General features: G+C 43.5%; 1 protein-coding gene across 1 annotated transcript; it reads right to left on the bottom strand.

Annotated features, from left to right (window-relative positions):
- Nucleotides 1–18,589: 18,589 nt before the first annotated feature.
- SPACA1 (sperm acrosome associated 1) lies at nucleotides 18,590–30,271 on the bottom strand. The gene is made up of 7 exons (XM_006262867.3): nucleotides 30,108–30,271; nucleotides 26,655–26,717; nucleotides 23,294–23,395; nucleotides 22,788–22,894; nucleotides 22,116–22,251; nucleotides 19,191–19,311; nucleotides 18,590–18,900 (listed from the first exon to the last, which is right to left on the bottom strand). Exons 1-7 carry the CDS (start codon nucleotides 30,244–30,246, stop codon nucleotides 18,633–18,635), a joined length of 936 nt encoding a protein of 311 aa, XP_006262929.1. The 5' UTR covers nucleotides 30,247–30,271; the 3' UTR covers nucleotides 18,590–18,632.
- Between the last annotated feature and the right edge of the window lie 39,263 nt (nucleotides 30,272–69,534).

Genomic DNA, 69,534 nt, shown 5'->3' with positions numbered 1-69,534 from the left:
CCCCATTCCCCTACCAAAACCCAGTCTCCAGTTGCTTTCTCAGCTAGTCACACAACCGTCATGCTCTGCCTCAGATCCTTGACTTAGTTTCTTAGCTCTTCCAACCCCAAGACCCCGCTCCTGATTCCCTGTCCACTCTGCTTCTAATCTTAGATTCCATTCCTAGGCTCATCCAGTTCGAGTCGCCACTCACTTGTAGCTGCTTTCCCAAAAAGTCCCAGTACTTCCTCACTCTTCAGCTTCTTGTCATATCCATTATATCCATCTTAACTCTCCCCCTGGCACTCAGCCCGCCAGGGTTTCTAGTCCCTGTCTACTTGTCCAATCATACCCAGCTTTCATGCTCCCTTAAGTTTTTCAACTGATTTCAATATTCTTCTCACCTGATTTCCCTCATTGGCTTTCAGCCTGAGTCTACTCATCCTGGGTCCCAGCCTCTCCTCTTTATCTCCGAGTTGCATTTTCACTACCTATTCAGTCCTATCTTCCCAGCCCAGCTAGGCCCTGTCTGCCATCCTGTCCACTTCCCCACAGTCTCCTTGGCCAGCCAATCTAAGTCTCTTTTCCTGCCCATTCCCAGCTGCTCACCCTTCAAATCCAAGTCACAGTTTCCTCCATCCCCAACCAGTGCCAGTTTCACAAGACTTATGTTCCAATTCATTTCTTTACTTCCTTTTATCCCACTTTTGTCCCCTTTGTATTCAGATCAGCAGGTTTCTTCTCCAAGCTACTCGGAGCTCAATTCTAGAGCGTAGCTTAGTTCAGCTTAGGTGGGAGCTTGCATTCAAGCCTGGACCAGACTTAATTTCTCTGGGACCATTGTCTATGCACACTCTGTTCAAATGTAGGAGTTGTGAGGGGACAGGCTCCTCTGTGGGAATGGTGCATATACAGTCTAGTCAGCACATACAGCTGTGAGAGATTCATAGATTCATAGACATTAGGGCTGGAAGGGACCTCGGAAGATCATTGAGTCCACCCCCCTGCCCTAAGGGCAGGAAGTCAGCTGGGGTCACAGGATTCCTGCAAGATATATGTCCAATTGCCTCTTAAAGGAGTCCAGAGTAGGTGCTTGTGCCACCTCTGGAGGCAGTCTGTTCCAGGCCTTGGGGAGTCGGACAGTAAAGAAGTTCTTCCTTATGTCCAGCCTGAAACAGTCTTGGAGAAGTTTATGACCATTAGACCTTGTCATCCCATGGGGTGCTCTGGTGAACAACTGTTCCCACAGATCCTGATGTACACCCCTTATATACTTATAGGCCTCCACCAGGTCCTCCCTGAGCCTGCGCTTTTCCAGACTGAAGAGTCCCATGGCTCTCAGCCTCTCATAATAAGGCCTGTTTTCCTGCCCTCTGATTATTCATGTGGCTCTCCTCTGGACTCTTTCAAGCTTCTCCATATCCTTTTTAAATTATGGAGTCCAGAATTGGATGCAGTACTCCAGCTGTGGCCTCACCAAGGTCAAGTACAGTGGGAGGATGACATCCTGGGATTTGCTGGAGAAACATCTGTGGATGCAAGTCAGAGTTTTGCTTGCCTTGCTGGCCGCAACATCACACTGATGGCTCATATTCATGTTGTAGTCAATCATGACACCCAAGTCCCTTTTGGCTGTGGTGCTAGCAAGCGTAGCACTGCTGAGCCTATATACATGCTGCTGGTTTTTCTTCCCAAGGTGGAGTACCTTGCATTTTTCAAAGTTGAAGGCCATCAGGTTTACATCTGCCCATTTTCTAAGCATGTCAATATTGGCCTGAATCATCATCTTGTTTTTGGGTGTGGATGCTTTACCCCAAAGTTGGGTGTCATCAGCGAACTTGGCCAGTTCGCTTCTAACTCCAATGTCCACATCGTTAATAAAGATGTTAAAGAGGATAGGCCCAAGGACGGAGCCTTGGGGGACCCCACTGGTCACAGCGCACCACAATGATTGACTTCCATCAACTACCACTCTCTGGGTCTAGCCTTGAAGCCAGTTCCCCAGCCAATGGAGTGTGATGTAGCTGAGGCCACAGTTGGCCGGTTTTTCCATAAGAGGATCATGGGATACCAGATCGAAAGCTTTTTTAAAGTCAAGATAAATTATGTCAATCACTTCTCCCTTGTCGAGGTGATATGTCACCCGGTCATAGAAGGAGAGGAGATTGGTCAGGCAAGACCTACCCGCAGGAAACCCATGCTGGCTATTCCTCAGGAAGTTGCCCTCAGCCAGTTGGTCGAGTATGGTCTCTTTGATTTTCTCCAAAATCTTCCCTGGGAGAGAGGTCAGACTGATGGGCCTATAGTTCCCCATATCTACTTTCCTCCCTTTCTTGAAGATGGGCACCACATTGGCCTGTTTCCAGTCTTCAGGTACTTCACCTAAGCACCATGATTTTTCGAATATTTTAGCCAATGGTTGGGCTATGACACTTGCCAGCTCCTTGAGTACCCGAGAGTGTAATCTGTCAGGACCAGCTGACTTGAAGGTGTCAGGCCTCTCAAGATGATCCTTTACTAGATCAACACTGACGCTGGGTGTAAATCCATTCCCACCCTGGCCGTCCCATGTCTTGCTAGTCAGGGCAGTTCCATTGGACTGGTGAAAGACCGACACGAAATACCCATTTAGCAGTGTAACAGAGTCATGGCTGCAACTCTGTTACTGAGGAAGATCAACAGCTGAAGATAATTGCCACACCCTAGAGAGCCAATGAGGCTCCGGAAGGAAGAATAAGAAGGGGTGAAAACCAGAAAGAAATTGCCTTCAGGCACGTCCACAGGTGAGAGAAGCAGGCGAGGAGCCCGGCAAAAAAAGGGATTACAAGGAAGATCCAGAAGGGGGGACTCACCCACAGATGCCAACAGAACTGGTGGAACGACATCCCTCGAAGAGGCTATCTCCTTGAAAAGCCCAATGGCCATGGTGAGTCCCAGGAAGTGGAGCTGCGGCACGGAGAAAAGCTGCGGCTCCGAGTCAAGGCTCGGCGGGATGGCCCAGAAGAGAGAGGGCGCAGGGTGGAAACACCCGACCAGGCCCGGGGGGGGGGGGGGTGGTAACAGAACCCTGATCCCTCACACAAACGGAGGGTGAGCCAGGAAGAGAGAAAAGGAGCCCCGGTGAAAGAGCAGCGCTCCGCTGGCCGGCATAGAATGTCACAGGGGAATCCCGGTAGCAGCGTTAATCAGCCACTAATGAAGCAATTAGCAGCTGGTTACAGATACAAAACATTCTACTTACTGTCAGCACGAGGAAAAGGACTCTTCGTATACGGAAGAGCCCCGATAGTGTATCGGGTGGGCTGCCTTGTTCCCTGGAGATCCCAAAGAGAGTGAGTGAGGCTATATTAAGTAATCAAGCACCTTTATATGATCTGAATCAGCGTGATCCTTTCCACAGGTACCTGTGTAAATAGCAGCTCTTCCCATTTTGTTTAAAGATCAAAGTCGTGGCAGGAGAGAATAGCGGGGTTCGGGGGTACTCGGTACGGATCCGCTGACAAGCAGGTTAGCCTTATCCTGGTTGTCGGTTACTAGCTCTCCTGCTTGGTTCAGCAGGGGTCCAATGTTCCCCTTACTTTTTTTCTGACTCCCTACATATTTAAAAAAGGACTTTTTGTTATCCTTGATGTGTGTAGCCAGATGAAGCTCGGTTTCAGCCTTGGCTATCCTGATTCTCTCCCTGCAGGTATGGACCAGTGCTGAGTAAACCTCCTTGGTGGCTGTTCCATCCTTCCATCCTTTATAAGTCTCTCTTCTGAGGCATAGGAAGTCCTCCAGTTCTCCACTGAGCCATGGGGGTTGCTGTGCCCTTTTGCTACCCTTCCTCCAAGATGGGATGGCCATCCCTTGTGCCATCAGGATCGCTTCCTTGAGGAACACCCACTCCTCTTGGACTCCTCTTACAGTCGAGTCTTGGTCCCTTCAGGCATCAACAATGAGCCTCCTGAGCTTGTCGAAGTCAGCATTCCTGAAGTTGAGGACTTCTGTCTTGATGACTGACTTGTCAGCTTTGCAAAGTAAAGGTACTATCCTTTGGATAGTAAAGGTGATCAGCTCATGGACACTCTCACCCAGTACTTGCCATCAATTCTTAGGTCAGTGACTAAGTCATCCCCTTTGGTGAGCACCAGGTCCAGCAACGCTTTACCTCTCGTTGGCCCATAGACTTCCTGAGTCAGGTAGCGGTTGTCCATGCATGTGAGGAAGCTTTGTGACCGATTGGATTTTGCCGAGTGCTCTTCCCATGAGATGTCTGGGTAGTTAAAGTCTCTCATGACTACCATGCAGTGAGAGCGTGCAGCCTCAGCCAGTTCCCTGGTGAATTCCTGGTTGAGCTCCTGTTTCCAGCTGGGAGGTCTGTAATAGACTCCTACCATGATGTCCCCTGTGGCACATTCCCCACGTATTTTGACCCAGAGGGACTCCAGATGTCTTTCCTGCGTGCCAAAGTCAACTTGGAGGGACATGTAGCGGTCCTTGACATAGAGAGCTACACCCCGACCCCTTTTGTCTACACGGTCTCGCCTGAATAGGGTATAGCCATCTATACCTGTGGCCCAGTCATAGGTGGAGTTCTACCAGGTCTCTGTTATTCCAATGAGGTCATAGTCCTTCTTATTTAGCAGGAGGATCAGTTCCTCCTGTATTTTCCCCAAGCTCCTGGCATTGGTGTACAGGCAGGCAAGCATCCCATTGGGAGCTCCTGCCTTCCTTTCAGGTAGTTCAGTTGTTTGGGTAGGGGCGGGTTCCCTTAAGTGCCTTAGCCTAGTGGATTCACCAGGGATGGCGAGTGGGCTAACAGTGGTGATGGAGAGGCGTGAGCATGCTCAGTTTCTCTCACTTTATGCAGTACATGCGTTCCCAGAAAACTACATAAATCGAATTCACATAAAGGGAACCCAGTTTATAATGTAAGAAAAGAGGATATGTTCCCATGGCGGTGAGGGAGGGAAGGAGTAAGGCTGGGACTGGAGAAGGGGTTGGGGGAGGGGTCGGCCACTCCTGGGGCTGCAGCAAGGAGCAAAGCAGACGGAACTGTCAGTGGGTGTGGGGTGCAGGGCGGGGGGGGTGCTCTTGCTGGTACACATACCCCAGGAGGGCTGTGGGCTGGAGGGCTGCACCGGGCTCTCCCTGGATCTGTGCGCGGGATGAGAGCAGGCTGCCGCTAGAGGCTGGGGCCAGAAGTGGCACAGGGTTCTTCCTGTCACTTGGCGGTGAAGCTGGAAGGGGGACCGCTGCCACCACAAAATTCACCGTAGCCCCCCCAACCTGCCATTCCAGAGCCACTGCCAAGCGCCAGGAAGAGCCTGGTGCCACCACCAGTCCCAGCCCTTAGCGGCAGCCTGCTCTCATCCCACACACAGATCCAGGGGCATGTGCCCCCCGAGAAGAGCCCAGCACAGCCCCCAGCCCTCCTGGGGTACGCATAGCAGCAAGAGCTGTGCCCCACCCCTGCACCCTGCACCCACTTACAGTTCCCTCCACTTTGCTCCCTGCTGCAGCCCTGGGCATCTGCCTCTACCCACTCACCCCAGCCCCTGCTACAGTGGCCCCAGAAGCAGTTGATACCAGTGGCCTGCAGTTGCTGGGCTGCACCATGCCCCAAATGCCCCGGGGCTTGTTCACACACACCCCAGCTCCTGCTGCAGCAGACCCGGGAGCAGCTGACACCACCTGCCAGCATCACGGCATGGTGCAGCCTAGGAGCTGGGGTGAGTGGGGACAAGCGGAGCCCTGGGGGGGCTTGAGACATGGTGCAGCCCAGCGGCTGCAGGCAGCTGGCATTGGCTGCTCCCAGAGTAGCTGCAGCAGGGGTTGGGGTAAGTAGGGCCTCAGCCCCATGACTCTTTCCCCTTCCCCCACAGGCTTACCTGCCTGGGAGGTGGGGTCGCCTATGCTGATCACATAAGAATGAATTTACCTCACATATAATGAATTTTGGGTATAAAAAGGGTCATTGCATAAGAGCGAATTCACATATACAGAACCCACATAAATTGAGAGAAACCTGTAAAACCAAAATCTTTGGAGATTTTTTCAGCTAAACTGTGGCAAGTCTCTATTGCACATGTAGAAAATATAGTTTTTCAAAGACTTATAACATGGACAAATTTGGGCAGATTTTCATGTAACTGAAGAAAAGTTTACATGAAAGCTGCTCCTATACTTTCAGGTATGGAGGTACAACAGCTGGTCAAAGAAAAACATTCAATAATGTTTTTAATATGGGCAAACCAACATATTTTCCATTGTCTCATTCTCAAAGAGAGCTAGGAACACTTGGCTGAAAATTTCCAAAAATACAGCTTGAGAGCCAGGCATCATGCATGGGAAATTTCAGCCCCAGAGGTTTAAATCTGGCAAAGTGATAAGCAACTGCAAATAAGCATTTGTAATTGGACATGTCAGTGATATTAATAAGAAAGTGTTATCTTTCCCCCTAAAAAAGAATGCCATCATTCTAGGTGTAATTTTAGCCAAGGGTAGAATCACTTCTTGTGCACCATAAGCAGATTTTATTATTTGATATAATATCTGTTTATTATATCATGGTAACATCTAGAAATTCCACTCTAGATTGGGAACTCATAGTACAAAGACACTGTGGAAACATATAATGTGATGAGATCACTCATGCAAAGGGGTTACAATTTAGATTTAAGACTTTATTAGCTATATCTAGCACTCTTCAAAATGGTCTTTAGACTCCTACAGACTTCTTTAGACATCTCCATGTGAATACAGATGTTACACTTTGAACTTTAGGAGGTTAAAGATGGCCACCTGATTTAATTCAGTTATTAGACAGGTGCTGGGAGCCCCATCTAAGGTAACATGGGAGGGGGAGGGGTGAACGGGATTGGGAGCCTTAGCAGGACTGCGGTGGGGGGTGTGTGGAATTGGAGGACCAGCAGGGTCAGCAGGGGAGTTTGGGGGGGATCAGGGAGCTAGTGGGGTACACGGGGTGGTTGGTGGGGTCTGAGGGGTTGGGTGGCATTGGGGGGCCTAGTGTGGGCCTGTGGAAGGGTTTGGGGGGGTGGGGAGGTTGGTGGGATTACAGAGCCTTTCCAATCTTGCTAAACCCCCATGGGACCTCCCTCAGCCCCCCCCCAGTCCCCACCCCAATCCTGCTGAACTGTCCCCAAACATACAAACCACTCCTATGACCAGTTTTACCAGCATTTTTTGATCAAAGTAAGCTCGAGTGGGGAGAGGGGCAGGTGAATGTTTAGATAGAGTCTCTTTGGTGGGATCGAGGTGGGCTACCAGTTTCACAGGGGGTTGCTGGGGTACAGGGGTGTTTGGTGGGATTGGGAGGGGCTCCCTCCCTTTCCTTGACAGGGGTCTATTTTTTCCCCACAACCTCCTCACCACTTCACCACCTCACCACTCCTGTGGACCAACCCATCTCCTCCCCCCCTCCCCCCCAATCCTCCCAACTTACTTTGATTGGGCTCCCGACACTGGGGCAGTTTATAGGCAGGGGTCGGGGTTGACAGATTCAGGGGGGCTAGCTGGTCTGTAGGGAAGGGTTGTCAATCTGGGGGTGGTAGTAGAGGTCAGGTGGCTAAAAATAGCCTGGGTAGGAAAAGTGCAGCCCCGGGGTTGCACTCCAGCTGTGTACAGATGTTCAGTTCACTTACTGCACCTTTCAGGTGAACTTAAGTTGGTTCGGACCAGCTGTTTATGACCTTTTCCCTTACGGAAATGTCGATACAGTTTGGCACTTAGATCAGTCTAATCAGGAACCCAAGTGTAAGGTTTGCATGTGGGTGAACTAAGTTAAATTGGGCACCCATTTTTTATCCTAACTTCCTGAACATCTGTACACACCCTAAGTATGAGCTGTGATAAGTTTTATACCTCCCATTTTGCATAGATCCCATGTGATTGCAGGATGTTCATACAATTATAGGGTAGACACAGAATGAAAAGCACATAAGTTAAATATTTTTAAATAGCCAACCATCCATATTGGTTTTCTCACAGGTTTGTTGGATTCTGGTTCTAATTGCTTCAAGCATGCATGCTTCTTTCCAGCTATATTTTCACAGCCCGACAAACACTATTTCCTGTTAAAATAATGTTATTCTGAACTACTATAAGGAACTTTCTAGTCTGAGCACTGTGACCCAGTTCTAATGAAAGGATTTCTAGACAGCTCAGGTAAAACACAGTAATGTAACACAGGTGCACAATTTTGGCCTACTTTAAAGAAGAGGTGCCCACAATGAAGTGATTGGGAGCTGGCAATGTTTAGCACCTCAGAGAAATCAGTTTATAAATTTCAAATAAATAGTAGAAAACTGCAGAACTATTATTTCCAGTGGAGAAAAAGCAGAGTCAGCATAAAATACTGTATATTTGACTTAACATTTATCTGTGGCTATTCCCTGCTTTATAAATCAAATTATTTGTTTCCTGTATCATCGGCACTCTGCTTTAAAATTCATCACTAGTCATAGAGAACTAAATCTGTTTTCAGCTAACACACTTTATTTAATTTTAGGAACCATTAGGTTTAAAAATTAGCTTTTTTCTGCTGCAAAGTTCTCTACTCTGCAGAGCAGCAAAGAAAAAAAACATTGAGTTCTTAATATTTTCTTAAGTGTGTTTGACTAAATGAAGTAATAAAAATAATGAAAATCCTTGCAACTGAACATCAAAATTTCATTTTCTAAAAAGACCAGTAAAGCTGTCAAGGAAGAGCTGGTTTCCATCATATATACTATTAGATCATATATAAATGAAATTGCACATATATCATACCTAAACAACTATCTAAATGTATCTGAAATTTCCTGAGACAGATGGTGCATCACATACAGACAAGCTTTGAATTCCAAAAGGTTCTTCTTTTAAAAAAGAAAGAAAAAGCAATAGAATAAGGTTTTAAATACTGTTAGAATAAAATAAATATATGAAGCTTATGAATGAAATCTAGACACTGCAAGGTAAATGTGAGTAAGAAGGAGGACACAATCAATTTGGCTCTGATTCAGTAAATAACTAAAATATGTGTTTAAATATATCTTTGTTCAGGAGTGAACTACAAGCTTAATTTAAGCATGGGTGAGATTTTCACCTTCACTGTAGCCCCTTCGTCCTGGACAAAGGGACCAGAACAATGGGAAGATGCTTTAAGGACATGACTATGCTATGGCAACAGCATGCCCTAATGGGAAGGTCCTGAAATATGCCCAGCCCACATGCTGCCACTTGCATGCTCCAGACTTGGAAATGCACTGGTGAGGTCACACCAATGGCCACTCTGGAGATCTCATTCTCCAGTGCGTTTGAGGGTGGCTGCTGGGACAACTCAGGAGCAGCCTCAGCAGCATCTTTTGGGGCTTGGAGTGAATCTTCTGGGAGGAGGTTTTCAGTTCCTAACCCTGCTTCCAGAGCTATTGCTGCTTCTTTGAACTTCCAAGTCTCTAACGTAAAATGCCTAAAAAGTTCTGGCAACAGGGATAGGAACCCAGGACTCCCCCCTTCCCAAGGCAGCACCCTCTTCTCTGAGCTACAGAACCACAACTCCTCTTGAGCGGTTTCTTGATCTCATGAATCTTGCACTCTTGTCTCTTCTGTTGGGCTGTTTCAACAGGAGAGGTGGAGGGTGTCCTGGGCCTAATCTAGGACATCACCTGGTGGCTAAGGTGGATAGTGGGAGATGTTGAGTCCCCTCAGAGTGAGAAGGACCTAAAATCCAGGACTCCCACTTCCAGTTCTTACCACTAAGCTATTGGGTAAGAATGGCAATATTCATGGAGGAAGAGGAAGGTGCTCTGCTGTATAACTAACTACATGCTTCTCACAGTTAGGTATGTCCCCTCTTTTGGGCTGGTCTATATCCTCAGGTGATGAACATATGGGCAAGCACCTAAATTTTAGGCATTGTGACATCTGAGAGTAGATGCCTAGAAGATCAATTTGAATCTGACTGTGAATTGTGCTTCAGGCTGCTCCAGTCCTCCCAAGCAGCCGAGAATCAGGAAGGCATAAAGGTAGTTTAAATCTATCCTAGCTCCACCCCCTGTGCTGCATTTTACATTTCATCTCTTAGAAATGCAGCATAGTGTCTCATCCCTCACAGCTTAAATCACATTGATTTTAATAGGACTTAGACACATCCTGAATACTTTTCTGGCTTGAGTGAATCATGAAGTCAACATCAAAGTTTCCACTGCAAATAGTGAAGAGGAAGGAATTTAAATATTGTATTTATATCCCAGAAAAAAAGAGAAACTTTGGTTTTGCAGTCATCATTTATCCACCTGCCAGAACATAACAATGAAAAAAGCCTCATTGCTATCCATTTACATCTCTTATTAATTGCAGATATTGTAAGACATGTTAATTTATCTTTAATATACCATATTTGTTTTTACTTAAAACTAAGAGCTTGATCAGATTTTGACACACTTTTCTCCTTAAAAAAAGGGTGGGGGTGGGGAAAGGTAAGATGTTTCTGGCACTGAGTTTATCTGCCAGAGATGCTCTCCAAAATAATTAATGTATGTTCTGATTATGAGATCAAAGGCAAGAAATTAATGCAATGATCAAATTGCAAGATCAAAAGTCATTTAAGATTGCTATGACTATCCCTATATTGCACCTCTGGTATATTACAAGGTATTTAATCAAAGAAAAACACATTGGTTGCGTCTACTTGTGAAATCAGTTCAAAGCAATAAACTCCGGAGCAGTTTAAGCTGAAGTAAACTACTCCCAGGCACATCATCTACATACACACCCAGGACAGCAGCAATTTGAGCCAGGGTGGAGCAGTTTACAACAGGGCCACCCTTGCACTGCTGGCAGTGGGCATGGGGGGTCAGCCCCAGGCTCCAGATGGTGGCAGAGGGGCTGGCTGGGGCACAAGGGTGCTGAAAGTGCAGAGTCGTGTGGCTAAGTGGCAGGCAGGAGTCTAGCCCCCCTGCTGGCTGGGCTGACCAGGCACAATTTGCACCCATGGTCAGCTTCTACATGTATGTCTAATCTTAGTTAATTACCCTGCCTTAAGATAGTACTGTCCCCAACAGTACTATCTTACAGTGGTGTTAACTAGTTTACTGTGGCCTAATAGTGTTGCACATGTAGACGGTGATGCTTTACTCCACAGCTAATTAGTCTACTCTACATTTAAGTACACATGTAGATGTAGCCATTAAGTATTGCATTTAACAAAGAAAAGATTAACAAATACAATGTGCCAGAGCAAACTTAACTTTTGGAATGTCATGACTTTTCAGTGCTTGTGATCTGCCAACATTAATGCTGCAATAGGAATTTATTTACAGCCCTGACAATGGAACAGATAGATGCTCTTCCATATTCAGTGCTGGAGTTTTGCTTGTAATGTGGAAGGAAGTTTTTGTGGGAGACTTTAAGGAACAGAAACGAAGAGAGAACAATAAAATCTGGGGATAATCATGGGTCATAATATATAATTTTTCACCAGCACAAAGTGTAAATTCCTTGATCTGCATTTATTTAGCTGCACATTTAATTCATGCAGACTTGTTTTGCAGCTTTCGAATTCCATGGTCTGTACATTCTTGTGCATTTTATACATTCTGCTGAACTTGGCAACAGACTTTATAAATTCAAGGTTCACAATATAGCCCAACGTATGATTATTTTGGAATGCCAAATCTCTGAAAAGTTGGTTATAACTGAAGCAGATCTTATAATAGAACTATATCTTCATCAAGTGCCTGCTCTAAGTAAGAGTTCAATCTATTAACCTGGTGATAGGATTCAGTGTGTAATTTCATTGGGAACTGTCCCCAAGTAAAGAAAAGTAATTGGTTTTGGTTGAGTGCCATGGATGAAATTCTGGACCTATACAAATGTTCCTCTTGACTCCATGGGGACATGATTTCACCTACAATGTTTAATGCAGTTTTGTAAATAGCTCTTCCCTCCTAGGCATATTTTTCTTTTAGTTTTAAAAGACTTTCAGGTTCATTTATCAAAAGAAATACCCAGTGTCAGTACTACCAATAATATGCTCTTTTTAAATTTTTCTTCCAATGGATGTGTTTCCTAAGTGTATATCATTATTTAAATGTGGTGTTTTATTTGCAATAACTTAAATGATCTTTTCACTGAAAATAGGCAAACAAAACAATTTATGAAAAATATGATAATGATTTTATAGGAAATAACAGAAGGTGCAGTTTAAACATCTGCAATGATATCTGGACTCAAGAGAACTAATAGGGCTTCACTGAGAGGATAAGCTACTCAATGTAGTCTATTATTTTCGTTGAATAAATGTTTCACAGTATACTCTATGTTTATTGAGAAGCAATTCTCTCTATTCATGAGTGTTTAAAATGAGCTTTTACAAAAAAAAATCGCAACAGTATACAGTACCAGAAGGGCTGTTATTCCATCACAGCTATAGAGCCTGCCAGCTGCCTTTTATACTCCTTCTACCAGTTGACCTATCCATCCCCTTGCATAGGGTGATAGCTACTTTGAATTCTGACCAAAAAGGACTTCAATGTCTGTGTTCAAAGTATGGCAACTCAGGCCCCATAACTTTTTTTTTCAAGTCTGCTTACATATACAGATGCAAAAATTTCAGGTGAAACAATATACCGCAGCACTGCAAATATATACCATCTTGAAGCCAGGTGTAGGTACCTCCACCCACTGGAAATCCAGTATGGACTACTTCTTCCAGAGGTAAGAACCTAATTGACAATAGCTTACTCCTTTCACAGGGAAAAAGAGGTGGTGGAGCCACTATCTTGCTCTTGTGAAATTATCTTAGTTCCTAAAACACTTACCCAGGAAGGGGGAGAGCTCAGTTCTGTCCTCCTCAGCCAGGGGGATTCCAACCCACACCTCTCACTTTCAATAAGAAAGTGCTCTAACCCTCATAATCTTACTTCCTTCTGGATGGGGACAACACCTGCCCCTCTTGTTGAAGCTGAGCTGCGGTACAGCCAAGAACTCAGGAACCATAGGGAAGGGAAGAATCCTGAAAGTGTATGTCCTTTACTGAATGGCAAGGTGAAGCTTATAATGGACAATGAAGTGTTTCATGCATTTTTTTCTTCCATTTTCCAAGAGAGGTCAACAATCAGATGATGAGCACAGTTAGCAGCAACAAGAGGAGAGATCATCAGTCTGTAATACGGGAAGAACAGGTAAGAGATTACTTAGCCAACCTAAATGTTTTCAAATCAACAGGAATGGATGAGATTCATCCAAGATAACTAAATAAATTGGCTAAACTAATTGTAGAACTACTGGTTATTCTCTTTGAAATTTCTACAGAGGTCAGGTGAGATGCCAGAAGAGTGGAAAAGTGTAAGTATAACACCCACCTTTAAAAGGGGTAATGGAAGATATAGGGAATTATAGACTGGTCAATACTATGAAAAGATGCAGGAGTATATTATCAAAGAATCTATTTTCAAGTATCCAGAGGATAACAAGGGATAAGGAACAGCCAATATAGATTTGCTTAACTGATTGCCTTCTATGACAAGTTGGGCGTGTCTACATGAGACATGTTAATGTGCATTAAAAATGGTGAATTTAGGCTAATTGGGCATGTGTACGCATACTTTTCTTCCCGCAATGCTCTGGAGATCCACTGCTTTGGAGCAGACTCAATTAATGAAGTCTGCTTCGCACATGGGCTGAGGCAAATTGTGCTGCGCTGCATGCAGTAGTATAAGTGGCAAAATGCACATCAGCATACAGAAAATGGCAGCATTGCACTTTTGAACTAAAGCACCTCCAAGACGTTTTAGTTCAAAAACGCGCTGCTGCCATTTTCTCACTGCTGATGCACATTTCGCCTATTATATAACTGCAAGTGTTGCAGCACCAGGTGCTTTTCAAAGTGCCCAGCACTGCAGCTCTTGCATGTGTAAAAATGCCTATAGTGCTTAAATTTGATACCTGCAAATGCAGGTATCAAATTTAGGCATGATTAGTTAAAGCGCATTAACGCACATGTAGACACGACTTGGCACTAACTTTAATGCTGGGCCTGCTCATCCGCTAGGGGCACATGGCAGGGCTGCAGGGACTTGGCAGTAACTTTAGTGCACTAACTTTAGTCCCAAGTCTCTGCAGATGTATACAGCCTCCAAAAATCGCTTAATGTGCATTCGCTTAATGCATATTCAATTTAGTCATGTTTATTTGCACGTGTAGATATGCCCGTTGATGTGCTTTATGGATGCAGGGTGAGCAGAGATTGTGATATACCTCAACTTTAGCAAGTCTTGTGACATAGCCTCCCATGATACTCTCTCAAGTAAAGTAAGAAAATATGATCTAGATTAAACTTCTATAAGGTGGGTACATAAATAATTGGATTGCACTAAGAGTTCCCTATGGGTGTATCCTGTATCCAGTAATGTTCAATTTATGACTTGGAAGATAGCCTGAATGGACATTTAGTAAATCTGAGGATGACACCAAACTGAGTGAGGTTGAATATGCTTTGGAGGAAAGAATTAAGATTCAAAATGATCTTGATAAATAGGTAAAATAGTCTGAAATATAGAATAAAATTGAATAATTTAAAGAAAAAGCACTACACTTAGAATAATAAATCAAATGTACAAAAATTCTGACTGACCTCTTAGGTACTTCCAACTTAGACTTTGGTATGCCAAAAAAATGGGAATGACTGTTAGGCTGCAGAAAAGGACTAAGGATTAAAGTAGACTGGAACCTGAATTAGCCAACAAGTCTCCCTAACTGACTTAATTAGGAAGGCGGTTAAAAATGCCGGGATAATATTATGGAGGGGGTCACAGAAAGGAGAGTTCTAGCTGTCCATTAAGAGGGTGTGATGTGTGGAGTTATGCTTGCTGTCTCCAGGTTGCTGAGCAAAATACTTCTGGGCTTCACTGGTTGCCACACAGGACCAGGAAGGAACTTTTTTCTCCCATGTTGCTAAAGGTATCAGGGTTTAGGGTTTTATTTCCTCATTCTTCAGAAACATTGGGTGTTGGCTGCAGCCAAGACTGGGGATTTTGCCTGGGATGTGCTAATGGTGTTGGGACTAAAACCCAGAGTGTCTAAGCTAGAGAGACTTGTCTGTCTGCTCAGGCACAGATCAAATGCTACATTTGGGGTCAGGAAGCAATTTTATTGCATGGTCAGGTTGGTATAGACAGTGGGGATTTTTGCCTTCCTCTGTAGTGAATGGTGTGGCCCTCTTCTTTGGATCTCTCGAGTGTATTCTAACAAACCTTGTAACCACAGAACAATGACTACTGTTGCCCCCCCCACTTTACCTGTGGTCAGGATGCTATGTCTCGTAGTTGTACAACAGGGTTGATTGTGTAGTTTTAGTAATAGGTTAGACAAGGGTTTGCATAGGATAATTTGGATAAGCATGACCCTGTCTCAGGCAGGGGGTTGGACTAGTGACCTCCATAGTTTTACATGATTCTATGATTCTGTATTGTTTCAAAAAGTTAATACTATACTGGGCTATAGTAAGAGGAATCATATGCAAGTCACGTAGAGTGATTTTTCCATTCTATTTAGTACTGTATCCAGTTTTGGGCACCACACTTCTTGAAAGAAAAAGACAAATTGGAAAAAGTCCAGAGTAAAGCTACAGAAATGATCAGAGGCTTAGAAAACATGATCTATAAGAAAAGTTAGAAGAACTGAAATTATTTAGTTTGGAAAAGAGAAGACTGAGTGTCTACACAAGACACTATACCACCATAGTGACGAGCTACGTCAATGTAGCTTGATACTATGTCGCCATAGCGACAAGAGGCATGAACCTTGCTGCTGCTGCTGCTGCACAGTAGCAACAAGCTACTGCACAATAGCTTGTTGCTACTGCACAGTACTGCACAATAGCTTGTTGCTACTGCGCTTGTTGCTACTGCGCAGTTGTTTCTGCACAGTCATTTACTACTTGCTTTAGCCACACATTTATAAATGCGCCCACTGAGGGGGAGATTTGGTAACAATTTTTTAATACAAAAAGAACTGTTATAAAGGGGATGGCTATCAGCTGTTCTCTGGCTCCACAGAATTAATGTGGACCCAGAGAACTAATGAGCCAGAATTGCAACTAGGCAAATTTAGGTTGAACTATGAGAATGGACGCAGGAACAGATTACTTAGAGGAACTGTGGACCCTCACTGGAAGTTTTTAAGTGGAGGTTAGGCAACAATTTATCTGAGATAGTTAGGCCAGCAGTGTTCAATCTCCAGCCCACAGGCCAGACCCTGCCCATGGAACTATGTCATCTGACCTGTGGGGCTACAGGTCCAGAAATTTGGTTGTATTAATTGCTGCTCCCCTGCTGCCAAATGTCTCGACCATGGGGAGCCCCACAGGCTAGCTTGTGCCAATGCGCAGTCAGATCAGTACTCAGGGTCACCCCACAGCTAGATCCAGTATGCAGGGTCAGGCCAGTGCACAGCTGGATCCAGCATGCAGGGCTGGGACAGTGTGTGGGGTCAGGCCACTGCAGCCAGATCTAGCTTACAGGTTGGTCCGTGGGCTGAACCTACTTGGTGCCTGGTCCCCAAACCAAGCTTTGTATCACTTGTGCAGCCTGTAAAGCCAGGTTAGGCACCACTGATTTAGACAGGTGTGATCCTGTGCTGAGCAGGAGGTTGGAATAGATAAACTGCTGTCCCTTCCTGCCCTGGGATTCTATGACTGCCCACTCCCATCTAAGCTCCCTAACTAGTAGGCTACAGTCAGTTCCCTTTTGCTTATTCTCTCTCAAGGACTGGGGCACTTCCATTTTTGGCTACATAGTAGCTCAGTTCCAACAGAAGGGGCAGTGGTTTCCCCAATACAGCTATTATATAGCTTGAGGGTTACAGAACCCTTGGGGAAATGGATTTGAAACCCCTCAAGTTGACATGGGCTTAAAGTCAGCTCTCCTAATTCCCCCTGAGTACTCTAACCACTAGGAATTTAGACAAAAGGGAAACCCCTCCCGTCCAATTTGTGAAGATGACAATGGCTGTTGCATTTCAATTCTGTATCTGAATTCAATGCTGTATCTATGTATTAGGCATGGTCTAGGCACACTTGATAAATGGGAGGCTCTCTGGGGTCTTAGGCAGACAATTAAGACACTGTTCCTCCCCATACCTGAATCATAGCAGAGGTTTGGTAGAAGGGAGGCACCAAACTATTCAATCTGAGGCATTTCTGTGTATGCATGGAAGCCTAACCACAGGCAGTAAAGCATCTTTAGTCCAAAAAATAGCTGCAAATGAATTAGGGACATAATGAATGTTGTGGTTGCTGAAGCAGGGATATTGTGGATTCTCTTTTGCAACTCAGGTACCTAGGGCACCTATATGCGTGCATTGAGGCTGCTCCAATGCACTAATTACAGTGCATCAGAACACATTCGATTAATCGAATCTGCTAGAGCATGGTAATTACCATGCTCTAGCAGACTCCAGCATCACATGTATCAGTGCCCTCATGCTGAAAAATGGTGGTGAGGGTGCTTTAACTAAAGCTTGCTTAATGAGCTTTAGTTAAAGCACCCCCACCACCATTTTTCAGCATGGGGACACTGATACATGTGATGGTCCAGGTGCTTTAATTAGAGTGTCTCTCAGAGCCACTCTAATTAAAGCAACTCCCCCCCCACCCTGCTTTTCAGAACACATGTGTAAACACCCCTAATTTCTACCTAAGTCCCAGTTAAGTGTCTAGTTTATTAACTATTAACTGCCAAAAATATTTTATTTTTCTTTTAGGTGAAATATATTAAAGGGGCACCTGCCTGACCATAACCATTACACACACACACTTACGGTCAAGAAGAATCTGGGCCACAGTGATTATATACAAGCCTTTGGGCTGGTTATTAATCACATGTGAATACTTTACAGAGGATGATCTTCATCTAGAGTAGGCATAGCCACTCTGCAACACATATGCCACTAGTATGGGTAGCCTTTGTGTGTGGCACATAGTAGATCAGGGAAGGGACAGGCAGTACAGTGGCAGATACGGTAGGGAGCAACGAATCAGGCAGGGAAAGAGCATACATGTGGTACTCAGGGCAGGCATAGAGCATAATCTGTAGCATGAGTGCCAACAAGGTTGGCTCCCATGGGTCTAGTGCAGTAATGTCAAACCCTCTTATCCTCCCCAGGCCAGATCCAGACCACAGGGCTCCTCACAGGCCAGATCTAGACCTATTTCTGGTAGTGGTGTGAGTGCTTGCAGCAATAAATAGTACAGGTCATGAGCCACAGAGGTTAGCACTACTGCCACTTGCCCTTCCACCACCAACTTGTGCCTCCAATGGGTCTTTGTATGCCAGAATTCAAGAGAAGACCCATGGGTCATTTCTTTGACACCCTGATTCAGACCATTTGATATTTAAAATGTGAAAATGCTAAATATGCCATTTCCAAGCTCCTTTGGAAAATGTTGCTTCTGGTTTTCAGGACAAGAGATGATCAGATTATTAAAAGAACTAGTAATCTCAGAAAACAATTAAAACCTATCTGAAGTAGTTCAACCCCACCATTTTTAGAAGTCAGTCCTTTACAGCCAGTGTGTATGATATGCAAAAAGCACTTCTTAAAATGGATACTGAAGGTATTCTAAACATCTTTTAATCTCTTTTCAAACATTTTTTGTCTTATTTTTCTTTCTAATTCTCTTCTTCATTGTTCCACTCATGAAAAGACCTTTGTTCTTGCATGTTATTTTCTACGTGTGAATGCTGTGATGCTTCTGGTGTTGGAGTCAGTGCTGGTGCTGCAGCTGACATTGATCCTGATGCTAATGCTGATCCTGATCCTAATACCAATGCTGATCCTCTTTCTTCCTCAATGGCTCTCAGTGACCCTTTAGAACCTGATGGCTCTTCTTTGGAGCTCCTTGCAATTTTTGATTTCCAGAAGGCTTTTACAGATTCCCTAAAATGGAAGCAACAATTGAACATACATGCAAGTTCAACTAGATATTCATATTCTCTTACACAGAATTTCCTGTCCCTTTCCAGGAGAAATCTAAAGGATTCCTTTGGAAAGTATTTCTGTCAAGGCTATTCTAGCTAGAGAAGCTGTTGAATCTACCGTCCACTAGCAATATAAATATTCTAGTGTCAAAAAATTGAATTAGCTCATCTGAGCATCAATTTTACACTAAATAGTATCATTCCCTGATCAAATAACATTAAAAGTACATTTATATGCTGTCCACCTACCAGTGAAGAATTATGAAAATTAATGCGAAGATCACACCAACACAAACAATAACTCCCGTGATCAGAACAAACACCAGAACTACATCAGCTCCTGGTCTCTTTGATCTTCTTGTTTCCAATTCTTAAAAAGGAAGGAAAAAAAGGAAGAAAGAAAGACCATGATCATTCTGGCTCAAACATCTAGGTAAGATGTTAAATGGAAGGAAAATCATTTTGAAAAACAGAACTTGATTCTTCCTAACACTTTGTACAAACCCTTAGTACTATGAAAAGCAAATCTAAATCAGAATAGTAATATTTTACACCTACTATGCATAGGTGTAAATGACTGCAGAAGATTCAAAGCAATTGGAAAATGAGGGCTCTGACAGACTTGGGGGGAAAAACCCCCATGGTTTACCAGAAGCGCGGCGCGTTAGTTGGACCCAGCTCCGCAGCATCTGTATAGATCAGATGCTTCAGTGATGCTTTTTTTGGAGCTTTTCTCTAAAGCTAATTGAAAGCACCTGATCCATATAGACATTGGGCGAGCTGGGTCCAACTAACAAAATGCCTCTTCGGAGCGTGTGGTAGGCTTGGTGTGGGAGCATGCCAAGTTTTAAGTAAAGTGCCATTTTTTTCTTCACATATGCAAGCAGCCATAGTCACTAAAAACACTGAGTGGCTGTAAAGGATAGTAAATTAGAAGTTGCAATGCAATACAATATGGTGGCAGGAAATTAGGTAAAGCAATCCTGAGCTGTAAAAAGGACCATCACCTGACACAGAAATCATACGTTAGGTAGTCCATTTCTATGCAGCCCTAGTAAGATCATACAGGGCATACTGTGCATAGTTCCACACACATCAACATGCGAAAGGTTATCAGAAAATGAAGGGAATTAAAAACAGCACAATTTGTTAAGTTACTAATACGGACATAAGAGTACAATGAAACTATGAACACATCAGCTAGGTACAGACATTACGTTTTTACCAGTATAAGTGACCAGAAACCGGCTTATACCCGTAATAGAACAGAAGTTCAGCACACATAGACTGGCTTAAAAATGGCAACACCCAATCTAAGATTTGCTCCCCCCAATCAAAGAGCAAACATGTTCTGTTCGCTACTGATTTAAACTATGCCACTTACAAAAAAATGCATAACTTAGATCGATTCTACCTTGGGCTTTTTGAATGTCTGTACCTAGCCCTAGCTGAAGCTACCAATAAAAATAGCTGGAGATGGAAGGAACATCACCAGATTCAGCCATACTACATCCTAGTTCCTTATTTGCATAGCTGTAACAGGCAGGTAGCAACATCAGTTCTAAACCTGGGATTCCCTTTTTAGGAAGATTCAGCAGCTCTTTCCCCCCTTGTGCCACTCTATAGCATAATTAGGACAAAGCACCCAAGGAACTGGCCAAGAATGTCTAAGTCAGTTGATCATGTGTCAGTATAGCCACAAACAGGTACAAATAAATTTTTGGATGATCATTTGGGAACTTCCGTAAAAATTAGATTATGTGCAGACTAACCAACCCATTACAGTTGTCTATAGTAGGAACTAGCAGTATATGATGAGTAACAGCATATTTATAGCCAAATAAATGTGAGTGGATTGTGAGGAGACATGCTTTTTTTTCAATGACCACACTGCTGTTTACTGAGGGAATAATAAACGATGGTTTTCTATCTGCCAGGTACCATGAAAGATGAACAGAACCAGTCAGTCTAGAACTCTTCTGAAAGCAAGGAGAAAGGAAAATAAGTCATGGCTGTTTAAAGTGCTTTGCTGATATGGATTTCTCAAAAGAAGCCTCCCTTCCAACAAAAGCAATTCAAGAGTTTGAATACTGGGTGAAAGAATTATTTCAACCCATATTTATCTTCTTCATTTCTAAATTACTGATATTTGAGGCTTATATTTACAAAGTGGTATGTAAATACAGTAACACAAGTCCATTCTTCACTTCTCATAAGCTACTAAAACTGTACATTTATATTTCTTCATGCCTTACATTCATTTGGATTTCTCTGGTGCAAAAAAATGAGTGGTAGCCAATGGTAGGTACAGGAAGTATCTCAGTCTGTTTTACTGAGGTGAATGAAAAGTCTTGTCAGGCAAGACTGATTTATCCAAGAAGCACTGTAAGGGAGAGCACATGAGGCTGGAAATTTTCTTAAAGTTCTTCATGGTTTCATGTCCATCTGAATCCACATTTTTTTCAGGAAGGGGAAGACCAACTGGGTAATGTCCCTCCTCTTATATGCTCCTTAGGAAGTCTGGAGTTTCCAGGTGGCCTTTCAAGGTTTGGGAAAGTAGACCAACTGCTGCCACACCTGATAGTGTGAGCAAATAATGGCTTGCACCAAAAGAGGGAAGAAAACTGTTTTAGATGTTCCATTAATGAAATGCTCTTTTAATTTTCAAGCTTTTCTAAATCTTTCATGAACAGTAAAATTCAACTTGGCAGCAAAAATTGGTAACATCCAAGAGGTTACCTTCCTGCTGCTTCTCTGCAATCTTGCAAGAGTCTAATTGCGGCAGAGAAGACAGAGAAGGTGCCAACAACTAGAGTATTGCTACTTCCACATAACTGGTTGCCTTTCCTGACTTTTACTAGCAGTGAGAGGAGAAATCCTGTGACCTATTCCAGCTGACCAAGCAATAGTGACCAAATAGTAGGTAAGGGAGGAAACTCTTTATCCTAGCTTACATGTTTTCAAATTTAAGGATTTACTTATTGCTTCTGTAAGAACCTCACATTTTTTGTAACATCATTTTCTTTTATATCTCTTTGTTATTGACAGGTATTTGTATGGCACTTATCACTACAGGACCAGTTGCTCATGTACAATGCTAATAATCTCAGGAAGAATTAATACTGCTTGTGCTATGGTAAAATGTTAACTATTTAAGAACTGCTATGGACTTACCTGCTGTGGTATATACTGTATATTTTACAGAGGCAATTAGGTCATCATTTTCTTTTGTGTCACACTGGAAAGCAACTGGTTGGGTATCTCTGTGTACCTCCAGAATAGCCGAATCATTCGGGAGAATAAGTGCTTGCTATATATATTTTAAAAAAAAAGATAGATAAAAAATACTATAGACATATATAGCACTGTGTATCAATGTTGTACGGAAATGTGCTTATTCTACTTCAGAGACTTTTTCAGCATGTTTCGCCAGCCAGGACATCTCTCCCTGAAGTCCCCTTCCATCTCTGTTCAGTACATACTATTCAGCAAATGGGAAGGAAAGAGTGTTTGTGACCCACTGACACCCATTCACAACCTGTAGGTTTGGAAACCAAGATTTATACTCAAAGAAAGAATAAAACTGGTTCTTTCTAAGTTACTTTACAGAAATTATTGATACCTTAAACAGCAAAGGAAAACTAGTGTTCTACAAAAAGCACCGGAGGGGAGCATATGGAGGGGACACACACTAGTTTTGGAATATTAGTCTCTCAAATAGACACTGCAAGATCCCATTTGTGAAGAAAAGATAGAAAGAAAATACTTGAACCAGGAGTTTGTATGAGATGAATGAAGCATTGAATAAATACACTAAATACATTAAACTATAGGTCAGTTACTCACCTGGTCTGGAATTAACATTTTCCAAACATAAGTAAATCGATTTTCAGGAGGTACAAAAATACAAGGTATCTTCACGCTAACCAGGCTTTCAGAAATGGGTTTACCCCCTGAAGTGGAAAGTTATAATAGACAGATCATTAACTGGCTATATCAGCTCTGTGCATCCCGTAAAGTTCATAATTTATCCAGCAATAAATGTTATTTTGAAATTATCCTTCCAATTAGAATAATTTAAAATATCCTCAGTTTGGTCAAATATTTATAACTTCACACATATCTACAACATTGAAAGAGGAGCAGAAAAATGGTACTTTACAAGGACTTGAAATCAAACACACATCAGTACAGAAATGAGATTTGAAATGTTACTAGATTGCTTAATAGGGTAATTGGAGAGTGGAATGCAATCATTTCATTCCACTTCCACCACACTCACAAAGAATAAGGCTGTCTGCCTTGAATAAACACATTCGCTCTAAATCCTGGTATCACAGGGATCTACTTACATCCACAATCTGTTGGTCCTCTGCATTCTTCTACACGAACAATACATTTTGTTTCACTCCCAGGGCAACCATTGGTTAATAAAGTTTCTCGAATGCCAATCCCTTTTGGGGGGAAAAAAATTAAAAAGTATAACTTAGTTTTCCATTCTTTCCTTGCTTTCAAACCCGGATGTCAATGTATTTCCTATGCTGTACAAAAGGCTCCTTTTCAGAGCACCTGCTAAGACTATACCTCAGATTTGTCTGGCAACACTTACTTTTGCCTTCTCACCCAAACCCTTCAAAGTGAAACTGAATGTAACATACTGCTAAAAAACAATAAAGTTTAAACATTTCAAACTGCATAGGCCTCTCAGTTCTCATGTCAACCGGTGCAGAAAACACTATATGGGTAGCATGTACGATCTGCTCTTAGCCCTGTGATGTTCTGGCCACTCTTAACTCTCATAGAAGTCAATCAGACCTGAAGGGGATAAATACCTCACAGGATTAAGAGAAGACTGAGTGCCTTGAATCACTTTACAATAACTTGTGCTGGCTGGATGAGAAACATTGAGAAACTTTTAAATGGATCCTATCCAGACATCCTCAACAGGCTGATAGCCATTAACATAGGGTATCTTGCGAGAACGGGTGAAAAACATGTTGACTCCTCGCCCCTTGAGATATGGAGGGTTATATCAAAGAGCGGAAGGCAGAATACCATAAATCTTGAAAGTTAAGGGAAATTTCTATATGTAATTCAACTGAATATAATAGATGTTGTTTCAAATATCATCATTTTAATAAGAACCACCTCACTGAACAATTAGAAACACACAGAACAAGCGTAGTATTTTCTTGGCAAAAAATGCACACGCAGTTCGCTGACATAACGAAGACTGTGACAGGGTGGTAGGGAGGGAATAATAAACACTAAAGAAGCTGCCATTATTCTGGAAGTATTTGTTCACTAAATTTCAGGGACACAGGAAGAAAAGAAGTAAGAGCCTCCTGGAGTGTAATGATAAATGGGAAACTGATTTGAATACTGAATTAATCCCACTCGTGAAAAATAAATTGCTGTGACACATGTATATGATACCAACGGATGGATGTTAGACTATTTTACAGATGACATATATAGATTATGAAATGGTTCCTCAAGTGACAAGAGGATGACAGCAACACTCACTGGAACTGTCATAAACTAGGGATCGTTATCCACTGCTGATAATGCCTCATTTTGAAGATGCAAAGACAGAGGGGAAAATGGCAATGAAGTGACACTTTTATTAAATACATTTCTCTTACTCTGGAGTTCTTTTTTCTTTCATTTTTTTGAGCCAAGAAAGAGAAGGCTGAAAAACTATGAACATCAAAAAGGCTGGTTTAAAAAACTGAGGTACTGCAGTAGCATTTAACAGGAAATAGCTTGACCTGTTTTAAGTACCTATTACAACTGGGGAACTCTATCAAATATGAACTAACTCAAAGGACTTCATCTTGAGATCTGCACTCTCTAGAAACTCCTGACTTCACTTTGGCTAGTTTTTCTTCCAAATAATCTTTTCCTTTCTCTCTCCCTTTAGCAGCTGCCAATTCTACAGACATTAATCTACTGCAATACTGGATGCATCTATGCATGACACTTTAATGCACATTAGCTTAAGTTAATGCGTATTAAGGATGTGTGTCTACATGTGTGCACCCTTAACGCACATTAAAAATGGTGAATTTAAGTTATTCGTGCCTAAATTTAATACCTGCATTTGCAGGTATCAAATTTAGGTGTGAATAGTTAAAGCACATTAATGCATGTATAGATGCATTAAAGCTCATTAACGCTGTGTGTGTGGACTAGACTAACTTGAGGCCCAAGTCAGTCCACACACAGTGTTAATGTGCTTTAATGCCTGCACATGTAACTGCCTACCTAAACACATGAAATAGCTTCTCTGTTATGTGAAAATAAGGCCTTAGAGGGTCTACAAAGCTACAGTAAGCTCACATCTGGAAATACTGAATTCTAGCCACAACATTACCAGGAAGATAATAAGGAACTGGAGGAAGTACAAACAGCAATAAAAATGACTGAAGGCTGGAAGCATTAATGTGAGAATTAAATGTGCATAGTTTTTTAATAGTTCTTCTGAGGGGACTGAGATCATAATTCTCAACCCACCAAGGCCTGACCATGGCATGTCATGAATCAAAAAGGCCAAAAATGAGGGACATAAAACATTTTCAAAACTCAAACTCATGAAGGGTTCATTCTTTCAATGTAAGTAACCTGCCTCACAACCTCTAAGTTGTGATTATTTCATATATACGTAAACAATTTTAAGCAATAAATGTGAAGGGACATCAAATTTGGAGGGAGCATAAGCCACTTCTGGACTTGAGTTAAATCCGTCACAAAGAGGGACCTTGTGAGATCTGCTAGAGAGATGAGCTATAACAAATTTTGCATATCTCAAGGTTGTGAGTATGAAAGAAAGTGATGTTATTTTGGGAGGTATATGATCGGGGTTTAAAAGTCAAAACAGAGAAATAGAACTATTAAGTGGGGTATCAAGAAAATCCTCCTGACATCCAGATGGACAAGGGTGTTACAATAGATGTAGTGAAAGCCCCTTTATTCCATACAATGAAAACTAGTCAGGAAAAATGTTACAAAATGCACTGTAGGAAATTATATCAGACTGGGGGGAGACTCATTAACTTATTTTTCCCTTTCTTTCTTAGCCCTACAATACTATGAGACAGCTTCTATTCATAACAAATGATAGAATATGCGAATCTTTTGCTATATGTGTGCTTTCTAAGCAGTGCAATTACCACTTCATTCCAATGCCTATCGTTGCACTAACCCCAGAGATGTCTTCTTTTGTACTCAACACTTTCTTCCTATCTACCCACACCAGGATGATACCTCTTCTCTCCATTGCGCAATTTATAAATTGAATAAATGTAGAATACAGAATAGAGTACTGCAGACAAGCAATTTTTTGGCAATAGTGTATGTGGGAAGACATCTGTGAGATGCATCAGAAGATCTTTCATCTTCTGAACATCTCACAGATGTTCACAAATAGAGAAAATTGTTACTTTGGTGAAGGCAGCTCATGTGCCAATAAACGTAGGGAACTGGTTTAAAATAGGAGCTTGCAGGCTGTGAAATTAATAAAACAACAGATCTGACCTAAACTTCTAATGACAATCAGCTTGATTGTTTTTGTTAATTATAGTTATTGGAAATTGAAATCAATGAGAGGTGAAGGAGGGCAAGCAAATTACAACTGCTAATTTGCTACAGTTAGCACTTTTTTTCAAAAAAAACAAATTACAATATGTTTTATTCATCTGCTTTGCTACTTACCACATGTAACTGTGCATGGTCCAAACTCTACTTGCTTGGGCACTGGAGTGGTGGTATTCAAACCTGAACATAAAGTCTGAAGTTATATTTCTAATACAATGAAACCTCTTCACAGGGGTGGAAATACCTAATTAACAGAAAATTAATTCTTAAAATCTGCCTTAGTAATTTTTAGCTGAAACCTGGAAAAAAACATTTTGTCCAAGTTTTTTTCTCTCACCGAATAAAACAGAAGAATTAAGTATTTCCAAACATATCAGAAAAGTGAGTACAAATAATATTTACATTCTAATCTGATTTTCAAGTGAAAACATAGATAATTATAAGTTAACGTGACCTATCACTGAGAAGCAAAAAGTACATAAGCCTCACGCAAACTATAGGTCTTCCCTTAAAAGAGTTAAGCAAAATTCTCTCTAAACAATATTCAGTCAACTCATTTCCTAGCTTTTTCTGGCGAATGTATGCCTTCCCACATAATTTTTTTTCCATCACATTTCAAGGTCAGGTTTAGACAGCTAGCACAAGTGATGAGTCAACCAGGTACTGTATTTTAATTAGGTATTGTGGTTTAATCACTGTGATTGGGCGTCTTCCATTTTTCTGGTACTTCTGAGGTCAGGGAACGGGTTTCACAGAATATATAGGAGCAAAAGGTTCACATCTCCATCTGGGATTCAAATCTGGATAATATATTTTATTAGTATTAGCATGCAAGTGGAATGCTTATAAGGATGTTAAAAGAAAGTTACTGTTTAGTAGAGGAAGTAAATAACTTAATGCAGTGCTTTTTCAAAGAATTAACTGAATAGACAATAAGTCTTTTTAATCTTCTAAAATGCTCAGAGACAAAGAAAGTTTATTACAGATGTTTTTACAAGTCTGTATTGGCAGTTTACCCTACTCAGCATACATTTTTCTGCTAACAAATATCCACCAGTACACATGTATTTTCTTTGTTTCTAAATTATTGATATTTGAGGCTTATATTTACAAAGTTTTATGTAAATACAGTAACACAAATCCATTCTTCACTTCTCATAAGCTACTAAAACTTTACATAACATTTATATTTCTTCATGCCTTACATTCATTTGCATTTCTCTGGTGCAAAAAAATGAGTGGATCCATTCCATTAGCAAACAGCATACAGAAATATGCAACTGCCTCCATTGCTCTACACTAAAGGTTTGATACTACAGAGGCACTTTGCATAGTCCATAGTAATAAATTGATACCAAAATCTGATAACTACTTTTCCCAACATTATTCATGAACTGTCAAAATTATGCTCCTGTGCTATCCCTCAATGTCAGTATGGCTTTGTCATTTATTTCAATACCTGAGCTGTGTTAATCAGAATGACCTTTTAGCATATGAACAACAATACTTAAAGAATAATTTCCAAATTTAGTTCAATGCTAATGAAAGACTCCAACCTATTTTAACAAGAAAAAGAAGAATTATAGATTCTGTCACTGGCCCCTCATGCAAAGTCCTATGGAAACAAAATACTCTTGCAAGAAAATGAAGTCTGGTTCTGGCTCTGATGAACCTTAGAAAGAAACTGATTCTTTTATAGATGTCCCCTAACTTCGGACACTCTGCTTCCAGTTCACCCATCTTCTATTAAATCAGTGAGAGCTATTCACTCAACAGCTTTGGCTGCTCTCAACTTCTCATAACATAACAGAAAGACAGAGATGTCAGAAGTCCTGTCTGCAATTAAAATATAACCATGTTTACAAGTGACTGTGTTCAAACTTTATTGTAACATGGTTTATGCTTGCTTGTGCAGTCAGAATAAACGTAATCACTGGTAGGGCAGATCTTCCACTGGTGTAAATTGTCAAAATAATGGTGCTATAACAATGTAAATCAGCTAAGGATCTTCCCCTAGGAATCTACTTTGGAAAATATGAATTACAGCAGTCAAATCTTGAGATGACACAATGAGTCTAATGTGGCAAGATGTGGTCATGTCTGAGAGGAGAGGCTGCAATCTCAGAGACACAAATGGGGGAAAAAACATTTTGGTCACTATTACTTGGTTTGAAAGCAACCAGGAATGCATTATCTTAAGAAATTCCTAACAAAAGGAGGACAACTTTACTAAGCAAAGAAAGCAAGTATTTTCTACATATAGAGGAAGCCACACTATCTTCTCAACATGCTTTGTATGATTCAGTAGCATCACTGTAAAACATATTACCAGTAGGACTTTTTTTGTCACAGATGGACAATGCTGATTTAATCATGAGGAAAAATAGCCCTGAATTGAAAAGGTTATTTTATTTTCTAAATGCTAACATTCCAACTCAACCTTTAAACGTATTTCAACATGGAAAACTTCCTGAGTTTTAATTAGCAGAAATCACTGGCCATAACCTCATCCTGATCTCTACCCAAGTCTATTAAAAGAAGGGCAACAGGATCAGAACCAGCGACAAGCTCTGAAGAACATCCTACTGGATATAGCCGGGTTCTGATGCAGCCTTGCATCTTTGTTTACTTGCATTTCTTCACTAAATTTTCTAAACAAAGCCAAAACTTTAAGCAAAAAAAAAGTAAAAGCAAAAGAAACTATTGATCCCTATAATTATGTAAAATGCCTGCTTTGGTTTGCATCAGATGAGGATAAAAAGGCCCAGTGTCACCCCTATGCAAAGAAATTGATGCCTGTAACTTCTATTAGCATTAATAGGAGTTATATATGTAAATCCCACACGGAGATCAGAATGTGCTAAAAAAACTGCATTTACATTCCTGTCATTGGCTGGCAATTAGCTTCAGCAATGTAAAAGCAGCTCAGATTCTTCTCCCCCTTTGGCATCCTTGTGAAAAGAACCGGGCAGAAGAGAAATCTGCTCCGCTATTCACTCCGTGCGTGACCGGTCGCATCCCCAAATGCAAGAGGTTTGGTTTATTTGGATAAACACTTTTTAACAACAACAACAACAAAAACCCCTTGATGGGCTTACTGAAGAGTTTCAGCCAAGGTTGTTCAAAGTCAAGGCTGGGAAGGGAGAGGAAACCAGCTGGGGTTTCAATCCTGGGCTCTGCCTGAGTGCTGCCTGGAGGGGCGAGTCTCGTGGGGTGGCAGAGCTCACAGGAGCGGGCCCGGAGTTACGGGCAGCGGGGAGGCACTGAGCCCGCCCTGCCTGGGGCCAGGGGATCCTGTCCACAGGGGGAGGGAAGCCACGGGAAGCCCCGCGCCAGGCGGGAGGTGCCTCGTGCCTCTCGCTGGACACCACCTGCATCCGGGCTGAGCCCGCAAGCTTCTCACGCGCGGATCCGAGGGGCTGCCAGTTCCCTCGCCCCCGCCGGGCCCACGTGGGGAGGCTGCACAGGCTCCTCTTCGCTGCTCCCCGTGCACCTGCCCACTGCCTGCACGTGCGGCGCGGGGTCACCCCATTGCACCGGGGGCCAGGCCGGGAGCGGGCTGCCCCTCACCAGGCTCGAGGAGCGTCACGATGGGCTCCACCACGGCGGCGTCCAGGGCAGAGCCGCTGTCGTTTTTGGCGCCCGCGGGCTCGCTGGCCAGCAGGCTCAGGAGCAGCGCCCCCACCAGGGCCGCGCCCCGCAGCGCCATCCTCCGCCACCCGCGCCCGCCGCCTGCTCCGCAGCCCCGCGCTGCCCCGCGCCGCCCCTGTGACGTCACAAAGGGCCCGACCGAGCGTTCGGGGCGCCGCCACCTCAGCGCCAGTCGGGCGCCCAGGGCCCGGCCACGGCGCTTGCACTGGGGGCACCCTCCCGTGCCCCCGGCCCTGCCCCGTGTCACCACACAGCGGCCTCCTTCATCTGCCACTTCTGGTCTCCCCTCGTCCGGAGGGGTTGCCGCACCCCTCTGTCTTCTGCCTTTCTCCCCCCCCACCTCCATCCGTCCATGTTCCTTTTCCCTACACCAAATCTCGGGGGGGAAGGGATCTAGTCCAGCCTCGCTCAACCCGTGGGTCACAACCCAAAAGTGGATCTCAGGAAGATATGAACAAACTTTAAAAGTTTAAACATGTATTCTCCTTTAAAGGAGAAAAACCTGTGGCAAACCATGGCTTTTCACTTGCGGGCAGGCCGTGTTCCAGCCTGTGAGCCCCCTGTTGCCCCAAACACTCCCCCATTGCCCCACACACCCATCCCCTGCCCTGGGGTGGGAGGCAGAGTATCGGGAGTGAGGGGCACGGGGTTGGGATGGGCCACCCATGTTTACAAATGGGTCCTGGCACAGAAAAGGTTGAGAACCACTGATCTCATGGGCGACTGGTGTCACCTTAGGGGGGCCCCAGGCACCAGTCAGCGATGGGGGGGAGGGGGTCCCCCTGCGGCCAACGTGCTTCACCATATGTTACAGGGATCTGGATTTTTCCATTTGCCGCAGAACAACATGGAAAAAACAGACTTTCTCTTTTAAAGGAGAAAAACATGGGAAACGGCAGGTTTCCCCGTTCAGGCTGGTAGTGTTCCAGCCTGCAGGGGGCTGCTTGGGACTGGGGGGAGCAGGAGGAAGATGATCAGGCAGTGGGTGCTATGTGTGTGTGCGCATGCACATGTACGGGGCAGCCAGGCAGCGTGGAGAGCAGCTCCCACAGCTCCCCACAGGTAAGTCCATGGTGGGGGGCTTAGACAATGCATCATGGGGTAGGGGGAGCACACGCTATGTGGTGGGGGGCATGTGCCCCCCAGACTTGTGCACCCACAGCGGGCATGGGACTGCAGCCTGGCTGGACCGGCGTAGGCAGAAGCCTCCTCTGAGGCCCAGCAGACAGGACCTGGTGCGTGAGAGTGGAGCACTGCAGTAAAACTCATTGCTGCCACCGCTGCTGCCAGGATCCCTGTGCCAGCCATGCCACCAGCAATGTGAGGAATAATGACCTGGGGTAGAGGGCATGCTGTCCTCGCCACTTCCCACCACCAGTCACTCTCATACTAGGCCATAGCTTTACTCTGCCACCATGGCCCAGCCACCACTGCCACTCCCCTCAGGCCATGGCTCTACTGAGGAGGGAAGGTAGGCTGGTGGGCAGCACGGGCACCATGGAGACAGCTCCTGCCCATGCTGGTCCAGCCAGGCTGCAGCCCCATGCCCACTGTGAGCGCACAAATCTGGGGGGATACATGCCCCACCATGCCCCACACATGGGGAGTCTGGGGCCTGAGGGTGAAGGGCAGCAAATCAGGAGTAAGGGCACTGGCAGGGGCAGGGGCCTATGAGTCAGGAGTGAGGGGCTATGGGTTGGGAGTGAGGGGCACCACCAGGTCAGTTTACAGTATTTTTTCAAATTCCACAATGGTGAATGTCACTTGGGAGTGACGGAGGGCCATATGTTGATACTGCTGTTAATGTTTTCCTGTTGACATTGATTTCTGTCTTTAAAATTAAGACTGTTGAGCTGCTTTAACTTGTAGCGTGTAATAAGTATTTTGGAGCTAAAATACTTGTGTGTTTTCTACTTAAACAATTTACTGGATCAGGACAGGCCATCTATGGGTCCTGGTACAAAAAAGGTTGAGAATTACTGGTCTAACTCCATCCTCTTTGAAACCAGCCTTCAGGTAGTTGAAGGCTGCTATTAAATCCCCTCTCAGTCATCTCTTCTACAGACTAAATAAGCCCAGATCCCTCAACCTCTCCTCATAAGGCATGTGCCCCAGCCCCCTCACCATTTTCATTGCCCTCTGCTGGATTTGGACCAATTGGTCCATATCCTTTCTGTGGTGGGAGGCCTAAAACTGGACACAGTACTCCAGATGTGGCCTCACCAGTGCTGAATGGAGGGGAAGAATCACCTCCCTCAATCTGCTGGCAATGCTCCTACCAGTGCAGCCCGCTATGCTGTTAGCCTTCTTGGCAACAAGGCTGCTGGCTCATATTCAGCTTATTATCCACTGTAACCCCCAGGTCCTTTTCTGCCGAGCTGCTGCCCAGCCAAGCAGCCCACAGCCTATACTGGTGCATGGGGCTGCTCTGTCCAACATGCAGGACGTTACACTTGTCCTTATTAAACTTCATGAGATTTATTTTGGTCCTCCAATTTGTCCAGCTCTCTCTGAATCCTAGTCCTTGTCATGATGGCACCCCAAATAGCATCCTTCTCTGGGCTTCTGGCACCTGGGACACATTCTACCGAGTTACACAGGTCTAAATCAAGAACAGTTCCTTTGTAGGGTGTTGTTAAGCCTCCCTCAGGGGCATGGGGGGTTGGCTAGAGCCAAGGCTGGGGACTTTGACTGGGGAGTGCTGATGCTCTTGATGAGACCAAAGCCAGATATTCCTGGCTAGACAGTCTTTCCCCTCCACTCAAGGTCAGACCAATCATGAGATTTGGGTTGTGGAAAGAACTTTACCCCATGGTCAGATTGGTATGGACTCTTGGGGGTTTAGCCTCCCTCTGTAGTGGAGGGTGTGGCCCTCTACCCAGGATGTCTTGAACTTACATTGACATTTCATAGAAGCCAGACATTGGCTGCCATGTTTCCCCTGCTTTACTTATGGCCGTTAGCTCTGTGTTGTGTCTGGGTTGAGGGTAATCTTATGTAGAGTTTAGATTATGCATTGTATAAATGGTTTGGATAGTGCTGATCCTGCCTCAGACAGGGTTTTGGACTTAGGTGACCTCTGGAGGTGTATTCCATCCCTACTTTTGTCATAGACTATGACTATGAAGTCACTGAGAAGTATATTGGCCTTAATGGGGCCTGATGTGTGTCCATGAGGCCTACAACTACAGTTAATGTGCCGTTCCAAACATTTGTACATGTGGATCTCATGCTGAGTTTTCTGAAAATATGGAATGTTTAGATTTCCTAGATAGGCCTGAGAAATACAATATGTATCCACAGCTGAATCCATAGTACTTCCCCAAAATTCAGGGAGAAGAGGGTTTGGAGTTAAGTGTCCAGGTTCAGGCCTATTTCTAACAATAATACTGCACTTTCAATAATGTCTTACATACCTGTAGCCAAAAAATAAATCTATAAGTTACATGTATACGGCCCCACAGAAAAGCATTTGGAGTGGGAAGATGGGATAACTGTTTTACTGGACAACTGCTGGATATAAGATGGACTTTTGTCTAATAGGTTAAAAATGCTAGTAATTGCTGCAATGAACATGTTACTCAAGTGCTCCGATTACTACTCAGATTCACCACTCACCACCAGATACAGAATCCAGTTCAAGATCTCTGTCCTTATAGTCAAACCCCTCTAGGGATTGATCCAAGCTACCTGACACACACAGCTTCTGTCTCAGCAACCATTGATAATTACATTTCACTGGAACAATGAAACTCAGTTAATAGGAGGAAGACTTGTAAATGCAGGGGATGAACTTTCAGAGAAGGAAGATTAAGACGGTGGAATTCACTTCTGCAGAAGAGGAGGATGAGCAGAGACCTCCCCCTTTTCAGAACTAGATGCAAATTTCATTTCTTCAACTTTGCTTTCCCTCAATATTTCTTCCCACGCAGACACACAAAGCACCCACTCACTCACATGCAAAAACATAAACAAGCAAACAAACAAAATTCCTTGTAACTGAACTAGTTATTTATCCTATACGCTGAAAGGAAGGAAGAGAGCTTATTACTTTATTAAATTTTGGAGAGGTTCTTCATTTTCAGCTTGGGGAGTTTTAGAGCTACACAAAAAGGTTTAGTTGATGAGTTGAGAGGCATTTCCTATTCCATCAAATACACGAGACTGTCAAGATTTATACTGTCAGAATGATAAGGATATCCTAAATACCACCTCACATTTTGAGAGCTTCAAGTCCCACTCTCTGAGACTATTAAATCCAGACTGGAAACCAAAAACAAATGGAGGAAGGAGGGAACCTTCTGTAACAGACAAACTAAACAACCTAATAGGTCAACTCTACATTTTTTTCCATTCTGGAGGTTTTTAAAGCACTTTATAAAATATCTATGAACAGTGCCAAGGAAATTCAGTTCCCTCTGATGTGGAGGACAAAGACCAACAAAGGTGCAATGTTTAGGAAGGACAGCAAGGAGAACCATAGCTCCAAAAGAAACAAATCTTTAAAAACAGAGGTCTGTAAGGACATTAATGGGTCTATTGAAGTTTTGAAGTTTATTCCATTCCTCCACCATACTCTCTAATTATTGAGTCTTCTTCCTCTTTATCAGCTCTTGTCCAACTCCTCCCCAGACTGTTTCTCATTTTTCCTAACTCACCGTAAATTTCACCCCTTTTAGAATGGATACAATTTGAAAGTCATAAGTAGGGACATGCAGGACTTAAAATAAGACTGCATAACTCCAATGAGATAAGTAAGAAACTAGAAGTTTTTGGAGGGGCCAGCTAAAGAAGCCTAAATACTGGGTGCCTCTATATGAGACACTAACTGAGCAGTAGCCCAATTTTACTGCACAGTAGCGTGCAGGGCAAAACCCGTGCTAATACACTACTACACAGTAGTATTAGGCTACTGCACAGTTAGGATCACTAAAAAGCCATGCACCAGCACTACTGTGCAGTATTGCCAATTACTGCACATTGATATAGTACTTGGTTATCCAAGTACTAAACTTAATGCGCAGTAACTACAGCTCATTAATGAATACGTAGACACACTCACTTCACACAAAAATAGACTGACAGAACCTGCCTTTCTCAGCCCCCTACTTCGTCTCCCACAGACTCAAGGCTCCATGGAGCAGTAGCAGGTTCCCAGATGGGCAGTCACATTTACTTGTGCTGCTCCCATGGCTGGTTACATCATGGGTTGCCCTAAGACCAGGGAAATGGCTGGCAAATGAACAGTTCTGAAAATGCTTACAGCTGCTTCTTCAGTTCTCTAGCATCAGGACAGCAATAGGAGTTTCTGCAGTGGAGTGGGTGTTTGCAAGCTTTCTTCCAGGCTGTTTCTCTGCTCTCATGACTAGCACCCTACCCCACATAATATTTTCTCTCTCTTCAGCCAGTTAGAGAAAGGAGGAAGAACAATCTTCCTGGACTCATAGCCACTACCACCCCCATACCAGAGGAACAGGAGTTGCAAGAGTGGTCTGAGTTATATTTGCCTTAAATTGCCTATGTGAAGGTTGAAGGGAAGGGGGGTGAACCCCCTAGTACAGGAGACACCTACAGACTGTACAAGGCATAGTAACTGTTATAAACATCCAGATTTGTATTAGTACTCTTAGAGTTCAGGCTGTATTTGATGTGGACCTTCTTTTCAACCACATAACGCAAAGTAGTTTCTTGCTAATTTTATTAGTCTTCTTGCTAATTGCTAGATCTTATAAAGCCATTCCTGCAATTAAAGAAGGGAGCAAAAAACATATTTTCTTACTTGTCCATATAAAGAGTAGTACAAAAAATAGATGCTTCACAGTTTCATTAGTTAATCATTGTAGTTGTGATTGGTTTGAAGCCACACATAACTAAGCAACATACACAACACTGCAAGGGACCTGTGCAGCCATAGCTCTTATTCACATTGGTAATCTGGGTGGCTTTAAATGGAAGGAAGGATTTACTTTTTTAGGAAAATATGAACTCCATGCCCTTTATCTTCTATGAATGCTTTAGGTCAATAATATTTGTTGACACTGTGTAGGAGCTAATGAAGTATTCTCCAAGTTTAATGTAATCAAAACTTCCTGCAGCAGAGCTGATGTCACAAGGTCAGCACATCTGGAGTGGGCAAGTGGGAAAACAGTAGTGAAAAACACCTCCTCATTCCTATGCACAGATAAAGGGATGCTTCTTCCAGTGGGTAAGAATTGTTGCCATAGTAATGTTTCCAGCACTCCTCTGGATCAATAGGAGAGCAGAAGGTTTTTTACATTCTGTTTTTTTATTGTTTGCAATTCTGCAGTCATGCCCCTAATATACTTCTACTCTTGCTTGTAAAGTAGATTATTTCTAAGACATTTCAATTCTATACAGAAATGTGAAAAAGCAACATACACATGGTATGTACAAAAAATTGGATCTAAATCAGCCTAGGAAAAGCAGACCTAATTATGCTGAAGTTATAGGGGTTGAATCTATTTGTTTGGATATCTTAATTTGGCTCCTTCAGTCCATATCAAAAGCTGGCCAACTGCTTGAATACACTTAAACCAAGATAATTAGTTGGGCTCCTCATTGGGACCCAACCACTGTTCCATTCCCAAGTCAATGAGCATTTTTCAGCCAGCATCAATAGGAGCAAGGCTGTTCCTGTTCAGAGTGTACATTAAATAGATTACCACAGCTGAGGCTCAGAAATGTCAGCTCTCAGCAGCTCTGGCAAGTGAACAAATGAGAATCTATTTCCCATTTCCATAATGGTCCCAAGTTAGGATTAAGGCATCACAGTGCCACATTAAGTGCCTAAATCCAAAATTTAGATCCTCAGAATCCTTTCTACATTGCTGCCTTACTATGGAAGAACCTAAAGTCTACAGTTTTTTACACTGAAGTTACCTAACTGCTTCAAGGTTTACTTCTGAGCTTTGAATCATCTCAGTCCTAACAGTGCTGAGTAGCTTAGCAACTCTCTCTGATACCTAAGCCCATCAGACAGCAAACTGGCCCATAGGCCAGGAGCCTTTCAACCCAGTCTGCAGAGCTGTGGTTTCAGTGGCTCTTGGTAGCAAGGGGCTTTGTTCACGTTGTACCACAGCCAGGCAGCAGGGGCTTTGGCAAACGGGGCCTTTGTCCACACCACACTGCTGCTGAGTGGCAGGGATGGCCAAGTCCCACTGCCAACCAACCTCAGATGCAGGCTGGGTCATACTGGCCCCTTGCTAGAATGTTGCCATCCCCTTGCCTAAGCCATTTGAGGATTCACAAGGTAAGTGAAAAAAGTTACCTACTCTTGTACAAGAAACTTCTTAAGTACCTTAGTAATGGCACCATAGCAGTTGTGTAGACAACTGACCAGGAACAAATCCTTATCTCCCAGCCCCAGCTCTGCCATCACAATCGAGGAGCAGGGGGCTGAGACACCCTCATCTCCCAGCCTGTTCTACAGTCATGGGGCTTGGACTGGGAAATAAGCATCTCCCAGCAGCAGCCCCACAATCACGGAGCCACACTGGGAGCTCTTTGCTGGTGGGGGCTGGGGAGCTTGTTCCTCACCCAGTTCCATAAGCACAGCCTAACCCCCATAGCCTGTTTCCCACCCAGCTCCACACTCATGGAACAGGGCAGGGAACAAGCTCCCAAGCCCCTACCCTGTGTGCCCAGGTGGGGGCAATGTCCCCCTTCCCCAGCAGCAGGGAGCTTTCAGGCCCTGCTTCCTGATCATGATCATGGAATGGGGGCTGGGAGCTTTTTCCCTACCCCTGCTCTGCAATTGCAGCATTGAGGCTGGGAACAGGCACAGAGCTTGTTCCCAGCCCCGACTCCACAATCCCAATTGCAATCGCAGAGCAGGGACTGGGAGCTCCCTGCATGGCGATAGTTCCCTGCCCAGCCTGAAGCTGGCTGGGACCTGCCCCTGACCAGGACAGTTTCCAGCCAACCTCAAGCTGTATGGGGAAGCATGTGCATTCTGGAGGTGGCTGGAGACACTACTGTTTTAGGCAGTCCCCAGCCAGCTCCAGGCTGCACATGCAGACTTCCCCACACAGCCTGGGGCTGGCCAAGAACTGTTCTAATCAGGGTCAGGTCCCAGCCCCATACCGGTGATCGAGGCATGGGGCTTGGAAAGAGCTGCAGGTGTGGGGTAGGCCCCAGCCCTTTGTCCTGATCTGCCAGTGGGGCAGCTATTAGCAAACTATCAGGGCAAGTGGCTGGGACCTGCCCCTCCCCTGCAGCTCTTTAGAAGCCCCATACCCCTGCTCAGGGAGCTGCACATGTAGACACCTACCCAAAAACCCTTACTGGGTATGTGTATGCCACCGATGTTACTGCTTACTGCACAGTAAATCTAAGCTGGAGTAAATGCCTGTATAGATGTGCCCACCAGTTCTTTTCTGGTGACCAATGCGTATCACAGCTTGCTGAAAATATTATCAAATGAAAAATTCAAAAGTTGTTCTTTCTGAACAGCAACAGTTAACACCAGAGACAGACCCCTCTTTGGGGGTCAGACCTGATGATCTGTTTAGGTCTCTTCCGACCCTAAGTACTATGAATACTAGAACAGTGGGAGACACTTAAAACAGTATATTTAATCCAGGGAATAGGGTGCACTATACGCACCTCAAATGACCTTCAAAAATTGGACATTGCTCTTTCTTGGCTAGTTTGCCTGCTAATATTCTGACATTCTATCAGTGGTTTTAGTATTCCTTAGCTGCTGTTTTCAACCCATCCCTGTTCTCAACAATCACTAGAAGCCTTCCTTTTTCTGCCAGAGCTCCTTCATCATTGGTCGAGCAGAGAGCTCACTTCAGGCTTCGGTGGCTTTTTGGAACAAAAGGTAGGGGTCTTCATCTAAGGTTTTTGTCTATGGATAGCAGTGTAGTTAACTGTAAAATGTGGATTATCTTTCTGCTTACATGTTAATCATCAGATGATCTATATCTGTTGGTATTATTTAAGAGATGTGTGTACCTTCCTGAAACTATCCCTTTAAATACAAAACAAACTATTATAAGAATAATCCTAGAACCATCATATAACCCCTGTATACATTCCAACTTTGCATCCAGTCCATTAACTTTCATATTTTAAGTAGTTCAGTAAACTGAACACAAAATTCAGAAAAATATTTTAGACTTAGAGTAGTAACAAGTCTGTATAAGAAGAGAAAGATTAAGAATTGGGAGCATGCACAACTAAAATTCTTGCTATATATTATTGTAAACAAGGGGTAAGATTTTGTTCTCATGTACAACCCCTTTGTTCTCAGTGGGGTTATGCAGGTGGAAGTGAGGGCTTAATTTGATCCAGTAGGCTAACCTTGTTCACTTAAAAATCATTGGGACCACTGCTATTAATATCAGGTAATAGCAGGCTGGTGAGTCTGAACTTCAAAAGGTGCTGAGTGGTTGTTGCAGTTTTGATTGATTTCAAATGTGGGAGTTCAGCACCTAGGACAGTGTTCTCAATCCTCTCAAGGGTGCCATGGGATGCTACACTATGTTAGTACTGTTAGGTTTACAAACATGATTCACAAAATAAACCCAGAGATTTCAAATAGAAATCCATAGTTGTGGTTTGAGCTCCTTGCAACAGAAATAAACTGCTCTATTATTTTTCGGTAGTCAAAAAGTGGAAACAAAGACCTGGCATTTTCTGAGGGGTGCCTCAAGTTTATCCAGGTGTGCCTCATGTCTTTCCAGGTATGCCTTGAGTCTAAAAAGACTGAGAACAACTGAACTAGGAAAGTCAGACCTTACATGTAAAAACTGTTCTGCAGGACAGTGGAGACAAATATACAGATCTTCAATAATGTAATGTCTGTTACATTCTTAAAATATACTTATTTCCTGGCATATCAGATGCACATACTAATTGATTGAGATGACTGCTTTTGGTAACTGGTAGCTTTAAACTGTAATTGCAGGAGTGCAAGAAGTGAATCACCTCTGAGTGCTTACCTTCTAATTGTTTCTCAACCTAAATCCATTGTCCTCATAACAATCCATAAGAATTGAGCACAACAGCAGACTTTCTATAAGCTTTGACTGTAAGAATTTTTTTCAAGAAACTTCTTATGTTTGTTGTCTGCCCATCTGTAAATATGATCTAGAAAGCAGCCAAAGGATGTTTAGTAGGATTCAATTAAAATACCTGCTAAAGAAGAATCCAGGCACAGAGCATTGTCTGAAGCATATTAAAAGACAAGTCAGTTTGAGAAAAGCAAATCACCTTTAGTCTGTTTGAACACAGAAGATTTTGACATTTTGACTTTGTTGCCATTACCATCAAAAAAATCACACAAAACATGTAATAAGATACTATTTATAGTGCATCTATATGCCACAAAGCAGCACTGCACTGAAACTGTACTGCTTCCACTCTGCATCTGCTAGCTCCCATAAAAGAGAGTGACCTCAGTAATGGTCACTGCACCCTAACCAATAAACTCTATATCCAGTTTGCAAACTAACAAGGAGCAGATTCATCTCATCTGAGCACTGCAGCACTGTATCTCAGCATGACACTGCATTGCAGCATATGGACACAGAATCAGAAAAGCAGGTCTGGAAGCGACCTCAAGAGGCCACCTAAGCCAAACCCATGGTCAAGCGAGAATTATCCTCATATAAAGAACCCTAGATAAATGTTTGTCTAACATACACTTGAGACTTCCAATGATAGACTAATCTGTTCTAGTGCTTAACTATCCCAGGTTTCCCTTTGCTGAGTCTTCTCCCATGCTGGCAGGAAAAACCCAGGGAGATCAGGCAGGGAGGAAGAACCTGCCTGCTGTTGCCACAGTCACTATCCCCAGCTCAGCTTAGCTCCCCATAACCCAAATGTAACAGGGCAGGAGTGGCTCTGGAGCTCCTACTCTTCCCAGGTCAGCCAGAAACAGCAGCAGCAGCACGTTGGAGAGAGGGGAGTAGGAAGAGAGGAAACGTGCTCCTGAGCATGGAGAGAAGGATGTTGGGGGGGAATTCTTACTTGATTCAGGGACTTAAAAAAAGTCCCCAGCTGCTTGTGTGGTGTGGTCCAAAAGGAGGGTGTGACTCTGTCACTGCACCCTCCTCTGGATCTCCACCTGGGCCTTACTAGTACTGAATACAGTGGGGGGGAATCACTCTACAAGACTTGCATAAACTCTGCTAATTCATCTCAGTTTGAAATGATGTTACCTTGTTGACTTAGCCTGTGGTCTGTTATAACCCAGGCCCTTTTCTGCAGTTCTTCAGCCTAACTAGTCATTCCCCAGTTTACTTGCTTGCACCCTGTCCCAAGCAGTTAGCTCCTCTCTCCACATAATGTTCTCTTCTGGGCTCTTCCTCAACCTTGAAGGGTCTGCTTTTGCAACATGTCATTGAACTCATATTCTCAAAGGCTTACCACCTCCTTCAGCTCCCTCCTTGGTTTCTTGAGGGAATCAGCCAACAGGCACCTGTCCAGGATGTATTCTTCCACCTGACTCTCTTTGGCAGTGACATGCAACCCACATTACCAGCAAATCAAGGCTGGGACCTGAATGAAAGTAGGTGAGGTCAGAGATCATATATAGACAGAACCTGCCTAGGTACAGGAAGAGGAGTAACTAATAGCATAATGATTTTGGTAATGATAATGATTTACAGCATCTTCCAGCCATTGTGACACTTCCTTTTCTGACGGTCTCTGTTAGAACAAAAAAATTCCCTTTCCTTCCCTTGCCCTGCTGATAATTCAGCAAGCTTACATGAAATAAAGGTATGCAAGCCACTAAAACACCGAGAGGGAACTCCCCTTCCAAACTCCCAGTCAGATTCCCCTGTTCATTGGCCCTGCTTGTTCCAGGTGTTACTTGCTGCCTGGCTAGCTTAGGCTTGCAGCTTAACATAGATCAAGGCTATTTTAACAGCTGTTAAGGCTCAGCAGCTCTCAATAGCTCACTGTTCCAAACAACATTGCAAGACAGCGAAAGAAGCTATGCCACAAAGCAAAAACCAAGCAAACAAATACATTCACAACCCTTCACCTGAAACAACATACCCTGACAAACTTTCAGAATCCAGTAAGAAAGGGCAGTCAGGAAATTACTGGTAATGCTAAGGAAGTGTTTCTCCGGGCCAACCCTCAGACAGATCATCCTCTAGCCAGAAAACAGCTCCCACATGAGGCCCCTGAGTTTATGTGGAATAAACTATTTTATCTCTGATATAAGCTCAACCATTCAGCATCGGCTTCGTGGAAGTAGCTTCACTTAAAATCAAGAAATTGCAAAACTGGATTAAATGAATGGCCCATTATGTTCGGTCCTGTCTGACAAGAGCCAATACCACATATTGTAGAAGATGCTGCTAGACTCCTCACATTGGAAAAGTGCACAATAATCTTCAGATATGCTTGTCCAGCAGATTTGTTGTTGGTGGCAATATTTAGAGGGTGAGGGGGATTACTTTCTTATTTGGTTTAGATTTTGCTATGGAGGTGGGTTGCAGGGGTTGTACTTCAGGCCTCACTCAGGATCAGGACATGTTTGTGCTCCACACCCAGCCTACAAAGAAAGATGGTCCTCGCCCCAATAGGTTTTTATTCTTCATAAAAATATGTCTTTTTAAAAGAACCTTGGGAATTTTGAATAAAGAACCATCATAATGTTCTAAGTCTTCCGAGTTCCTTCACTGAAAGAGACTGTACTGACTTTAGTTTCATATGAGTGGATGAACTGCTGCTCATGCTGTAATCTCCTGTGGTCAACACTCTCAGGGGCAGGGAGGCCAGAACATTCAGAAGTCACTTCGCAGACTCTCCTGCACATTTCCCTCAGAGGAAGAGGATTTACAAGTCCTGGGAGGAAACAAGATGTCAATTTGCAAAGCCTGAGGGCCTTGGGGATCCATAGGAAACCCTGCCTTCAGCCTGACAGTTTTCACTAGAGAATTAGCTTGCTGTTGGTCTCAGTTGTTCTTGTTAATTCTGTCTCCCATTTAGACATCACATCTTCATGAGTCATCTCCTTAGTCTTGGAAAATAACAAGGCAGCTACTTCACTTGGAGGGAGAGGGCAAACTGCAAATCTGATGGCCTTGCTCTTTGCTCATTTAAACTGTCACCACTGAGAACACAGGCCAAAGCTCTCACACAATCATCAATTGCTGTTCATTCCCCAATCCTGTTTTATAATCTGTCATGACCCCCCAGCTGGGGGCCTATTATTCCATCCTCTCTTCTTTTCCACTTTCCTTTTCTGTACCTCGTCCTAACCAAAAGTCAGCCACTTTCATCTACTGCTGCCTGGTACCCTCGCTACCAGACTGCTTGCAGTATCCCTAGCTTTACTCTTCTGTGTTCTCAGATACCACAGGCAAAAAGCATGCCTGTTCACAAGCTGTCATATCAGTGTCCTGCCACCTGGCCAGAGGCAGATAGCAAGGCATTGGTAGACAAATGACAAAGCCTCTCTGCTGCCTTGCTAGCTTTCCTTCCCCAGTCAGTACATTATATCCAGGAACCCTGCTGTTACTGGCTTCTGTCCTCTGCCATTGGGCAGAAACATCCATTTAGGGGACCCAGCAAGAGTTAATGCTTATTAACTCTTCCTTAGATATTGATGGGTCTGGACTCACTGAGATACCATGGTAATGAGTGAGGTATAGGTGCACAGACAGACAGACTGACAGTAGTCCCACAGCTAAGTGAGAAATGGCACTGGCAGATATTTCACTACATTAAATATTATGTATTCTGAACACAGGAATATATAAATAAGCAAGTCTGTGTACACACAGAATAAATATATTGACTGCTGTGACAGTATTTGCAGGATACTAGATAAATATTGTGCTATTAAGAAAACATTTTAAAGATAAAAATATCTAATGTGTGATAAACTGTATTTAGAAGGGTTTTATACTTAAATAATTTAAGACTTTCTATTATTAAGTGAAAACAGCAATTTTCTAGAATGAGTATTCTGAATGTAAAAGATTAAGATCAACAGCCTCTCATATGGCCTAGATTTAAAACTCTCCATATCTTCTGATAAGGATTTCAGAAGTTCAGGTTTCCTTTCTGTTCTAGATGCCAGTCAGTGCAGACCCAGTCCCCACTGTGAATTTAACTTGATTAACCTGGAAGTTGATAAAGGAAGAAATTAGGAGCTGGTTTAAGAATGTTTGTTTGTTTTTTCCCCTCTGGAAATTAAATTTGAACAACCAGAGCATAATTTTCAGAAGGACTGTGCACCTGTGGCTCCCACTACAGTCATGGATATGATGAGTGCTCTATACCTCTGAAAATCAGGGGCAAAGGATAGTTGCTGTGGCAAGATGTTTCCAGGTCATATAGATCTAATATTTACCTTCAGTATTTCTTGCTTTTGTCCTTCTAGCTTACCTTATTTAAATAGAGCCCCAGACAAGCATAAAGTACCCAAAGTGATTTTGTTTAATTAAAAGACTGCAGTGAAAGAAAAGAAAGACAAAGATGTGCCCTATTTTGCAGTACAATAAAAGTAAGTAAATACAATTCCAGTTAATTATCCATCACTCAATACAGAGACTTCTACTTAATTTAATCACTGGTTAATTAGATTGTCTGTTTTATTTGATCAAATCTACAGTAACCAAATCATCTGCATTTGCATTGTGCTTTGTTTATTTTGATCATTTTCTGTTATTAAAAAGGTCACCATCAGGTCAATTTAGGCCTACATTTATTTTTTTTAATAAAATAGAATTTCATAATACACAATGTTTCTATAGGACACATTAGGGAACTTGATAATTTTAAAGATATTTAGGTCTTACAAGGCCAAAGGTCCAGATCCTCACAAGTAGTAGGTGTCTAATGCCCATTGAAATCAGTACCTTTAGGCTCAAGTGATTTAGCTAAGGCCCACAGCTAAGTATCAATGTAAGCCATTTTTTAAAGTAGGACTGGGCACATCTACATGTGTGCTTTATTGCAGAGTAGACTAATTTACTCCATATTAAAGCATTACTGTCTACATGTGTGCCACTATTAGGGCACAGTAGACTAATTTACTCTGCTGTAGGACAGTCCCTTCAGACAAATACTTTTCAATGGTGGAGTAAACTAGTGTGATTAAATGCACATGCAGACACTGCACCCAGGTTAGTTTACTCTGCTGCAGATTGCATCAGAGTAAATTCAGTCACATTAATTGCATATGTAGATGCACCCATTGGGAGCTAAACCCACAGAAGGACTGAGGCACTGCAACAAGTAGCATCAAACATGTAGGCATCTTTCCACCATAGGACAGTCTACACAGCCCTGAGCCGGGGAGTCCACAAAAGTCATTATGGGAGATGTCTAAAATACACAGTAGGAAACACTTGAGAACAGGGGCAAGTCTTAAACCCTGTTCCCATCAGCACTAAGGTGCCTCCCTCCAGTCTGGAGTTACAACCAAGAACTGTACTTAAGCCCTTTCTTTAGAAAGCCATGCAGGGTCAGTCCTGTCACAGCCATAGGAAGAGCCCTGCACTTTTATGTAATGGGTTAATGGTTAGAGAACTCACTCCCCACTCCTCTGCCTAAGGGAATTAGCACCCATATGTCACACTGGCCACTAGATTGCCCTAACCATCACATTATTGACTATTTTTTGGAGGAGCTGGGCTCTCTGTCTCAGTAGTGGAAGCTGTTTCACTTTCCACAACACAGCGGACATGTCTACATGTTGATTAATGCATTGTAATTACCTCACATTAAGTTTAGTACTTGGATAACCAAATACTAAATCAATAAGCAGTAACTTGCACTACTGTGCAGTAGTGCAAGCACACAGATTGTTAGTGATGTTTACAGCACAGTAGCCTAAAACTACTGTGCAGTAGTGTATAAGCATGGTTTTTGCCCATCACGCTACTGCTCAGTGGTATTAGGCTACCGCATAGTTAGTGTCTCATGTAGATGCATCCAGCTAGAGATTTATTATGATTTAGCAATTATAAGCAAAAATAAACATAACTTTCTAGCCTAATGGTTAGGGCAGCCATTTGGGAAAGGGAGGACCTGGATTCTAAGGTCTCCTCTAAAGACTACTTGCATAATTTATTGAATGGCTGTTTAAAATTTAAAAAATAAACATTTATTGGGCAGGGACTGGAATCCAGGTCTTTCCTCTCCCAAAGGAGCATCCTAACCACTAACTTAAAGAATCACTCGTATTCTGTGCTGCCTCTCTTCCTGTGGCCCAAAGACTCTTTCCATGGAAAGTAGAACAGCTTTACCAGGAGAGATTGCAAACACCATCTTCCTATAGACTGGGGGTTAGGACACACTTATGGAAGTTAAAATCTCCCCATAAGGATTCTTTGTAAATAAATGAAATGGTAAAGTAATGTAAAGTAAGTAAATTATGGCTTCCCCCCAAAAATTATCATGCAGTAATAGACAATAAGAAATCATTTTCAAAGACTATGAAGCAAAATGCAGAAGGGGCTGCTGGTGGGCTTCTCACAGCAGCTTTCCTTGGATTAAATTGGGGATGCATGAAAGGCATAATATTGCAAGATATGGTGGCATCTTGGCAGCTTTGAGGGGTAAGAGATCATATAGTGACCCTGCATAAGAGCATATTAACCATGAAGTTCATGGATTGTTGTGTTACAGACCTTTAGATGTTTCACTGTATAGCTTTCTTTAGAGCATCTTAGTTTGTTGTATGAGGAGCTGTAAAATGCCTTAGTGAACTTCCTGATGCACCTCTGGGTCCTTTGGCTTTTTTCCAGCATATATTCCTTCCACTCCATAGTTTCCTGGGCTTGGAATGCAGAATTCTTGTGTAACTCTCAAAATATGTCTCTGTTTTTTTTTCTCTTCCTCTTTATCTAGGTCACTGTTTCAGAGGTAATGGAGATGTTCCTTTAGGTAGGGTAGCTCCACAAAACCCACTGACAAATAGACATGGGTTATTAGATTTTAGAGCTTAGCATAACTCACCAAATTTTTCCCATATGTATCTGCATAAAAATATGAACCCTACTACTTGTTCAAAGCTGTCCAACAGCGTACAGCATAGTGAGCATGTAAAGGTACTTTTCAAATTTTGTAGCTGTAAGGAGACATTGTCATCCACAGTAAATGTAAGAACAGGGTAGCAAACACTACTAAATTCTTTATATCCTGCAAGATATATTGCTCTTAAAAAGTACCAAAAGTACTAGAGAAGGCAAATAACTTGAGACAGCTCAAGATCACCCTGGCATGTGTACTGCCAGCCTCTTCACGGTGATGGTATCAACAGAGCCCATCACATAGTGGCATGGGAAGATGTCATACTGTAGCAGAAAAACAAGACAGCCAAAGATGTGATGGCAAAGATCAAACAGTACTTGCTTGAAAATCTCAGTGAAATTGTGCCTGAGGACAAAGACACATTCATGCCAAGGTAAGTCAGAGCTCTGCAAGTTCAGGAGAGAGTTGTCACTGGGTACTTCTGTGAGCTGAATCAAGTTAAGACCCCTCAGCCAGCAACATACTGTATCTACCTCTCTGAGTCTGAGCACAGCCTACAAGTAAATTTGTTTTGGACTTTGACTTTCAGACTGAAAAACAAAAATACTATGTTGTTAGTGTTTACATATGGATACTATTCCTACAAAAGCATGTATTTTTGATGGCCAGTTATTGGATTGCTTGCAAGCATCTTTAGTACCTTTAAAGTATTTTATTTGAGTGCTCATGTATTGGGTTGAGTGTATTTATTTTTCTGTTGGCAACATATCGAATTATATTTGCATTGTTCTTATGTTCTTAGAAATTTTATCTGCCTTCATAAAGAAGCCATTTGGGAATGGCTTTTTTTGCTTGCTCAAAGTATTCTATTACTCTTTGCTTAATACTATTAGTGCATTCTCTTAAAGTAAACTGGTAACTTTAGAAAGCAGTTTCAGTACTCTCTGCCCTGGTTGCCTTTTGCAAATAAGACCGGTGAAATTTCAGGCATTGTGAAAAAAGTGCATTAATATGCCTGAGTTCCCTTCTCCTTCCTCAGCAGATTTCAATCTCTGTCTGAGCTTTTCTGAGTGGGGTTCTCTCCATCCTTCATCACTATGTAGTGGAACAAACACAAACTACAATATGTTTAGTTCTGGGATTCCTTTCTCTGGACACCAAAATGTGCCTGCTGTCACAGATAGATTGACTGCAGTGTCTCCTCTCAGTATTGTGTCAAGCTCCATAGAGTAACAGCAGTTCTGGTGGTAGCCCAAAACGTTTTGTCTCCTCAATCCTTTGGTGGGACCGAGGCACTTTTTCCCCCATTTGTCCTGACATTGCTGCTCACTCCTTTTGTACCTCAGCTTCTACACATCCTTTTCAAAGTCCAAATGAGCAGCAATTTCCTGCAGCAATTCCACAGCTAGGCTTGCATGGTCTCTTGTCTCCACAGGCCAAGGAAATCCTGGCTATACCCTGCTTAAATACTCTTCCTCTTAACATCCACTCTGTCACTGAGAGGGACAATATACTGTGCTGGATGGACCTATGGTCTGACCCAGTATGCATTTCTTATATTTCTATGACCAGCCAGGAGCAAGACATTTATGTTAGTATTTTACCAGACCTGTGTGTTCACAAAGGGGGTCTAGGAGAAAGGGGGACAATTCAAGTCTTGGGGGTCATCACTGACCACAAGATGAACATGAGCCTGCAGTGCGATGCTGCAGCTAGTAAAGTGACCAAAATGCTGGCTTGCATCCATAGATGCTTCTCAAGTAAATCCCGGGACGTCATTCTCCCATTGTACTCGGCCTTGGTGAGGCTGCAGCTGGAGTACTGCATCCAGTTTTGGGCTCCACAATTCAAAAAGGATGTGGAGAAGCTTGAGAGAGTCCAGAGAAGAGCCACACGCATGATCAGAGGTCAGGAAAACAGACCTTACAACAACAGGCTGACAGCTATGGGGCTCTTTAGCCTGGAAAAGCGCAGGCTCAGGGATGATCTGATGGCCACCTATAAGTTTATCAGGGGTGACCACCAGTATCTGGGGGAACGTTTGTCCACCAGAGCGCCCCAAGGGATGATGAGGTTGAATGGTTATAAACTACTGCAAGACCGTTTCAGGCTGGACATAAGGAAGAATTTCTTTACTGTCCGAGCCCCCAAGGTCTGGAATAGCCTGCTATCAGAGGTGGTTCAAGCACCTACATTGAACACCTTCAAGAGTAAATTGGATGCTTATCTTGCTGGGATCCTATGACCCCAGCTGACTTCCTGCCCTTCGGGCAGGGGGCTGGACTCGATGATCTTCCAAGGTCCCTTCCAGCCCTAAAAAAAAAAAGAAAAAGACTATCAATTCTATGGAGGAGTGGGGTTGAGCAGTCATTGTCCCTGGCTAGCAGATATTTAAGTAAGCAGTCACTGAGAACAGGGATATTGTGGGTTTTTTGCAGGAGAACAGTTTGCACTTGTACAGGTAATGCACCATCCACACAGGCACTGTACTAGTGGAATAGTGCCAGCATAGAACTTAAGCCACTCTAGGAGGTGAATAAATTTGCCTGTTGGGAACACAGGATTTTGCTATTGGGACTCAATATTGAACATGGACACAGGATATGAGGTCAGAAGGTAAGATTTTCCAATAAAACTTTGTAGTGTAGGCTGGGCTAGAGCCACAATAAAACTCACTTTACCCTTGCATCACAGAGCAGGGCAATGCCTAAATGCCTTTAAAAAATCTGAGCCTGAGTTACGTTCAGCTCTTCTCAGTTCCTCAAAGGATGTCTGGTTCATGAGATTGACCTATGGGATCCCAGGGTAAGCTATTGATTTTATAGTAGTGGTGCTGCTACAGTTGATTTCACATTGTTAGTGAGACTAAGCTATTGCTCTAGTTCCTGTCCCTTATTGCCCACTCCTCATAGCTATACTTGGAAAATAAGACTCTTTTCTTTATGACAACTCTTTGTGCTCAGCAGTAGACCTCACCTCACATCCAGCTTAATTAAAGTAACTCTTCTGGAGAAATGCACAACCTCTCTGCTCCTGCTACTGCACCTCTTCCTTCTGTGTAGGATTATTCCAAAACTTCATTTAAAATAAGTTTTTAAATTTTTTTCTACAGTTCTAATTTCTAATTGTTATTATTTGTGTTCATTCAGTCAGAGAGTTTAAAGTTAGAAGGGGTCACTAGGTTGCTTAAACTGATCTGAAGCATATTACAGGACCTTAAACGTCACCCTGTTTACTCATGTATTGATCTTAACGACATATTGCTAGCAAAAGTATATTTGCAGAAAGGTATCCCATCATGTGCAGGCATCAAGGGATGGAGAATTTGCTATTTCGCTTGATAGTTTGTTCCAGTGAGTAGTCAGCATCACTGTTAAAATATTGGGATAGTGCCTAGAGGTCTAACTTAGACATCAGGGTTCTCAGGAAAAACGCTCACCTCAAGCCTGACATTCTATGAATGATAAAAAAAGACACTGACAGTCAGTGACAACCTGTAAATGTAAATGTGAGGCTAAATGCCAAATGGAATATTATCCAGTCAGTTTCCAGGCTGCTTAGTCAACTGAGAAAGGAAGAAATTAAACAATACTATGCCCTATGCTACTTTAGGAGTCAGGCCTCAAACATAAAATGTAGATACGAGGCCTGTGCTAATCTTACAGGCACAACAGAAATGATTCTCAGAAGACTTTTGCCCTTAGGAACATGGGATGATTTATAAAATAGAATAAGAAAACAGAATGTGAAGAAGGAATACAAATAATGTACAGAAGAAAATGCAAACAGTTCCCTGGGGATTAAACAAGACAAAATAGCCACAAGGAGAGATGGACTCTCATCTTTTTCTGAGCCCAGGTTGCCTGTGTTCTCCATGGAAAATGATAAATAATCAAAATAAACAGAAGGCTTAGGGATTCTCATAATACTGAACAATATCAATTCCCACATATACAGAATATTAACAGTTCCCAGGGTGTATCTGTATTAATCAGATTACAAAGAAAGAACAGGCTGACTAAAATTAATTATGCCTTTGAATGTATTACTGAAGATTGTTTAGGTTTTTAATTCATTCTTTTGTCTTCTAGAATATCCTTTTTTTTAATCTAGGGTTATTCACCAATGTGAATTCAAGGCTTTTAGCAATACTTTAGAGCTAGCTGAGATATTTACACAAAGCTTTTTTTCCCATTTCCTCTTAAAGGTTTATTGGTCTCTTCAAGGTAGTATATTCTGTAATTATTTTTTTTAATTGAAAAAAATCATAGGTGTAATAGGCCTAATCCTCCCCTTCCACTAGGTTTATACTGATTGGGGTCATTGACTTATGTGAACTTGTTCTTCTTTAAACCTACTCGGAGAAGAAAAAGAAGCCTGGTATCTTTCTGATTACCTCACAGAGAAAAGTCAGTAGTCACTTGGGCCATGTCCTGCTTAGCCCAGGACCTTTGCTGAAAAACAAGTCCCACTCGCTCACTCCTGATTCATATTTGTGCAAGCCAGGGGATCTGGCAGAGGAAACCACCTGGGGAGGGGAGTCCCAGCACACACCCCAGCACCATTTAAGACTCTCCTGAAACAGGCAGCCAGAAAATGGCCTCTAAGTACAAGCTTGGAGCTGCTCCAAGGCATTATTCTGCTTAATTGTCAGGACTGGGACAATGCAGAGCAGGACCAAGTTGATAGGGCTTGTATAACAGGAGGCCCCAGCCCCATTATGGAGAGAATAAGAGAAAGAAAGGGAGAGAAAGAGCTCTCCTTTAAGGTAAAACAGCACAGGCTGGAAGTACCTCCCCTGCAGAACTATATAATCCAAGCACCATGAAACACTTGTCAGAAGAGACCTGGAAGGGAAGGAGAAAGGCTCCTGTAGGATAGAGCTGGTAAAGCTAGATCCCAGAACCTTTGACTGAGCAGGTCCAGGGAAAGGCCAGAGCTGGGTGAAGTTCAGGTATGTTTAGGTAGACCTGATGATAGGCTGGAGTGGGGACGCCTTTTGTGAGGACTGATTTAACTGAGAGGCAACCTGGAATTAGAAATCTGAGCCACAAAATGTAGGGCCCCTGTAAGGGGCGTAGGGAGGACACAAATAAAGTACTGCACAGGAGGGTCACATAACTGTTGGGGCTGGCAAGCCTTGGAGATTGTTTTAGGACTGACAAGCTGCTTATGATTGAGTGAGGGCAGAGAAATACTGTGGACTGAGTTAGGGATAACAAGCTGCACTGCACTGTGCACTGGCTGGGGCAGTAGCCAAAGCCATTCGCCACTCCGGTCCTGCTGAGGGAGTCTTCCAGGGCTCTTCTGGGCAACAGCTTCCGCCCGCTGGGCAGTTCTCCCCAGCTCTTCCTAGCCCTGCCTGCTTCTTTGTCCCCGATGCGTTTACTGCGTGCTGGGCACGCAGGGTTTTTTATTCACTCCAGAGGCTCCACCTCTAGAGGCTTGCTGGACCTGCAGAACGCAAGCTTCAACCAGGTCTGGGAGGCTCTTCACCCCCCCCTCCCTCCATGTAAGGGGTGGGGTTGGCCCCACCCAGCCCTTATCTGATTGGTGGATGGGCTCCACCAATCAAAATGAAGATTTTCTGAGCCCATTCGAGCCGGGCTGAATTGGTAAGTCCATCACACATCTGGAAAATGCTTGGACCCTTCCTCTAGTGAAAATTTATAGGCAATTCTCCCAGCTAAAATGTCAAGGAACAGAAGCATTAGTAAATTACACCAACTACTTCTAGATTACTGATAGGGCCTTGTTACACAGTAATTTTAGGTGGCTTCTGGAGCTCTTAAGTTTTGGATTGTCTGCACGTAACACCTTTTAAGTGGTTTAAAGCAGTCATTGTTCATTTTTAAATTATACCATTCCAGGGCAGGATTATCTCTAATCCAGCAAATTTTGCTCCTGTTCCATTAAGGTGTGGTTATTCTCCACAGCTGTTCTGCCCAAGTTGAAGTCCTCCAGCATCCCAGGATGCAGTGGCCCCTCCAGAGTTAGGGCGAGTGGAGATGCCTGGGTGCAGCGGGGCTGGAAATGGCACCTTGCCCCCCACGCACATCAGGCAGAGTAAGCACGGTAGCCCTGGAGCACCCAGCAGCCATGGTGTGATGCCTCCCACTGCCACTTGGACCAACTCGCTTTTCCCGCTGGACAGAGTGAGTGCTGCAGCCCCGGAGCACCCAGTAGCCACAGTGCAGTGCCTCCCACCACCACTTAGACCAGCTCTGTTCCCACCAAGTAGAGAGAGCTGGTCCGAGCGGTTGGGGGGAGGGGGAGTGCTTGAAGTGTTAAAATGGTGAATAAAAATTAGGATTGCCAGAGCTCTGTTGCATTTCAAGAGGAACTCTTGGGTGAAAAAGTAGTTGTTATAAACTTGAAATAATTTAAGTAATATATGTCAGATAAAATATATGAAGTCCATCAGAAGTATTCATTTTTTCCTTCATACTTTCAGAATTCAACTTCATAGGTTCCAAACATAGATCATTTCAACAGCCTATATTCTGACATCTCCTGGTGTTATCTAAAAAAATGCCAGCAACTCAAATGTAGAATAGAAATGCTGCTTCAATTTTCTTTCAAATAATTTATTTTCTTTGTCCTTTGACATCCAGTTGCTGCAGATATGATGGCTTAATTCTACAAGTAACTGCAACTAAGTGAAATGTGGTAATAAGTGACATCAAATTCCAAACAGGCTTCAAATGAATTAAAAAATATGTAAATTTAGAAGCATAAATTAAAAATTTAAATACAAGAAAAATAAAGAGCACTCAAGCTGCATATAAAATATGATACAAGTTATTTTCTTTATCTCTTTTCTTAAAGCAAACAAGGCTAGTGCTCCAGTGGGATACAACCTTTACAACTTTCACTCAGCATATAACTTGATCAATTTAAGAAACATAAAGCAAGATCTCTTGTGCCAAAGAATCTCTAAAAATGCTGTGTAAGCTAAAGCCTAGTTATAAGCTAGCTTTAGGCCAAAACCCATCTCAGGACCTGTACTACTACATCTTCCTTGCTTTAGACACCTTTCAGCATTCTCTTCCTGAAATCTCTGCCTTTTCTTGGTTTTCATACATTGTTCCTTACCTCAGTGTTTTGTTCTGTGGGAACACTTCAGACCCTTCATGGCTTTCAGCAAGGCACCCCCAACTAGAGCCTACCTTTTTGCCCTTCTCTTGCCCCACTGGATTTCAACTCTTATTTGCTTTTTGTAGTGTTGGCTTTGTGCTGCTGACTCATAGGTTTACTCTTCTACCCCAGACCTGTCTCCATCTGACTGGACACACATCTGACATTACCCTATAGCTGTTCAGCTCCAAACTCAAGGTGCCAAAACTGGTATCTTAATCTTCCTTTAAATAAAGCCTTGCCCTCTCCACACTTCTCCATTATCATAGAGAGGTCCCAAATGCTTAGGTATGGTGATACTGAGGGGTAAATCCTGTTTCATCTTTAGTTCCTACTATGTATCTAAGTGCAGTATTTGGCATGTAAGCAATGTCTAGATTCTATTTCCACTTGTGGAGCTGTGCTTGCCCTGGGCTCATATCCCAAGCTTGCTGAGAATGGTGCACTATGTCCACAAGAGCTCCAGGGCAGAACAGGATCATACATGTTTGCGCCCAAGTCCTGAAACTTCAGTTGCAGAACAACCACAAATAACAAGTGGCTATAGATGACCCAACAGCCTAGTGTTTAGGGTACTGGCCCCAAGAAGTGGGAGGCCCAAGTTCTAAGCCCTGCTCACCCAAAGGGGGCTAAACTTTCCAGCAAAGTGATCTAACCACCAGGCCTCAGGATAGGTACTGCCCAAAGCACTCTTATCAGAAGCTAGCCCAGTGGCTGAGCCAGGAAGCAAAGCTCTGTGAGTGTAGGCAGAGAAAACCAAGCCAAGGAAGGTAGGTCAGTGAGATGGATGCTGCCATGGGAAAAGGGGGACCTGGTTTCTGATCCTGGCAGGGCAGAACTTATTCCACAGCTGTTTATCTGTTTTACCCAATGAATATTAAATACAAAGTATAGAAAAACTGCTGGGAATAGTGACCAGGGTTCCCTCCATATCACTGTACCACTCTTCCTCTGACCTGTTTTTCTCCTCCTGGTCTCATCGGATATGTTCCCTTCCTCTTTGGCTGCCCAGTGGGCCAGCTTCAAGAAGAGAACTGAAAAATACTCTTACCATTGCCCAGTCCATGGCCTGCTGTGAAGTATGAGATGCATGTTCAGACTTCCCTTGTGGGAAGAACCAAGAGTCTAGGTAACTGCCCTAAGCATAAGCTATTGCACTAAAAAGTAGGAGGAGTCTCTTCCTGTTCTATTTCAGCCAAGTGTGGGCATACCTGGTTTATCCTATCCCACCAGAGGTGGAAATAGAATAGAAAAGACATGTAAATGTAAAAAAATTATCTTACACAGCTGTGGAGGTGCCTGTTAGGCATAGAAACATGAAATAGGATTTAATTCTGAGTATTCACCCAAAATGTAGGTTCTCCTGGCCCCAAGATTCTTGCATGCTTTTCCACATGATAACTGGCTTTTTACAGGTTACTTATCAAAGTCTATAACCTCAGGGTTAGGACAGTTTCATGGAAAGTAAAGGATGTGTTGATTTCTATTTTGTAGTTAGGTGCTCTAACCATTAGGGTACAGGACAAAAGGATGGATTCTTCTCCTCCATTAGTATACTCAGAGCACACCTTCTGCATTGGACCTATCTAGGTACTTAGGTTGCAAGGACTTAGGTACAGTTCACTTCAGGTAGGATTCTCAGCTCAGTCAAGATGGTAGCACTTCTAGGTATGCATAGTAGTTGTTATGGTAAGGGCATAAGTCAGTTTTTTCCAGAAACCTAGGATGCCTACATAGTTAGGCAGGGATTTTTTTGGGTTGCTCACTTGGAATTAGGCCTGTAAATTAGGCCTGTAAATTTGGTGTAAGGTGCAAGGTGGGTGTCTAAGTCCCTTTTTAGCTTTAGCCCATAGTCTTTGATACAGCTGTCTCTCTACCCTCACAGATTCAAACCATAACTACACCTTGCTGCTCTTTCTTGGATAATATATCTGGACATTTATAGATGTGCTTCAAGGAGGCAGGGGGCAGAGAGAGGGTACTTTAATTAGAGTGGCTCCAAGAGCCACTCTAATTAAAGCTCCCAGAGAGTCATGTGTTTCAGCATCCCTGTGCTGAAAAATGGTGGTGGGGGCGCTTTTACTAAAGCTTTAGTTAAAGTGCCACTTCCACCATTTTTCAGCACGAGGACACTGATACATGTGATTCTGGAGTCTGCTGGAGCACAGTAATTACCACACTCCAGCAGACTCAATTAATCAAGTCTGTTCCAATACGTTATCGTTACAATACATGAGAGTAGCCTCTCCGCACATGTATAGGTGCCCTTTAAGCCCTGGCCTTTCTTTTTTGTCAGCACCACTAACATAGTCTAGAACTTCTTCCTTTCTGTCCTTGATTATTGCAACTATTGTAACTATTGTAACTGTTACAACTATTGTAATCTGCAGCTTTTGTCTTCCTGAAGTCTATGCCAAATGTAGCTGACTGGATCATCTTCCTAGCTTGTTGCCCTGACTACATCATTCCCTTGTTCGTGGAGCACTGGCTCTTTAGCTTTGTCTCCACATTACACAAAAATAATATCTTTACCTTTAATATCCTTCACATCTTAGCTCTGTCTATGCCTTGCTGCTCCAGTAACTTACTAGGATGTTGACCTTGTTTTTGTTCTGCCAGCACTCCAAGCCTATGCCACCCATCAGTATTCTTTTACTTCAAGAACCTCCTGCTTCTCCCATGATGCATGCAAAAAATTCCCAGACGTCCACCCAGCCATGACCCTACTTTCTCCCAAGCCCCTCCTTAACATTCATCTCTACTGCAATCCTACAAAACCTTATCTGTTCACCATGGGCTAGAAAAATGATGAACTGTGACTGCCATGTTCTTCTTTCTCTACTCCCTCACTCTGTCAGTCATGCCATGCCTTCCCATCCTTTACACTAGGGGTGGGCAAAATGTGGCCTGCAGGCTGGATGCAGCCCACTAGGCCATTCTATCCGGCCTGCGGGGCCCCTAAAAAATTTAGAAAGTTAATATTTATCTGCCCCTGGTTGCCTGTCATGCAGCCCTTGATGCCTTGCCAAAACTCAGTAAGCGGCCCTCCTCTTAAAATAATTGTCCACCCCTGCCTTACACAGTTAAAAGAAGAAAAAAATAAAGCATGTAACCAAAGGCTGCAACAATCATGACTCAGACAAACCATTAATTTGCTCTAGCCCCATCAGCTGCCGGTCCTCTAGGTTGTAAGCTGTCCAGAACCAGAACTGTATCTTTCCCCATGGTTGTACAACACAGTGGAGCCCAGGTCTGACTGGAGACTGTGGCTGCTACTCTAATGAATATCTCAGGGCTGTAATAAAAATTATAAACCTGACTAGAATAGACTATTACATAGGTTGAGTGACTGTTTGGATCTGTGGTTTCAGTTCAGCCCATTATAGAAATCAAGATAAGCTAGAAACTTCATATCTAGATCCAGACTAGAACTGCCTCATAATGTGTATTAAAGGACAGGATTTTGGTTTGGTATCATCAGTATTAAAAAGCTAAAACATTAAAGAGTGTTTCCTAAAAGTCTTTAAACTAAATACCTATTTTGATTTTTTCCCCATCCAATAAAGAGCACCCTGCTCTTCAAACAGTGTTATCTGTCTTATCTGTCTTTCCTAGATGTCATCAGTGTTTAAGTATCATGCTTTTAAGTGCCTCAAATCAGAGAGCTCTCCAAAGGACAGCACACAAAGGGTGCTGACAGACATGCAGCTCCTCGCTGTAACTCATGGGACTTCGCAGAAACCACAATGAGCTACAGTGTTCCCCCCAACCCAAGAGACATTTGCATCTGAGGGAGCAGAGGGAGCTCAGTCTGGGGTTTGCCCAGCCTGCGCTGGAGGATGGGGCAGCTGGATTAGAGCCCTCCCCCCACCTCAGGTCCCATCCATCCATCAATCCATCCATTCCACCCTCCAACACAGGCTAAGCAAACCCCAAATGGAACTCCCTACCCTCCCTTCTCCCCTCCCATTCGAAAGACAGCACCAGGAGTGGGGCTGGGCTGCAACAGGCCAGCCCTGCTCCTGGTGCATGCTGACAGCAGTTAATGAAGGCATTCTGCTTTGGAGCGCCTTCATCTGAACCCTCATGTAATGAGAATTCAGATTGTCATGTGACTGGGCACTTTTAAAGCACTCTGCAGTCGTGCTATTCTGTCAGGACATGGCTGTAGAGCACTTCAGGAGGCCGATCGTGTGACAAAATGTCACTTCTGTCAGTGCCCAAGATGTAATAAAGCACAGTTTGGAATGCAAAATAGAGGTTTTCATAGTGATAGCATAATTTTGGGGGGGAGGGAAGTACCTGTAACTTTTGTACCAGCTAAACACTTGAGGATTTAAATTAATGGATTCTAGGCAGCTGCTTGTCAAATTATCCTCAAAAGGATTGCGTAAACAAATCTTCAATTCGTTTCAAGCAGGAATTCCTCATGGCTCAAATATTACACTGGAAATGAAAGAAAATTTGATTTTGCTCAGTAAATGTCTACCAGTTGCACTGGTCATGCCATGATACTATAGCTTTTATGATAAAATGCTTTAATAACTGGAAATAATCACCAAGGAACACTAATAACCTGGCATTCATATAGATCTAGTAAAAGTCTATCAAGCCCAAAGATGCAAAAATATAAGCAAGAGAAGAGAGGCTCATCTGTGATCGGGAAAATTAAAGGGATGTGAAATAAGAATTGTTATTTATTTTTCTATTCATTGTTATTATCGTAGCTAGTGTGCGGGTGTGTGCGTGGAGACTTGCTAATGATGTAACCCTAGAAGGCTTTTAATCTGCTCAGAAAACTTAATAGCAGAAAATTTATATGAACAAATATTAAGGAATTCTGCCTGTCTTCCACTAAGCAGTTGAAAATGAAATGACAGAATGCTACACAAAATCTGCTTGGCAGAAAGTCAATGAAATAAAGGATGCTAAGACAGATAATTCAAGTTGTCTGCTGTACTTATGATAGGTAAAGATCAGATGAGTACTTGTCTAAGTTAGGTGTCCATAATGGTTTTCCTACACATAAAAGCTAGGCAGATAAGCAGATTCTGACAACTGAACTGTATTCACACATGACTAAATGGAACCTTAGTGGTAAGGATGTGACATGTGTAGCTTAAATTTATGACGGTTCATCTGCTATGTGAGTGGTATCTTGAATGGAGTCCAGCAAGTCTTCTGTCAGCTGCATCCATATGCTATGCATGTGTTCACTGCTAAGCACATCTTTTAAATTTAGTGCTCGTGGGTGCATGTTCTACACTTTCCCTGCATTTGTGGTTCTTCTGTATATATACTTTTAAAATATACTTATTCATTTCAAAGTCTCTAGCTGATTCTCTGAGGGCTCTCTGCCCTTTCAGCAGTGACCTCTGAAAGTTTCCTCTCCTACCTAGTTCTCTCATCATTGACTAGTATATTACATTTGTCTGAAATGTTTTGTCTATACAGTGGGTCACAGATTCCTTGGGGACACAGCTGGTGCTTTCTTATATATTTGTACAATGCTGAGCATACAGTTAGTGCTTGATAAATAATATATTTGCCTGTTTAAATTTTGAAGACTCCTGGGTTAAGTAATCAAAAGAATGTCTCTGAAGCAGTGATAGAAACATGCACTTTTAAGACCCCTATGAAAATATGGGCAATAACCAACCCTCATATAGGCAAAAGCATCTTGTTATTTTTTATCCTTCCCCATCATTTTTTAAATGAATACTTCTCAATAACTAATAAAACCCAATCATTTAATTGGAATATAAATGTGGAGAAAGGGATAAAGTTAATGTGCTTTGAAAGTGATAGCTGCTTTGAAGAGTGTCCTTCCAGGTTTCAAAAGCAAAAAGAACTTTTTTCCAGAAAAAAATGAGTCTGGCAGAAATAGGTGGTGTAAAACTACCTGATAGCAGGGTGACACACTCAACGCATTATAAAAGCCTTTTTTCTAGTAGGCATTTGTTCCCAAGTCTTCTGTTGGAACAGAACATACTGGCCCAGACAGCACAAAGAACTTAGGAATCAATGAAACTGAGCAAATTAGAAGGGAAGAAAATAAGGAATACTTTTCTCACAACTCACGAATGCAGAGCAGTACTGTTCTGACATTAAAGATTGGCACAGTTCTTCAAACTTAAGAAGCAAGACTTAACAAGGGAGCCGTACAATAATAGCCAGAAGGAAAAGGGGAAAAAAAAGTTCATTTAAGGTTGTAAATTAACACCAATATTCTAATAAGGAAAAAACCAGAACAGAAAAGTCCAGTTTTAAAAAAGCCCAAATATCTGAAAATTCAGAAATGGAAGTTCAAGTAACATTTGAAAAATCAAAGAAGTGAAAAATATAAAAATACAGAGGGATGAAAAGCCAGATGCAGACCAGGCTTGTAAAAGCCATCATTTAGCAGGCCAAAAAAATAGAAATAGAGGTGTCTTGCCACAGGAGGGTGATCCAAATAGAGAAGTTAGACCCCTGTAACCTGTATCCTGTGCACTGAGAGGGAAAGGCATTGGCAAAGGGTGTAGACAGGAGTAAGAGCTGAAATATTTCCAGATGAAACACACACAGAAACATGTCATAAGAGAAACATTTCAGCCAGAGAACACAGGTATAGAGAGGTAAGCAAGGTGGAAGAAGGCAATGGTGGGTGCCCCCTGGCTCTGCCACTACTGCCAGGAGTCTGATACTCTAGCTTCAATCCTCTCTACCTCTCCTCTTCCCCCCTTAGCCCAGCAGACAGGTAGAGGGAACTGAGGTTGGTCTACCTGGCTCCAGCCATGCTATATAGGCTATGAATTGCTCCAGATTTTGAGCTGAGAGAAATCATGGCGTGTTTACAGGGTTAAAACTGTTTGGGGAAGCTTCCTTCTTCACTTCAATACTTTGCAAGGTGAGCACTCTTGTTATTAGAACAATTAGCTAACTATTAATTGTCTGACCTTTAAAGTGACCACGTTCTATTATATTTCTCCCACTACCATATGCAGACGTGGGATTTCAAAGTGGGAGGTACAGGAATGATGCCCAATGCTTTAGGGAGGGCTTCACTCCCCTGCTCCCAAACACCTTCCACCAAATTGGGCAGACTATGCTGTGGGAGCAGCAGCTGGGGATCTTTTTAAGGCTCTGAATCAGGCAAGAAACTCCCCAACCATACTTCGTAACCCATCCCTCCCTCTACATGATCATCAGCACCTCCCCTCCCTTCCCATTCCCCCCCTTGTCCTCTCTATTTGCACCTCTGGATGCAGGGCTGGGAGACCTACCTGCTTCTGCTGCTGTCCCAGCCATTGCTGCCCAGCTGTAGCCAAACTGCCCAAGGAATCAAGCTCAGCCAGGGATAGTGGCAGGTGGCTGGCAGGTGGTTTCCTCCTCTCTGCTCCTGCTCCTGTGCTGGCAGGGAATACTCAGGGGGATGGGGCAGGGAGTGGGACCTCCCGCACTAGTGCCACTGCCTCTGGCTGAGCCTGGGTCCCACACAACCCAGCTGGAGTGGGGCATGGGCAGCTCTGGAATTTCCGCCACCAGATCAGCCAAGGGCAACAGCAGGTAGGAGATGGGTGGAATGGGAAGGGAAGAGATGGGAGGGGAGGTGTTGCTGAGCATGGAGGGGCAAGGGAATGAAGCCAAGCAGGGGGAGGGTGAGAAGGAATGTTTACGTTCTTTGGGGACTGAAGTCCCCAGGTGCTGCTCCTGTGGCATGGTCCAAAAAGAGGGCTGGGGGCGGGGCATGATTATGCCATCACACCCCCTCTAGGTCTGGTTGTGGGCAGGGACAAATTCAAGCATCTCTTATCCATTTACATCTTTTTGTCCTGCACTTCCTTCTTTTCCTTTTACCTCTAATGCCTTGATATACATCGGTGGCTAGAAAAGGATAAGTCTGGCCAGTTCCCATGATGCCATCTTGTCAGCAAGGCAAAAATTAAAGTAAATTTGACACAGCTCTATCCCCATCCATCCATCATCCCTTCAGCAAAGTTGTACCCCCTGGTTAACTTACACCTACTGTGTCTGAGGGGTAAAAGGGAAAAAAAGAAATAGAAGAGGTGGGAAATATAACAGAGAAACAGGCACCACTCATAGTAAGGACCATGGCCTTAGGGAAAAAAGGCTTAGAATCTGCTTTTTTTTTTTATAGTGAGCAACTCACATGTGTTTCAAGCTAGGCTCAACTTGCTCCTTTCAGATTTATGCAGTGATCCCTTTAGCATGTACAAGGCAGGCTAGCCATTTTTCTGGTCACCACACATGCTTTTGTAACTACCTGCTGAGTGAAGCATGCAGATCTCCTGTGGAGACTATGTTTGCCTGGTAACTCTGAACATACATAAATACACACATGCCAACATAGAGCACCATCACAATGATAATGTTTACAGAAAAATGAATTCTCTACCCTTTAAAGTACTTTTGATTGGTGGAAGTATTCAGGAAAATATATGGCTTAACTCACTTGGCAACATCTATAGAGAGGCCAGAGATCTGAATGTCACACCTCTTTTACACCTGTTTAAATATCCTTTAATTATCTAATGCTAACTAAATGGATGCTGATTAAACAGAATTTATCCTATACTGTCCTGTTTTGGGAGCAGTAATTATCATTCACTATCATTAGACTAAATCAATTCCCTGGGAAACATCCCAATAAGATGATTAAGAGGGATAGTCTAATGCTTTGGGGCAGGGACTGTTTCATTCCCCTGTGTTAGTACAGCACCTTAGCAGAATGAGATCTAGTCCATGACTGGGTCCTGTAGGTGCTTTGGTAATACAAATACACAGCAGTAATTCAGGGGAAAGTCAGTCACAAGTGGAAAAGGCACTTTGGCAGGCTCCTGCTCAACACATCAAGCTAATGCTAAAGCCTCATGCTGAGGGCAGGGTTCTGAGAATACTTTCTCATCACAAGTAGCTACCCAGGCACCTTCCCCTGTTCCCAGGGCCTGATTACCCAGCTCAATGCTCTGAGCTGACTGAGCTCTCTGACAAGCGCTCTGTTCTCTGCAGCACAGGAACCACTCCCACAGGTTTGGTTACTGCCACAGATACTGTGCGCTGTGACCCCACTGGGGCCTGAGCTTGGATTCCTGTTGCCATCCCTTCCCATCAGTGGTAGGTTAGTGTGGACCACCTACATCAGTCCCAACTGCATCCAGCTCCATCTGGCTACTCTCTTACCCAGGGCACAACTAAACACCCCACAACATGGTTAGACCTTCCTCTAGTTTGGGATCCTTTTGGTTTTGAATCAACAGTCCCATGAAACTCAACTCACCAGCAACTAAACTTTCATCTTGGTTTGGGAGTGAAATTCCTCCAGCCCAGTGAAAGTCTATCAGTCCAGTAGTCAGTTTCCTACAGTCATCCATCCCCCACCATGGGATTGTGGTCTTGGAGCAGCCTCTGGAAGGCAGGGTCCCTCACGTATAGCCAGTCATAGCTCTGAAGACGGGCCAGTGTCATCTTGCATACCTTTCACCCTGCAGAAGTTGACAAACTATAAACATATCTGTAGTGGCCTCTAAAGGAAAAGCAACAGGTAGCTGGCACCTGGAACACTTTAGATGGTCTGAAAAATCCATACAGGATAGAGAATTTAATTGATAGACCCACAAAGCTGGAAAGGGCCACTTGAGTCATCAGGTCCAATCCCCTGTGAATGCAAGCAGCCATGTACTAAATGTTTGTCCAATTGATGGACACTGAAGATGAAGGGCCCAGCCAAACCTCAGAAAAATCTGACATGGCCCAAGCACTTTTTCCTGCCACTGGCAGGGGGTCAGACTTGATGATCCTTTGGGTCCCTTCCAACCCTAGCATCTATGAATCTATGAATTATTGCAGCCTGGGGCCAGATTTTTGGCTATGACAAATGTATGCTTAGCACAGATGAGGAGAGAAGGACTCTGAGCTAGCCAAAAATCTCTAATGGCCTTTGGTATAACATGTAGAAACCCAGGGATGGCTGCAACATGCACAATAACAATGACACTAGAGAGTCCACTGTACTGGTCAGGAATCAGAAGGAGTGCTAGGCACTCTGGCTCTCCACAAGGCTCTTCCCCACTGTGATGTTCTCCTTGCACTGGGATGGGGGCAAAAGAACTAACTGCTGAAAAGCTAGCTCCCCCATCTATGCTATCCAAGAAAACCTTTTTTGTGGAAGTATTTTCACTGCCTTTTTAGGTCAGTTTTCTTCAAGATCTGATCAAAGAGTCTGAATATTTGGACCACTTAGGGTTTGTCTACTCTGAGGCCTGGCTGAGTCCTGGTGGGGAAGGGGCCACTCATGTTCTGTCTACCTAAGGCCTCAGACATATTCCAGACCCAGAAGTGTATCAGTGAAGCCTGTCCAGGACTGCTCCTCTTGCCCTAGGTCCCCAGAAGCCATGAGAATGAGAGCTGGGGAGAAGCCTGTAGCTGCCTTATTAGCAAACGTCCAGTTTAGGACATGTCAACAGGTGCAAATGGAAGGGGTGGGGTATATCAGGCCCCTTCCTCACCAGCATTAACCAGTGCCATGAGGCAGACAAACCCTAAGTCTTCCTTTACAGCAGAGTCCAAAACCCACACTCCTATACTGCATATTTTGCAGGCTCTGTATGCTTATTTTTTGTCAAAACAGCTTCTGTGTCCACAGAAATAGCTTTCTCTTCCCCGTCCCTCTTCTATCCTCAGACTGTTCCTCTGCCAGCTTCTCTGGTTCCTTTGTGTTCAGTACATGTAGGTTACAGAACTGGATGGTTGTTCAGCGTGTGCAGTGGTCTTTGTTTCTCCATCTTGCAGGGACACCTAATTATTAATAATACCTATATGGAGGTTTTTCATTTTCCAAGTACTGTTCAAACAGTAGTCACTACATTACCGCATTGGAGTAGGTGTGTGTGAATTGAGGATTTCATGGCATTTTACATCAAGTGATCATAACATGCTTTATCAACACCCGTGAGTTTATCCTCACAGCACAGCTGTAAAGCAGAGAAATGTTACCAACATCATTTTACAGATGAGGAAAATGAGGCACAGGGAGATAAGTGACTTGCCCAAAATCACCCAGTGAGTTGGTGGTAGAGCCAAGATTTGAAACTGGAAGCGCCTGGAGGTTGCCAAATTCATGCTTCTCCTTCCAGGATGGTTTTGCTGACCTGTGAAATGGATCAGCAAACTGAGTTCCCAAGTAAGCCAGATTTTGGGGACATACATGGGACTTCAGTGAGGATATAAACTTTGTGCTGGCTTTCTGCCTAAGGGAAATTTAACTCCTAGATCAGAACTCAGTTTTGGAAGAGAGACTGAACTGTAAGGAACTTTGTTGAATGCCTGCCAGAAAGCAATGCCTCCCACTCCTTCCAGAAGCCAGATACCTAGCAGTACACAATGCTGATTGCATTAACAATTCTAGCAATCTTTTTTCCTCGTTCTGTGCCCTGAGTCTTGCTAAGATTCACACACAGAAGAAGGGAATGTGGTAGACTGCACTGAGCTCACTCAGAGTTCTCAGTATTCAGCTGAAAATAAAGTAGAACCCTTGGCACTGAATCTGCAGTGCTGATGACTTTGCCTCCATATCAAGCAGAAAGCTTGGATTTTTCCTGCCACAAGTTAGTCATAAAAATCCTGTAATCAGTACACTGCTAGCCTATCATTTGTAAATCAGAGTAGATGCCTGGGGAAAATACACAAACTGAAAATTCATTGTTCACTCACTATAATCACCATAAATAATCCCTCACATTTGAGATCAAAAGTGTCAGGTTGGTTTTATTTGGAAGTTTATTTTGTATGACACAGTTCTTTCTAATGTCTCCTAATCATCTTTTATGCTACTAAACATGTAATCTGAGGTCATCTTGGACCCTTTCCTCTCCTTCTCACACATCCAGCCTATAACCAAATCTGGTTAGACTATTTTCCCACAAGATACTGGAATTTATCTTTTCTATCTATTTCCTTTGTTAACAGATTAATCATCTCAGTCCTCAAGCTGCTGCTCCCTCTCTTGCAGCCTCTCAAATCACTATATTGCCCCCACCCTGGTCCGTTCAAAATCCCACCAAGTAAATTACCTTCCCTGACCATCACCCTAAGTCAGGGGCAGGCAATTATTTCAGGCAGAGGGCTGCTTACTGAGTTTTGGCAAGCCATCGAGGGCTGCATGATAGGCAGCCAGGGGCAGATAAATATTAATTTTCTAAATTTTTTAGGGGCCCCGCAGGCCGGATAGAATTACCTGGCGGGCCACATCTGGCCCACGGGCTGCATTTAGTCCCCCTGCTCTAAGTCCACTCCCTTTAATTAATGTGTCCACTGGATTCTCCTCACCATCGTCTCCATCTCAAAAGTCTTGTTCCCATTTTCAAGGCACAGTTCCCCCACAGTCTACATCTAGTATCTCATCAATAATTGCACTCTTTTTTCTTCATCCCTTTATGCCACAACACCCATCTCTGCCATTTGTTTCACCCAATCCTTCTCTGTACCTCTGTCCCTGTTGCATAGGGAATGATCACCTTATCTCACATTACAAGCCACCAATTCTCCTTGTTCAGATCTCCCTCAACTCTTACCTCCTTCAGTGCTCCCAGTGTACCCACCACCAGTGAATAAACAGATAAATAATTAAAGAAATGGTGAGTTAGAAACTCTTTCTGGGTTTTCCCATTAGTTCTGTTTTCTCTTTGCCAGCTTTCTAGATTTTAGTCCTATTTGTCAGGGACTCTCTTTACCTTTGTCTCACACATCACCGAGCATGACAGCAGTACCTAATAACAGATGTGACAAAGGCTCCAAAGATCCACCAGCAGGTCAGGGTGTCAAACTCATTTCCAGAGGGTTCCAAAATCCATTTTTAATTGTAGTTTGCAAGTGGGGGACCGCACACACAATCTCTTGGAAGACCTTCCCCTGATGTCAACAGAAGGCTTGTGTGAAAGTCAAGGGGAGAAAGGGTTGGACCTTGATGTAGTAAGTCATTTGGAAGTACAACCCGGGAACACCCAAGGGTGTGCCCGTCTTCAAAGGGATAGATGAAGCAGGCGACAGTGCTGGGAGAGGGACACCAGTGATTTGAGCGTGGGTCCTCTTTCCTCTATAGAGTCAACTCCATGCCAATGCTCTTAACTATTTACAGTTTATTGAATTATAATATACATATTATTTCTTATTCAATATATATAGGTAAATATTCTAATAGGTAGCAAAAGAAAACTTTCCAAAAATATTCTTAGCAATATCTTTTAACAACACCAAAGGTATACAGATAAATATTTACAATACAATAAGCCAAAAACCCATTATACCAAACTAACCCAATTCCATAACATTTTGTACAACATATTCATAATTATGATAACAATTATACAAAATACTAGGCAGAGTTTTACACAGTAAGGCACGTTTACCCCTGGATCCCAGCTAGCAAGGGGCACTTCCCCTTCTATGGGTCTTGCTGGGAGGGAAACTTCCACCCAGGGTTTCCCTCTGTGTGTGTGTGGGGAGGGGGGGTATCTTATTTCAGGAATGCTTTCCCTGCGGGACCTGACTCTGCCAGCATCTTACAGTTTTCTTCAAGGAGCTGTTGACAGGGCCTCAGAGCCCTTCGTTCAATCAGAGGCCCCACGAGCGTTGTCTGGGTCACTCCGAGACCTCCCCTTCTGGCCCTGTGCCCCGCTTTGGGCACTGAGAGTTTTCCAGCTCTCGCAGGGGGGAACCTAGCCACTGCTGGCTGGGTTTATTTAGCCTTATGCCTAGGCCTTCCCTTTCCCAGGCCCTGCTCTAGGCTCTGGGGCTCTTTTAGTTCTTTGGCTGGGCCACACTGTGGGGCTCCGGTTATCTGCTTATGTCAGGGCTAACCTGAGCAGCCTCAAGCTCTTCCCTCTCCAGTGTCCCTCACCATCTCTGCCCAGTGTGCTATACTGGAGGCCCTGCCCCTGAAGTCTGCCAGATCTGCAAAGAGCAGTCTTCAATCAGGTCCAGGGGCTCCTCACCCTCCCTTCCCCCCACCTCTGAGCAGGGGCAGGGCAAGCCCCTCCCAGCTGTTACCTGATTGGTAGACATGTTCCACCAATCCAAAGTGTCCTTCTCCGTACCAGGCTTTCCAGGCAAAAGCGGTGAGCCCGCCACAGAAGGTTGGCTCCCAAAGCCCACCTTAGGAAAAATGGTGCGATGGATGAACTTGTATTTTGGTGCCCCCCCACACAAGTCAGCGGTGCTGCTGCAGGCAGGAGCAAGGCAGGCAGGTTGGAGCAGGTGCTATCCCATCCACACATACCTGGCCCAGCTCCTCCTGAGCAGCAGCTGAAGGCAAGGTGCAGGCAGGGCTGGGCACTGCTCCTCCTGTCTGAGGCAGAGATCAGCTGGGACAGGGCAAACCAAGGGAAGAGTGCTGCTGTGCCTACGGGCTGCTTACACATGCGTGTGCATGTATGTGTGTGTGCCTAAGTATGGCATCCTGGGCAGTTGCCCACGCCACCCACTCCTAAGGCCAGCTCTGTCGGTTCCCTTCTGTGGCTAAGGTACTGGCAGGAAGATAAAAATGAGGTGTAAGCTAGTCAGCTGAAGGCAGGTCAGTGCCAGCTGTAGTGAGAGCTGGCACAGTTCTGTGGGGGCTGCTTCTAATTTACCCCCTGGAAAGAGAGTTCCTGAAGAGCCCGTGCTGGTGGAAGGCTCATGAAGCAGAATTCAGATTGACGCTGCACCTCTTCCCTACCTCCTTATGGTAGCAGGAGACTCTTTGCTGGCCATTTTCTGCCAGATTCTGGAGCCTTCGCACCGGCTACTTTTCGTATCCAGCTGAATTGAGAGTCAGTTGTGATCTGGCCCTTAGCACATAATAGTGACAGTCGATGAGTCATATAAAGTATCGCTGTGCAGAGATACATGATCCCAATCAGGACCAATGTTATTTCTGTTCTTTGTTTCTTTCCCTTCTCTTCCTCTATGGAGTTCCCCACTCCCATAATGCTGACAAAGGTAGGACTTGCACCAGCTGCCCAACCATTCCTCCCACCTAGCAGGACAGAGCTTGTTACAGGACGGAGGAGTGGGGAAGAGGTGTAGGGTGGTTACAAATCTGAGTTCTGCTATGCCAGCCATCCACCAGCACAGGCTCTTCAGGAACTCTCCTTCTGGGGTGTAACTCTCCTTCTCCTTCTCTCCCCCCACAAAACCATGCCAGCTCTCACCATGGCTGGCACTGATCTGTTTTTAAGTAACTAGCTTGCACCTCACCCTT

Source organism: Alligator mississippiensis, chromosome 1, assembly GCF_030867095.1.
Source record: "Alligator mississippiensis isolate rAllMis1 chromosome 1, rAllMis1, whole genome shotgun sequence".
In the NCBI taxonomy this organism is placed as follows: Eukaryota; Metazoa; Chordata; order Crocodylia; family Alligatoridae; genus Alligator; species Alligator mississippiensis.
Note: the sequence above shows the minus strand (reverse complement) of the source record. Positions and strands in the feature narration are given on the sequence as shown.

Excerpts from the sequence above, each read along its gene's own strand:
- SPACA1 (XM_006262867.3), bottom strand. The coding sequence starts at position 30,246 with ATGGCGCTGCGGGGCGCGGCCCTGGTGGGGGCGCTGCTCCTGAGCCTG. Across the intron at positions 22,895-23,293 it reads AGGACCAACAGATTGTGGAT|GGGGTAAACCCATTTCTGAA; the intron begins GTAAGTAGATCC and ends TTTCCACTTCAG. Across the intron at positions 22,252-22,787 it reads AAATGTTAATTCCAGACCAG|CAAGCACTTATTCTCCCGAA; the intron begins GTGAGTAACTGA and ends AAATATATATAG.